Below are 52,532 nucleotides of genomic sequence, written 5' to 3' on the forward strand. Positions count from 1 at the left end.
CCGGCAAGGCTCACAAATCATCGCACAAACTCCGAGAGCTTATTTACATTACAAAGAAGGCTCAGTTTCAAATAGAGAAAGTCTCAGGACACCCGTGTAAGCACACATTCTAAAGAAAACAGGACTGGATGCTTGGCATCTTGTAAACAGATTCACAAAATTATCCTAGGAAGTCAACTTCTTAGCAGTTAACAATCAAGGAATATATATTAAATAATCATAAAATAATGCTGATGGTAAACATTCAAGATAGTAGAGAGAAGGTTTTGGCAGTTTTGTGTTTAAGTAACAAGCGTAGGCTTAGACCACCATCTATCTACTCTTAGGCTCTGACTGGTCAGAGGCAGCTGTCTGTAACATTGAATTTCCTTTAAAACATGGCTACTACCTGATCATTGCGAAAGGTGGTGTTGCTTTAATAATAATAATAATAATAATAAAAATAGAGTTCTTGTGTTTATGAAAAATAGGGGTGATATTCAGGCATCAGATGGCTTTCCCATGAAAACCAGCTACAATAGGGACACCTTTCTAGTAGCCGCTTTAGACTCAGGAAACTCTGCTTCCTCTGCTCCAGACTTTGTCCATGTTTTAAGTCTAACAATTCCTCACTGGTGATGTCTCATTCCACCAGGGGTCACCAGGAAGCATGTCGGAACAATCTTTGGATGTCTGATGCAGCATAAGGTTTTGTAGAGCTGGGCAGAGAGGTCCCCTTCTCTCCATGGGTTCCGGTGGTCTGAGGACCAGCAGCACAGACAGATGTGACAGAGAACCAAAGCCACAGGAGCTAGGAATATATATAGTGGGAGGCTGAGCTCCCTGCAAACTGAAGAGCTCAGGGTGACAGTGTCGGTGCCCTCTCCCCGTGTTCAGTGGCTGCTTTCTGCTGGGAGCTGAAATCTGAGAGTCCAACCAAAGAACAAATATATGACCGTGTCCCCAGCAGCAACAAAGTTTGGCTTGCAGAGGCCACCAAACAGACAGGGTGACATGGCTGAAGCCACAGCTCTCTCTGCACACTGGCTATGATGGTCTAAAAAGGATCCAAGAACGGCACAGAAACGTACAGTGGGGGTGCTAGTCTGATGGCATCGGTCACAGACACCACTAAGCTCCATCAGTCCAGAGTAGGCATTTCAACTCTGTTGATGAACTGAAGCCAGGTCAGACTGGAATGCTGGCCACCACAGGACCTGAAGCAAAAGCTGCCACACCATGCTCCAAACCACATAAGGGAACGCACTGAGAGGATGTCAGGAGGGGTGGTCTCTCTGCTTGGGAGATAGGATCTGATACAGCCACACCATGGGAAAGTTCCAGAAAGCAGGCCCTTGGCTGAGCCTCATGTGGCTTCCCCGTTATATGTCACATCCTGGTGATCTGAAACATCCTGATGTTTCAGGACAATCCCCAGGGGTAAGAGGACACTGGTACACTGGAAAGAGGTCTCATGGAGGTCAAGGACTTCTGACGAATCTCACCCCATCCCCCAAATTCCATATTTCTATTTTAATACAAAAACGTATTTCCTCCTAAACCTCCCCACAGCTCTGTTCCACCTTCAGAAAACTATGGTGTTTTGTTTTTTTTCTAAAACAAAAGAAGCAGTGAAGGTATGGGTCCATTTCGTTAGAAACACAAGCTCTTCCACCTCTTCCGAGCACCGTCTAATGAAGACCTCTGGCCGGGGACGGGGTTACGTCTGGGCCTCCTTCCTAGGATTGGCCAGCTGTCCGCTCTCCTCCTCTTTGGCTTCTGAGGTATCACAGAGTCCCAGGGAAGGACTGTCTTCCTCATACGGCAGGCAAAGGTTGCCTTTCTCCTCACTTTCACAGTAAACACAGCCCTTCAGAAAGAACGAGTCACATCAGCAAGAAGTAAGCAGCTGAAATCTTTGCTGTCACGCGCACTCAGCAGGGTAGGGTGGAAGGTTAGCCATGCACCTGGAGGTTGCTGACCAGAGAAGCTAGCTCCTGGTCACCAGTCCCTTCCCACGGACGTCCAACAAACGTGTTCCATGGCATATACAGACTCAAGTGAGGAGGGCGTGCGAGTGTGAGAGATGAGTATGGGGAAGAGTGTGGGTGGCCAAATGGCCACAATGTCTTTGCCAAGGCCACTCCTCCCTTAACAGGTAGAGCCTCGCTCCACTCTCCTTAAAGAGCACTTAGACTCCTTAGAAGTGTAGGACTTCGAAGATCGGGCACTCAGGGGCCGTGCTGGAGGTGGTGAGAACTGGCTTCTATCTACTGTTAAAGTTGAGTGGTGTGATCTGCTGATGAGCAGGAGGAGGAGAGGCATGCTGGATGGCCCTAAGGTTAGCGGCCTGGAAAGGTGGGCCTCCATCCAGCAGGCTGGGAAGGGCATGGATACGGCTAGTGCTTGGTGCCTAGCTGTAGCTGTAGTGAGGGGAGACGATCAACAAGGGAGCTCACAACCAGCTGAGTACTGGGAACTGGGAGGCCAGAGGGATGCCTGGTGCCCAGAAGCTGGAGCTCTTAGCATCTGGAGACAGTGCCACGGCTGAGAGCCAAGGCCCAGACATGTGAGTGGCTGCCCTGGTGCCACTGAACTTCAGTGGCCCCCCACTGCCTGCAAGTCAGCAGATGGCTGCAGAGGCCTGGGGAGCACATATGGTTCCGGAATTTTAAGGCCCAGCAGCCATGGCAGGAAAAGCAAGGTGGACAGAGAAATGTCTGTGCTGCTAAACAGAAATCAGAACGGTGGAAAGGAAAGTCATAAATTTCAGCACGTTGTTCAAGTCAGCCACTTAAACCTTTGGAAGGAATCACCCCTAAGGGTCCCTAGACTCCTTGCCCCTTTTTATGGCAGCATCTTCTATGTAGCCAGATTAGACTCAGACCCTGCAGTCCTCCTGTCTCGGTCTCTTTGCTGGGGTGACAGGTGTGGGCTACCATGTTCAGCCCGACTTGTAACTTTGGCGTGCTATGCGAGAAGGAAGGTTCTGCAAACTTACTGTTACGTCGATGGCAGTAGGCAGACCCCCGGTGTGGACCCACGGATGAACCTCTCGAAGCTCTCGCCTCTGGCCCTCCGTGAAGCGGGGCTGGGACCTCTGCAGCAGCTTCAGCTTCTCCTGGTCCTCTTTCAAGACCGCCTGGAGATCCCTTCAAGACGAGTTAGGTACAGGTGAGTGCCACAGGCTGGGGGGACCATACACTCATTTTCTGTCACTTCTTTTTTAATAGCAACACTGTATAGTAGATTATCCTCCAGATAAAGTAATTGTATCTCTAAATAGTAAATATTCTTTAGTCTTTCTCTTAAAGAAAATCAAGGACACGATTTCAGTCCTTCTGGAGAGCCTGGCATCTTCAGGTGCTGTCTGGAACCCTGGGCTGGCTCTCACTGGTCAGCCTTGGAGACTTAACCATCTAGACTCTGGGACCACACTGTCTCTTTCCTGGGCTAACACCAGCCTGGAGCACAGCTGTCTCCTACTTGAGGTCTGGGGCTCCTCAGTCATTCCTCCTGCTTCGCTGACCAGAGGTCTGCTGCCTTTAGGAAGCTCGGGGGCTCTCTTCCTTTCTCTTAGCTCCCTGTCTGGCAAAGGCAGTGACCTCACCAGCTTCATAGGAGAGTCTGGTCTGCACTCAGAACCGGGACAGGCCCAGGGTTACCACAGACATGGGCTGATCATCCACCTTGACCCTTGATTTTTTTTTTTTAAACCTCAGACAGACACACATCCCATTTACCCCTAAGGTGGCTGAGGTAACAGCTCAAGGGGCAGCACTGAACCCACATATGGCACAAGTGGAGTATGCCACTGGCAAGAGGTTGGTCTCCAGGGTTCTAACTGCTCCAGGGCAGTAGACAGGCTGCTGCAGGCCCAGTGGGGCCACAAAGGAGAAACCTCGTTCCTCTCCACTGCCTCTGCTAAGTCTAGATTAATGCTCCATGGGACATCCACTTGCATGGATGACCTTGGTGTTGGAAACTCCTACCCAGCCCTCTAGGCTTCCCAGGAAGTGCAACAGTTACCGGGAGGGCAGCTGGTATGTCATCATGATATTGTCGTCTGTGTTGGCCATCAGCAGCCAGATGGGGTCCTGCAAGACGTACTTAATGAACTGTTCACTCTCCTCCGTGTCTGTGATCATTTTTGCTTTGTGATTATTCTCTGAAGAGTCAATGCTTCCAAAGTATTTGCTGGTGTGACTTGTGTCACTGCTTCCTTCAAATACACGAAATGCCAATCGTTATAACCTTGACATTAGAAAGCAACTCTTGCACAATGTGCTTATGTGCAGCCACAGCGGCTGCGGAGAGTGGGCTTCCTTAGGTAGAAGCAGCCTGTGCTGGCCCCCTGCCCCTTTGTTCTCCAGTTTTAATGATCTTGGCGATTCGAACGTAGGATACCTGCTAGCACAGTGGCGGTGACTCTCACCTGGTGTGAACCTGAGCTCAGGCAGGGCCTAGTCTTGGAGCCCTGACTTTGTCCCAGGCTCTCACTGTCTGTGGAGAAGAGTCCTGAGAGGGAGTTGCTGGCTCGACTTGTGCTCAGCTGTTGCCCCTGGGCAGAGAGGCCCGGGAGCAGGTTAAGAAGAGCTCACCTTAGGGCAGAACGGGCATCAGGATTTTGAGGGTGGCCTTGTCCCTGGAGGCTCAAGGACACATGTGGACGATCCCTTCCAGTAGCAGTTTGATAGTTATTTCTGCATATGTGTGCCCACTGCCCAGGGAACCCACAGACCGACCCAGCAATGTAACCTCTTCAGTGACACAGGAATTGGGAGCTAACAGCTAGGACCCCGAATTCTGACGACTGGGCAAGAGGAGCTGCGTCCCTGCAGGATGGCCACGACAGAACCCGCCACGAGAATCTCCTAGACTGGCTAGCATACACCTGTGCCCTCAGCACAAACATACCTGCCCCACTCCGGGAAGTGTCACAGCCCAGGGAGCTGGAGCCCAGTGAATCTGAGGTGGCAGATGCCCCGCTTCTCGACAGTGCTGAGCCGGTGGCTGAGCAGAGGTCCTCGCCCAGGAGGAGGTTGAGCAGGTCACTGGAGGTGGAGATGGCATCACTGTTCTGGGTGTCTGAGGGCTCGCTGCACTTTAGGGACAGGAGACACACTGCTGACCATAGGCTTTATAGTGACAGCACAGCACACAACATGCAACAAGGTGGGACAGAACCAAGGGAGTGCAACGGGTGCTTTTGGGCAAAGATCAGTTACAGGGCACATGCCTTTCCTTTATCTGTCAGGCAAGCAGATTTTGTAGTTATGGGGAGAGGGCAGCTGATACTTTAAGAATACCACCCAATGACATGTGACTTTGGGACAGTCGCAACAGACAGCTTGGACTCCAGTGGAAAAAGAACCATGATGGTCCTCAGCTTCCCAGGCAGCATGGCCACGACATGCTACCCATGACTACCCATGGCCACCCGTGACTGAGGCTCTGAGCCCCAGTGGGGCTGCTTGGCGTAGGAAGCACCTGAGATCCTAGTGTCTTAGAAGACAGAGAGGCTCTGGGAGAACCACTGCCCACTTATACATCCCCATGTTCTAAACAGCAGTGCCGACACCTTGTGATGGCAGTGGTCATTCCCGGAAGTTCACACCACACTGTGCCTGGGCTGACCTGGGCTGCGGCTACTGCACAGATAGATTTTTGGAAACCATTACTGGAAAAAAGCCCTTGGCACCATCCTTAAGGCTCTCGGGGACAAACACTCAGGCACACTGGCTCCTGAGCCAAAAGCAGAGATCCTCTCTCACCCTTGTGAGCTCCCGGCCGGGACTCCAGTGGGCAGGATCCTGGACACTGCAGGCTGGAGCCTACCCCTTTCCCCGTGCTGGGTTTCATTCATCTTTGTAGACTGGCCAGACAAGGACATGCTTTTAATCCCTGCACTCAAAGCTGAGGCAGATAGATCTCTGTGACTTTGGGGCCAAGCTAGTCTACATAGCAAGTTCCAGGACAGCCAGGGATAGAGTCAGACTGTCTCAAATGAAAAACAAGCCACAAAGACTTTTAAGACTCATTAGGAGCATGAGGCCCATCTGGGCAGTGGTGGCGCTTGCCTTTAATACTTTGGGAGGCAAACACTGGCAGATCTCTGTGAGTTCAAGGCCAGCCTGGTCTACAGAGTGAGTTCCAAGATAGCCAGGGCTACACAGAGAAACCCTGTCTTGAAAAACTAAAAGAAAAAGGAAACACCAGGCCCATAAATGCCACCCAAAGGCACACACTATTCCTGGTCCTTCCGTTTGCATGATCTGTCACCCTCATTTGCTCCTCACAGAGCTCCAAAGACTGTTCCATGGTATGACCTCATAACCATGAAGTGCACACTCCAGAAAAGACATCCTGTAGGATGAACTCAGGCTGGAGGCTGCCAGGAAGCCCTCAATGCAGCAGTCCCTCTGACATACAGGTGTGTTCTGACCGCCATGTGTAGGGCCTACTGCCTGACAGGAAAGGGGCAGAGCAGAGAATCCTTACTGTTGGAGGTGCCTTTGGCTGCCGGTCCCGAGATGCGCCAGATGTGCAGTCCAGACCAGAAGCTGCTGTCCCCGTGGTCCCCAAGGTCCCTGCAGCTCCAGTACTGCTTTCAGGTGCTTCCTCTAGCTGAAGCAGGTTAAGCTGCAGGGGACTGCTGCCTCGGGACTGGAAGAGCGGTGGGGAGGCTCTGCCCAAGGCCACTGTGCCAGCCGGGGGGGTGACTGGGCAAGCACATGGCTGCCTGAGCATCGAGGTCCGACTAGGGAACTCAGCCTGGGAGGCAGGAGTTATTTCAGAGGCAAGTGTGGGATGGGCCGGAAAGTGAGGTTGGCTGGGGAAGAAGGCCTGAGGCAGGTTTGGGGTTGCTGGTGGAAACGGGTAGCTGGGTAGCATGAAGGCCATGACGGGAGCCAAGGGGGCAGCGAACGGCAGGGGCTGCACTGCGAATTCAGGCTGGGTGCCCATAGGCACAACAGGCATGGTGAAGCCGGTGTGGGCGGCTGCAGGTGGTGCCACCACCGTCCCTGGTGTGGATACTATTCCGGGTGCCGGGAACACAGGTAGGGGGTAAGCTGGCACTGGAGCGGGAAATGGTGCAGAGGGACAGCTAGACTGGGATGTGTCGGAGGGCGACCAGGCTGTGGCATTCAGGCCCACGAGGGGAGGTCGGTGGGACACGGGTCCCCCAGACCCTGTGCTCTCAGAAGAGTCTCGAGTCTTGACACGCTTGGACTTCAGTTTCCTGTTCTTTCCAGTTTTTTTCCAAGATGACTCTATTCCAGAAGTATTTCTTAGTCCTGGGGCAGCCGAAATGTGGAGAAAGAACTAGAGTTAAGATTGCAAAGTGGCTACCAGCCCTACTGTGTCGACTCCCAGGGGCTGTAGAATGGTGGCTCAATTCCACAGCCCTGGATTCAACACTCAGGTTTCCTCAATCCACGGCCAGTGAGAGGAACTGAAGCAAAGGAGTAGGCTTTTCATAAAACCAAATTTTATCAGCCTGAAAGTGCATCTTTAATTACAAGGCCATGTCCCACATGTCTTCTTGAAGTTCCGCATCCTCTCTCTTGTAAGTTCTATGTCCATGGAGAGATCAGTTGAAATGGGCCAGGAAACTTCCTCCCTGTCTCGCTCTCACAATGCTAAAAGGTGCTCTGAGGGCCGTTGAGGGGGGAAAGACGCTAACAGTCTAATCTAGCTGTGAACTCTGTGAACTCCAATAATGACCAGTGTGACATGAGAGCCCAGAGCAAGAGTGGCATCAATGTTGGAGGGGAGGCCAACCAGCGGCCCTTTCTGGTGAGATTTAAGGCCCCTTGCCCAGGAGGACAGGCGTGTCTGATCCTGTAAATCTGGGGAGATCGTAGGTCCCAGGAGTAATCTACCACTATTATTTTGCTAAGCACACACAGTGGCAAACTGACCTCTAAATTCCTATCTCTGTACCCGCAGATGACTGCAGCTTGTTACAAGTTGTCCAGGACATGGTCGTTAGCACAGAAACTCACAGCTAAGGGTCAGTGGAGCGCTCAGCCACAATGGGGCGTCCACATCAAACCTTACCCCAAGGCTCAGAACATCAAAGAGAGGTTAGCAGACTTTAAGAGCCAGAAGTTGGGCAGGACCAAACCAAAATAGATCTTCTGGAGCTGACGGGACCGCTATGCTCATGAACTTAAAGCAGCTGGGATCGCCTGTACAAGATCAAGCCAGTCAACAATTTATCATGGAGGCAGAAGGGGGCTCATGGAACCCAAACCCTAACTGAGGAGCTCTGGACAGCTGAGTGTTTTGGAGGGAGGCAGAGCATGTTTTCTTTAAAGGCGTGGCCCACAGGAGGCCAACTACTCTCACACAGATGGTCCCAAAGCTAGAAGTACATGAGTAACAGAAATTAGACTGAGAGGAGGGTGGGCGGTGTGGGGTGTGGATCTGGGAGCAGGTAGCGGGGATGAGTGGGTGGTGCGTGTATGAATATAAACAGTATGTTTTATGGAATTCTCAAAAATCTATTAATTGAAAAGAAATAAAACAGAAAAAAAGCCCAAAATCTTGCCTTTTTATGCTATTACCTGATATTTAGAAAAAATATATATTGGTGTGCACACCCTAAATGGCAGAATAGCTGGTCCACTTAACCTACCACTACTGTTTCCTAAAGGGATGATCTATGTTCCAGTGCCACAGGGGAGCTTGGTGTGGCTGCCTGGATCTAGAGCACCCATGAGTCCATGTTGAGGGCTCAGTTGCTGCCCCTGGGGGATGGAGGTGGAGCCTTTAGAAGGCTGAGCCAAGCTGCTGAGGACACGCCCTAAGATACTGGACTCACTTCTTGGCCTTGGAGGCCAGCAGCTCTTCAGTCAGTCTCCTGCCACGGTATGCTGCTTTACCCCACAGAGCCGGGCAACTGTGGCCAGAAACCCCCGGAATTGGGAGCCCAAATAAACACGGTCCCCCTATAAGTTGGTCCTCTTAGGTATTTGTCACAGTGCTGGGAAGCTGGCCAACAGTCACACTAGCCCAGGAACACATTGTGCATTCCCACTGCCTCCCTGTGGCGCAGCCGGGAGCCTGTTTTCTTTCCATTTCATCAGAATAACAGGCATAAGGCCCAGTATGCAGGAGGCATCTGTGGGCTTGTGCCAGGGCGGGCCTCACACCTTTCCTACATGGTGAGACAAACAGCCCAGCCCAAGCCATTGCTCTGCTCTAGATTCTGTCTCTATTTGCTGCTTTTCCTCCTGGAAATGTTTCCCCGCAGAGAGAAGAACAGTGCTAAGTATGGGCTGTTGTCAGGACTTTCTGGAAGGTTGTGTGGTCCATGTCATGTGCACACTGCAGGGTCCCGGACTGTGGGAAATGGAACCATGTACACTTGGGTCTGCTCGGGATGGGACAGGCAAACTTTCATTCCCACTGAGGCTCCTGTATGTGGCAAGACTTTGTGGGGAGGGGGCTGGAAAGAGGTGAGAAGGAAGCCTCAGAAAAGCAATCCTGCCTGCTTGTTGCTCAGCAGAACAGCATGCTTGTTGAAGACAGTTCAATCCCTACCTTCAAAAGTAAGAAAGACAGAAGAAAAGATATGGTCTTTAAAAGAGGTCATAGTCTCCTCAGTTCCTTTCAGTGTGTTTGTGGAGCTGGTCTGGTGGTGGGTCTCCTGGGCTGACTAGCTGTGATCCCGGACCAGTGCTCCAGAGCAAGAGGAGAGCTGGTATCTTGGGGGCCAGTGTGGCCCCTGGCCTCTGAGATACAAAAAGGAGGTTTGGCTTAGGAGCCAGGTGAGTGGTGTGGGGTGAGCCAGATCCCATCATGAGTGCGTGGACAGATGGCCAGACTCAAGGAGCAGGGTGCTGTAACAGAAAGCCCTCAGACCACCCAGGGTCTGAAGAACAGTTTCATGCTAATGGCTGTGGCTGTGGTTTGGATGCACAGGGCAGCCCCAGGCCAGGACGGTGGGTCCCCAGGAAGAGGGAAACCATCCCTCCATTCCCGAGAGCTGCCTGCTAAGGGTTTCATGGTGCAATGCTTATTCTTTGCAGGTTGAACTTACCTCAGGGTCTTAACTGGGTGGGGGTGGGGGTAGCCCCAGCAACCTGCCGAAGCTAGCCTAGCGCTCTGCAACTATTTATGGTACGGTTCCCTTGGGGACATGAGGCTGTGTTCTCGAAAGAGTTCCCATGCTGCATGGCTACTCCACATGTACACCTCAGACCTGGCACAGTTCAGTGTGTTAGCGCCGTATGCAGGCCTCTCAAGCACTCCCGATGGCCCACACCTGCAATCCTAGCATTAGGGAGGCTGAGGCAAGAGGATTGTTGTGAGTGCCAGGCCAGCATCACCGGATCTTAGGAAAAAGAACAAAGAGCTTAACAATGCTCAGCTCACCTCGATCACTCGCCGGGGCTCGGGACCGCTCCTGGAGATAGTTCTGGCAGTGAGCCTGCAGGGCACCGAGCCTGCTCACTTCCCTGAACCTCTGCAGGAAGCCCTGTTCCTCTCTCTGGGTATGTGCAGCCAGAACTTCCTTGGTGAGGCCTAGCTTCTGCAGAGGCCCCTTTTCTTGGCTGAGGCCACCAGCTGCATCATCCTGGGACTCAGGCCCACTGGCCACATCTTCTACTGTCTCTGCAACAAGAAGCAGGCTCTGGTTAGCATGTACTTGTCAGTGCAACCCACTGAACGGACAACTCACACCCAGTTGACCCGTGATGCCCACAACTGGCAGCAACATTCCCTGGGCCTACTTTAGTTTTCCAAGAGTCCCAGGAGGCAAACAGAGACCTGAAGATCCACTGGGTCAGGTATCAGGACTATGAATAACAGGGAACTGGGAGCTGTGGGCTTCTACTCTGGGCCTGAAGACATTCCAAAGCTGCCTTCAGCTTTGATACACAAGGGACAGAGCCAAAGTGCTACTAGAGTTCTTCCAGAGTTCAGAACCACACATGGTAGCCATTGTGATTATGTAGTCTACAAAGCAGAGAGGTCAGAGCACGGTGGCCAAGCCCTTGGGGTACATTGCTTCCCATCGTTCCCTTCTTTGTGGTAACAAGCTTATAATTTACTGTGTGTACGTGTGTGTACATATGCATGTAAGCATGTGTGCACTCAAGTATATGTGCATGCATGTATACACATGCAGGTGAGGAGGCCAGAGGTCCAACTTGGATGTCCTCCTCCCTTGTTTTCCACCTTATTTTTTGAGGTATGATCTCTCATGGAACCCAGAACTCAGCAGCTTAGTTATATTGCCTGGCAGTGAGCCCCAGAAGTCCCCATCTTTGCCTTCCTAGTGCTAAAATGACATAGGAGGCCACTGCTCCTGGGTTTTTGTGGGTACTAGGGACGAACACTGGCCTCATGCTGGCTCAGCAGGAACATTACCTACTGATTCATCTCTCTGGCTTCAAAGCCTCATTTTAAGAGAACTCAGCCCCAATCAGTCATCTTACAAGGTGTTCTGGTTCTTTCCCCTATGTAGAAACTGGGCCTGCACTATACGGAACAGACACTAAGGCAGACAACTCCCACCAGGTGGCGCCAGAGAACAGCAGAGACTTGGACTTGGGCCCTAGCTGGCCACATCCCACCTCTGAATTTTAAGTACCCAAATAACCTTTACTGGGACTTTTTTGGTAAGTTCGAATAAACGTAATAGTTCAAAAATGGAAGTTCGCATTTTCACTTCTCAGTAAAATGTATGTGTACAAGCATATGGTGTGTGCATACACGCTTGTGTGTGTGTGTGTGTGTGTGTGTGTGAGTCTGTGCATGAAGCCAGAAGAGGATGCCAGGTGTCCTGTTCTGTTACTTTGCACCTTATTCCTTTGAGAGACAAGACTGCTCATTGACCCTGGGGCTAGGGTTATGGGCAGCAAGCTCCAGAGACCCTCTTGTCTTCACCCTCAAAAGTTCTGGTCTTATAGGCATGCTCTTGACCATGGCCTACTTTCTGTGCGAGTGCTGGGGATGTGAACTTTTGTTCTTATGCTTACACGGAAGGTGCTCACCAAGCCATCTCCCAGCCTCCAGAGTTCCTTCATGAAACTCAGACTGCTGTTGATATTTCCCAGGGGTCTCTGGCGTACGTACCTAGTTCAGGCTGTGGCTTTTTGTCGCCCACGTGCACGATGGTGCTGCTGTAGCTGCACTGGCTGGTGAGGGACACCACACTCTCGGCCTTGCCCGGCAACGCTAAGGAGCTCAAGTGAGCACTGACCTCCGTGTGGCTGGTCACCTTGGAGGGCCGAGATGTCTCTTAATGAGAGAAAAACAGAAGCAAACACATATGCAGGATGAATACCACTGTCCAGTTAAGGAGCTGCAGATGCAAGGGACCTATGGGGCCGTGGCTGGCTGCACCCCTGCCCCATGGATGCTTGGTCCTGTCCTCAGGAAAAAGGGGAAGAGAGAGGAAATGACCAGAGCAACTTGAACGCTACTCTCAGAGCCCATGACATCTGCAGTGTGTGTGTGTGTGTGTGTGTGTGTGTGTGTGTGTGTGTGTGTGTGTGTGTGTGTGATCTAAACCGGTGGTTCTCAACCTGTGGGTCACAACCCCTTTGGGGGTTCGTCGAATGAACTTTTCACAGGGGTCACTGGGAAACACAGATGATTCACAACAGTAGCAAAATAACAGTTGTGAAGTAGCAACAAAAATAACTTTATGGTTGGGGCCACCATAGCCTGAGGTACTGTATTAAAGGGTCACAGCATTGGAAGGTTAAGAACCACTGTTCTAGATGGCTGTGGGTCTAGCCAGGGTCCTCTGGTGTGTAGCAAGAATTTCTCCAATAGGCAGGAGGCAGGGGTAATCTGGGCTGTCCACTCTGTTCCTTGCATGACCAATTTACTCTCTTGTGCTTCATTTAATAAACAGGACACTCTTATCTCTTCTTTAAAATTTTACCATTATTGTGTGTATGGACTCTTGTGCCACAGTGCACGGGGAGGCCAGAGGACACTTCCGTGGATCCTGGTTGGATCTGAGGACTGAATCCAGGCTGTTCAGCTAGCACAGCAACAACCCTTACACACTGAGCCATCTTGCCAGTCCCGTTTCTTTTTCTTTTTGGAGTTTTTTTTGAGAGAAAGTCTCATTTTGTAGCCAAGGCTGGCCTCCAACTCTGCATGGTCCTCTGCCAGCCACGTGCTGAGATTGCTGGGATGAACCACTAAATTCAATGGGATTCCTTTGCGACCCTGGTCAGAATTCCAAGGGTTGAATCGGCCTGAGCTTTAGAATGGCCACAGGGCACACTAGGGCTCACAGGCAAAGGCTCCTCTGTATAGACTAGGAGGTGTTTGCTGCGGAACCACTGAGGCTGGTACAGCCAGAGGAGGGAGGGGAGCCCATGGCTGTCCCCTGGCTACCAGCAGGCTTCTCAGGTCCCCGTTCTCAAAGCTTAGTGCTCTGAGACTAGACATCACCTTGGCCTGCAAGAAGGGTATTTATTGACTTTCTGTTACTTTGGCCATTTAAAAACACTGCTGGTGTATCTACAAAACTATGAGAAATTAATTCAGGGGGAAGAAGGGACACCCGAGGGTTTATGATGCTTCTGACCCCACCCAGGAGACTTGACGGGGCCACAGGTTAGAAAGCTCCTAATGGAAAATATACCTCCAGAGTGCAGCCCAGGGCTGACCGTGGCCTTCCGGGATGGGATGTTGGCTGGGAACTCGCACTTTCTTTTCAGCGTGGCTGCCTCGTTGCAGCTCTCCAGGTACCTGCATAAAGGTCGGAAGGCATCATGTGGGTGAGAAGGTGGGGGAGATGAGGATACCAATGACAGGAGAGATCAGACGTGTCCTGTGTACCTGATGACACTGTCCAGGCAGCTGATCTGCTGGTAGGAGCAAGGAGGCTGGCTCTTATAGGCTAGTTCCTCTGGAAAGCTAGCCTTGGGTAGGCTGGCCCCCGAGCTGTCCCTTTCCATGGTGGTGACAGACCTCACCTGAGCTGGAGGGCTACTTTGCATTTCTGAAAAACACACACACATACGAATTTTTTCATTTAATACCTTTTATCTGTCAAAGGAAACGTTTACATATTTTTTTTTTCTTTTCTTTTTTTCGGAGCTGGGGACCGAACCCAGGGCCTTGCGCTTGCTAGACAAGTGCTCTACCACTGAGCTAAATCCCCAACCCCACGTTTACATATTTATAAAGCATTTTTCTCTGCTCAAAGACAGGAGTAAGGATTCGTAATGTACAGATAAGAGACCCTAGTGACAGTCTGCATTTGGAACCCCTGTGGGTCAGACAGCTGGAGTGGGAGCTTAGAGTAACCTATCGCCCATTTGAGGCCTGCTTCTCTCTGGGCTTAACTGCTCATGTCAGGGCCATTCTCAGGACTCAGAGCTCAGGGTGAAAAAGGATGGATCTTAAAATACTGAACTTGTGGCCAGTTAGATCCCACATGTCTTATCCTCCTGGGCAGGGCAGGCTAGACTGAACACAGGCTAGGACCTTGCATGTGTGGCTCAAGTACTCTCCTGTGTACTACCCCTGTAGCCCCTCCATCACTAGATATTTATTTATTTATTAGAAACAAAGTCTCACTATGTAGCCCTGGCTGACCTGGAACTTGTTAGGTAGACCAGGCTGGCCTTGAACTCACAGAGATCTGCTGACTTCTGCCTCCCCAAGTGCTGGGACCATCATACCTGGCTTTCCTTTTCTTTTTTCTTTTATTGATTGACTGATTGACTGATTGATTGGGATATGGTCTCACTAAGTTACCCAGGAGGCAGGCTGACTTTAAACTATGGAACCCAAGCTTGCCTTGACTTTCTGCCTTAGTATCTAAGGGACAATTTTGATGACAATGATCGCACAGCAATGGGTGCCCAAGGACTAGGCTGTGGATGCCACTTGTGGCTTGTGCTCACCATGGGAACCACATGCTTGCCCTCCTGAGAGATCTTAAGCAACAAGCGATACTTTATTCACTGGTGCATGCCCAACAGCCAGCACCTTACTGTCTACTGTAGATGGGTCTGTTTTTGAGAACTCTGCCAAGGCAAGTGTGTGTGTGTGTGTGTGTGCCTGTAGATGCTAGTTTGTACATGCATGAAGTGTGAGCACATGGTTACACTGCTACTCTGCAGAGTGAGATGATATCACACACTCCTCAACCCCATGGCCACAGCTCCCATTACACTCAGTAGGCAGCTCCTAGGGAAAGGAGCCACATACTGCAGCCCTAGTGGTCCACAGGGTAACAAGGGCCTGCTGGACAGTAGGACCTGCACTTGGCTAGACAAAGAGGCAGCCTTATTTCTTTGCAGAGCAAGGATGAAGTTAAGCACACTCAGGAGGGGACCTTCCCAGACCTCAAACAGAGCAATAAGCCGGAAAAGCCCGGTCCCTGCCTCTGCCGTCCTGAGACACACACAAAAGAGCATGGGGTGTCTTTTGTTTTCTTTTTGTTGCTGTTGTTTTGTTTTGAGATATGGTTTCTCTGTGCAGCTCTGGCTGTCCTGGAACTCATTCTGTAGACAAGGCTGGCCTCAAACTCAGAGATCCATCCACCTGCCTCTGCCTCCCAAGTTGCTGAGATCAAAGATACAGCCACCACCACCAGGAGTTTTCTTTCTTTCTTAATTTCTTTCTTTCTTTCTTTCTCTCTTTCTTTCTTTCTTTCTTTCTTTCTTTCTTTCTTTCTTTCTTTCTTTCTTTCTTTCTTCTTCCTTCCTTCCTTCCTTCCTTCCTTCCTTCCTTCCTTCCTCTCATTTTCTGTGCATTGGTATTTTGCTTCTGTGTATGTCTTGTGTGAGGGTTTCAGATCCCTTGGAACTGGTTTGACAGACAGTTATGAGCTGCCATGTGGGTACTGAACCCAAAATTGAAGAGTAGCCAGTGCTCCCGACTACTGAGCCATCTCTCCAGCCATGGCTTGCTTTCTTTTTAAAAAGAAGAATAAATGTAGATTTCTTAAGGAAAAGTGAGAGCTTCTGAGAGCAAGGGCTCCAAGAGGAGCCAGAGGAATCTTTTTACCTGCAACAGAGGCTTCCTTTTGTCCTCCAGACTCAGGAGAAAAGTGACTTTTGCTTTGACTCTTGCCACTGGTTTTAAAAATTCCCTTGAAGAAAAACAATAAGGAACACGTTATTCATTCTAGGAGACCTTCTGACCGTCCCCCACAGAGAGGGCAGAGAAGCTAACGCAGGGGGTGGAGCGGCACAGGGAGTAACTTAGGGCAGCGTCCAGGGCCCGCACGCACAGGGCGAGAGTGCTCACCATGGAGCGTACTCACTACATTCCAACCCAGATTCGGAAATCCTGAAGGAGCCAGGTGGAGCTGGCGACAACTCCCATGATCCCCATGGGAAACACAGAATAAAGGAATTGCTGAGGCGTCCACACCACCCTCCAATTAAGGTTTTGTTTCCGCGGCTTTGCCCACCTAAGTCATTTTCCTTTATGTATTTAACTACAGGCAGCTGCGGCAACTGGAAATACGAAGCAGATCTCAGGGGAACTGGGCCGGACGAGAAGGCGACTGAGCCACTGGCTCCGGCCACTGCCTGGCTATCACTGCTCGTGCTTTCTAACTCAGGAGTGGCACTGCTGAACTTGCTTTCTCAGGGACAGGAACAGAGAGGGACGTACGGATCTCCTCCAGTGAGACTCCTCTTGACCATTGCTGTCGCTGGATGATGTCTGGCTCATGAGGTGTTCGTGGGATCCGTTACTGCCCAGGCTCCCATAGCCACTGGAGCCGCTGTGGGGGACAGGCTGAGGGAAAAGCAAACAGATCACGGTAGACAGGGGTAGAAGAGGTCACCACAAGTCAAGCTCAAACAGTGGTCTCAGCCAGCCCACAGTTACACAGAGAAGACAAGTGCAGGGGAGCTTGAACCCCAAGATGTCTGGCCTTCATTCTTGGTGTCCTAATAATCTCTGGTGTGTAGTCACCAAGAAGATTCCATTAAAAGGCACATGTTTATGTGATGCAGGCAGGCCCATGCCTTGAATCCCAGCACTTGGGAGGCAGAGAGGTGGGTGGATCTCTGTGAGTTTGAGGCCAATCAGGTATAGAAAGGGAGTTCAAGGCCAGCCAAGAGCACACGGAGAGACCCATCTCAACATCCCCCTACCCCCCAAAAGAAAACAAAGGGCGAAGATAAAAAGGAACATGTTTGTGAGGGTTTGAATATGCTTGGCCTATGGGAGTGGCACTATTAGGAGGTGTGGCCCTGTTGGATCAAGTGTGTCACTACGTAGGTGGGCTTTGAGGGCTCCTAATGCTCAGGCTCCATCCAGTATGGAAGAGAACCTCCTCCTGGCTGCCTTCCAATCAAGATGGAGAACTTGTAACTCCTCCAGCACCACATGTCTGCCTGGAGGCTGCCATGTTCCCACCATGATGATAATGGACTGAGCCTCTGAAACTGTAAGCCAACCCCAATTAAATGTTTGCCTCATAAGAGTTATCTTGGGCATGGTGTCTGCTCACAGCAATGAGACCCTGACTAAGACGATGTTCAGCCAGCTAATTATTGCACAGCTGAGGTCTTCTTCAGTCTATCGAGTTTTAGAAACATTGAACCAATTCAACTACAGTCACACTTTGTATCCTACAACCAAGATGGGGACATCCACTCAGTAGTGGGACTGACTGTGCTTAAACTGATTTTACTGGAGGGTGATGTCAGCAAGTCGCCAGGGTTGCTGACGGTGTTTTGGGAAAGAGTAGGACTTACACCAGTGGGAATCACATCAGGACTGAAGGACAGACTGTGGGTATGGACACCCTTCAACTGCTTACTCAACATGATGGTTGAGTCACGGAGGATTCTAACACTAGGAAAACTTGAGGGTGCTTGGTAGTTCTCAGGCCAACCAAGACTATCCAAACATGGCCCACCTGTGTAGACCTGTGGGGCCAGGCAGAGCAGAGCAGAGCAATGCCAACTCAATACTCACCTGCATCAGTAGCCGGTGGATTTGCTCTGTGAGCTCCTGAACGCTGGGGTGCGGAGTCTTCTCCTCTGGGCAAGGGGAGGCTGCGAACACATCCTCATTCAAAGGGCCTCTGCATGATTTGAATTTGTTTCCTCAGAAGGGCCTGGCTGGCCTGAACGTGGTACCCACACTGCCTACTGGGGTTGGGATCTCCATCTCCACCCCACAGACCCCCAGCTGCATATAACTTCGTTTACAAGCATTCCTCCCACATGGGCAGGTCATCTTCTTGCCGGCCACATGGCCAGCGGCTCCCCCATTGGGAGATAGCCTCCATCTTTGCTCTCTGCTGGTGGGAAGTGAGAATAGGCCAGGATCCCCCAAAACCCACAGTAGAACCCTGGGAGCACTCACACCCTGACTTTGTGCCTCCCGATGATGAAGGATATCTTCCTGCTCCACGGGTTGATGAAGCTGGACCAGCTAGTGTCCAGTGTGATGTACTCCCCATTGCGGGTGCGGAATCGAATGGGAGAATAATCGAAAGGCTGCCCACCGGCCTGTAGGACTAGAGGGTAAGAAACAGTCTCAGGGCTGGTGTGTGAGACAGAGAGCAGACACACATAGGCTGGCCAAGGTCACCTCCCCAAAGCCTCTGCTTTCAACTCCTGTGTCTGCTTCAAAACCCAGCAGGGATGGTTTCCAGGAGTGGCAGTTTCATCTCCTACATCAAGATGCAAATCTCTCAGTGCTACCCACATCTACAAGGGCTTGTCTTGCTTGGAGGGGTCCTGTGCAGTCTACTCCCAAGGACGGTCGAAACCTTCCTGCCCCACTGCTTAACTGCTCTCCTCATACTCATGGACACCAAAACTATAAATGGGTCACCAAAAACCCTTTGAGTTTTTTTCCCCTGGTCTGCCCATAGCTGATGGCACCAGGTCTCATCAAGAAAGCAGGGCATCTCCCAGGGTGCAGTATTCCCAGTGGGTCCAACCCCTCTGAGCACCAGAGCACACAGGCCTCGGGGCTTAGAGAAGATGACCTACTCTTCTTGTGGATGGCGAGCATCAAGGGCCGGTCGCTGGGGTGGAGCTGCACGAGCACAGGGGTCTCGATCAGATCCTGAGGTAGATAGCCCAGGAGCGGGACGGCCCTGCAAGGTAAGGGACACAGGGCAGTCAGCGTGGAATACAAGTGTCAGGCAGAGCTGGCAGATTCTGAGGGAGGGCCATCCCAAGGGCACCTCCTCATCCAGAGACAGACGCAGGCACCAAAGTCCCCCAGATGGAAACATGGCAGAGGCAGGGGTAGGGAGTCTCAGCTTGGCAGCATTCCAGCATCCCTTCAGTGTGACAGTAATGAGGCTGGAAGCTACAGCATGGTGTCCAACCTCCTAAAAGAATACATCATGACATATTGGTCTCGTTTTGATATTGACCAGTTTAATATGAGTCTCTGTTTAACCAGTTCTGGCTGAAAGCTGTCTTTTCTAAGTCAGAATGTCTTCCTTCTGTCACGTTGATGCCACTTTGACCCCTATAGCAGGTCGTTTCCTGTGGCTCTCCAACAAGTCCCCATGACTGGCTAGAACCCTTGCTCCAGTGCCTGTCTGAGCTTCTGTAAAGTGAAGTCCCTTGGTGCTTGGGGCTGGTCTTCAAGTCACCGTAGGGGTGGAACCGAGGCAGCTGTCTATGCCCGTTTGCACCTAGCTTGGCTAGCTGCCTCCTCTTCCCCAGGCATTCCAGCATTCCATCCCAGCAGATGTTTCCTCAAACTCTCCTCTGCTCAAGTGTAAGGCCTACACACATCCTCAGACTGGAACTTTTTCCAGGTCTGACTTTATCCTCAGTGTCTGAGGCACACGCACTCTTAGGCCTCCTGTTTCCCTTCGGACAGAGTGTACAGGATGTTCCTGGCGCCCTCCCAATACGAGCCTGGCTGGAGGAATTGGGGGACGGGCGGAAGAATGGGGAAAGAGGAAGAAGTTGTTTCGGGGTGGGGGGAAGGCAGGGAGAGAAAGGAAAAGAAGAACAAAGTGGAGGAGGAAGGGCTCTATGCTTGGTCCTGACCACAGGGTTCCATGAAGGGGCCCTGTAGCTTCCACTCGTCGGGGAGAACTGGCAGACTGGCTCCCTCAGGCACTAGCCTGCCCTCTTCCCCACAGCTGGAGCAAAACATCTGGCAGTCTGCACACAGTCCTTAGGTCTAGGTAACAATGGCAGCGTCTTAGGTGGCTTGTACACTCAGCCCCAAGATCTGCATCTGATACTCTCTCTCTGGACCTGGACCACAGGTGACCTGCAGGACACCTAAGGGAGGGAGTGGCAGGTCTCTGGCTGCCCGCAGAGCAGAACCTTTTGGAGGCAATGCAGCATGACTCAGAAGAGGAGACCTCGTGTCCCTTGCCAGGTTGACAGAGGAGAACCAGATCCTCCAGAATCTAGGGGGTGGCTTGATTTGTTTCTCTGTCCACTTCCTGTGGTATTTTCTGAAGACACATTTCTCCAAACCACTCCTAATAGCCATTTGATCTCCTACTCCTCATCTCTCAAGGAGCCAGGAGAAGGCACAGTGGACCACAACCTGTTGAGACCAAGTACTTCTGAGTGTAGTCAGGACTTCTTACGCCAGCTACAGTACCCTCTATGGCAGACCCAGCGAGACAGGCCTGAGGAACTCTCTGAGGAAAGGTATGTGAGGGGGACCCCAGAAGACAGACTCCTGCTGAGGTCCTGCCAGTAACATCTGCTCCTGACATTAGCCCTCAACACCCACCCCATTCCCGATGGTACTAACGCCCACTAGACAGTGTTGAGTAGGGTGAGAAAGGCAGGCTCGACTAGCTAATCCCCATCTACAGCACCCGCTTCTTAGAAACTGTGGTGCTTGTTTTTCTTGCTTTTCTTCCTTTTGAAGTAGGATCTTGAGCTCCCAAATGTTCCTGTCTCAGCCCTGTCGTCACGCCAGGATCACAAGTGTGTGCTACTGCAATTGGATCTTATGAACACGTTAGCGTCATTTCAAATTACTTCACTGCCTGTGTAGTCACATGTTCTGTAAGAGTGAGACATAGCCTGAAAAATGCATCCCTAGGCAATTCTACTGTGCAAGAAGAGCCGAACTCCTACAGCACAGACCAGTCACCGGGCCTGACTGCTGATGCAAGGTAGGAACACAGGGCACAGTGGGGTTGCTGCCCAGCACCTGTCTTGTGAAATAAAGGGGAGCACTTGCTAAAATGACACGCTGTGAATCCATAACAGAAACAACAGTGCTGTACTGGGCACAGCTGTGGCTACTACCCTACTGTAGCCCGGCATTATGACAGCCTGTCTGTCACTAGATACCAGGATCACAACAGGGTATGTGGTCCGACTGAGGCATCACTGTGTGCAGAATGGCACAGCCACACATTTTTGTTGATTGCCAGGTATGGACAATGACACACAAGCTTGTCTTCAGCAATGATGGCAAAAGCAGAAAGTTCATTTTTATCACTTCGGTTGTTACCAGGACAATGAGGAAACCCTGAGTGCCTGTCCTAGGATCTGGTGACATGGAGGACACAGTACTGATTCCCAGACCAATGACAGTGGGGTGGCATGAACAGTGAGACACTACTCACCTTTCATCCACATCCTGGAACAAGCAGTTTGGTGTGTGGGTTGTTGTGAAAATTCTCTTCTCGGGAGGAATTCTAGGAGCTGAAAGAACAGAATTTCCACTTCTAAGAAACCTGGTTGGTTTGTTCTGCCAGTAACTAGGGAAATCCTCAGGGATGGAGAGTGACGGGCAGCCAATGAGAAAGTGAGAAGGTAGACTGAGTAACAGAGCCACCGTGCTGAAGGCAGGGCAGGCCCCAACCAGACGGCCACTACAGCCTCTTCAACCTCTCTGGGAGCCAATGGGGGCTGACGTGAGACTCGTGGCCCCGGATGGAAGACAACCTTCATGGTTTATAAGATGAAAACTACAATAACCTAAAGAAATCGCCTTTATAAAGATGAGTTATATGACGCCTGGTTTGCCAATGTCATCGCACGAGAGAACTTGACAGTTTCAGGAGGTGGGGGTGGGGGAGATAAGACATTCCATACAGGAAGTCATATATCAAATTCTAAAATCTTTGGTTCTTGAAGGACAGTCATCATTTGGGGTAACGAGTTGTTCCTCCTTGATACACTCTTAATGAACATTTGAAAGAGAATGTTCTGGATGCAGAGAGACATCACTGCGTTAGAGAGAAAAATCATGTTAGAACACGCTGCTATCACTTTCAGGAAGTGAATGAAAAACAAAACAAAACAAAAACCTCATGGCTAATTAAAAGATTACACTTCCGGGGAAACCAGTCTGTGTGTTCCTGTGCTAGGGTGAGGCTGCTGTCAGGGGATCATTAGTCCTGTGACTCCTGAGTTGACACTGAGAAAACAAACAGCTTCTAGCCAGGCACTGGAGTAGACGTAAAAACTCCTTATGAGAAAACGGTATTTTAAGAGGAATCCCAAGAAGGGCAGTCAGGATCGTACAGCTTTCCTTGGGTTCTGTGGGAAAAACCTGATTGTCAGGAGGCGGAGTGGTCTGAGAAGCCTTCACTGGTGGGATGGCGTTAGGATAGGTGAGTGGCCTCAGGCTGAGCTGCAGAGAAAGCCAGGCAGAGGGAAGGGCGTGATGAAGATTCCTGCTCAACAGGAAGGCAGTCCAGACGGAAGTCAGGATGGGCTAAGGTAGGGACAGGGATAGCCGGGCACTGGAGGCTGAGGGAGTAAGTGGGGTTTCTGGGGGGTAGGGCAGTACTGAGATGTCATGAGACAGAGGCATGGGTGAGCGATGGAGGTAAGGGGAGTATGAGGTCTCAGAGCTGGTGCCACTTTGTGGGGAGGGGAGGGGAAGGGCAAACAGGCACAGCTGCCTTTGCCACTGTGGGGAAAGCCACATAGCGAAGAGAACTGTGCTGAATTCAGAGAAGGAGACTGGCAGGGCTGGGGAGAGGCCAAGGCGAATGAGCAGCTAGGTACATTTTAGACATCATGTGTCAACCACAGGCAAGAAGGATGAGCTAGAGTGGTGCTCCCCGGGCAGGCACGGCTATACCTTCATAGCCTGAGTGTACCCTCTCTGCTAGCAGCAGGCAGCAGAGCTGGCTCGCGGCGCCCTTCTGCTCTTGCACCTTGACCAGGTAGGGTGTCATGCGGAAGGGCTGGTAGCGAATCTCATTCTCGTGGTGTTTCCCAACACTGTAGAGAGAGGAGTGTGGAGAGAGCGTGGGTCAAGGTTCTGAGGCATGATGAAGAGAAGCCTTGGCCTGGAGCGAGCCCTAGCTGTCTGTGAGGGCTAAGTGACTCCCCCACTTCTTGTACCAGATGCCAAGGATGCTCAGCCAGACTGGCACAGCAAAACCTCTAGTGGGAACCTAGGCCATGCGGGAGGCAGCACACATCTGTGCCCACTGGAGATGCTGGCCAGTGTTCACCCTTAGGTGCTCTCCATTAAACCCGCGTTGAAGGGTCAATGGTCAGAGTCCACACAGTGGGCAGAATGAGGCCTTCCTGCCTTTCTCTTGAGCACTTTGCAGTTAGACTGAGGGAAAACAATTGGGAATGGGAAGTTGCTTCCTCAGAGAGATTCTGGACCCTGCTCTCAATGGAGTCACTGCTGATACTTCCTGGATGTCCTGGTCACCAAGAGCCTGCAAGGTATACTATGACTCTAACCCAAGAAATGCAGGCTACAAGCACTGCCTGGGCCATGGCCCTAGGGAATGTCTTCTTAAGCAACAGAGGGCAGTTGCGGGGGGGGGGGGGTCTCTGCCTTTTTTGAGGAAGAGCAGGTTGACTTAGTCCCTCCCTTTATACAATAGCATGCAACTCATCCCAGGGGGTTTCACACAGGCTCTGCAGAAGCTATGTCTGGTCTCAGAGTCAGGGATGGGGGGAGGTGGGACAAGCAATATACCCCCCAATTCTCCCAGAAGTACAGGTGGCTGTTTTCTGAGTTTGAAAGTGAGTAAGGCAGTGGACTTACCTGACACGGCAGAAAAAAGATTTCTCCTCCATGCACTCCTGAGTGAAAGAATCTGCAAGAAAAACCCAGAGTCAGTCATTCCCGTGTCAATAAGCACAAAGTCAAACCTCACAGGTGTACACTGTGAGGTGGCCCAAGTACAAAGTAAGTTCTTCATAGAGCTTTTATATTGGATACAATTCCAAAGGGTGCCGTAGACCAAATCACTCTGCCCTACCAGTTTACAGCCTTGTCTTTAGGAAGGTCTTTTTTTCCTTTTTGAGACAGAGTTTTGCTATGTAGCCCTGGCTGGCCTAGAACTTGCAACTATCCTTTAGCCTCTGCCTCTAGAGTGCTGGGATTACTGGTGAGAACTAGCAAACACATTTCATAGCAAACACGTTTAAACAAAAGTTTAAAACTTCTGAACGGTGCACAGGGGCGCTACCAACACGCCGACAGTCATCTCCGGAAGACATGGGATCTATGGACTTGCTGATAGACCCCCGGGCATTCTCACTGCCACTGCGGAAATTCCTGCTTCTAACAGAAGTGTCTCGAGGCATTTGAAAAGAGCAACACCTTCTAAAATACCAACGTACTTTAAGATTTACAGTGTCTTGGGAAACGTGAGCTGGCTGGACCTCACGTCAGGGAAGGGGAGCAGGCATCGCTCTAACAGCTTGAAGGTCAGAAACTCCTTCGACTTTGTCTTGGATAGAGTATTCCTCCCATCCGAAAGAAATGAAGGAACACAAGGAAATTACTAGTTACAGAAAACCACACAGAATTACCAGCCCGCTGAAGGCCTCTCTGAGGCCACCAGGTTCTCCTTCCTGTTCAGAACGTACTTTGGCCTCTTTCTGGAGAGGCAGCCCAGGCTGCTCAGCTGTCAATCCACACGCCCAGCCCTTTCCACGCCTCCATCCTAAGCCACGCTCCTTTCACTCACACTGCAAACGTCTTTAACAGCCTCAGGGTTAGGGAGAAAGTATCCCCTTCAGAGGATACCCTCAACAACATGGTGTATCTGCCCCAGGCTGCCCACTGAAGGGCTATGGTTGTTGAGTTAGTGAAGGACACAAAGGCAGTGTCCATCTCAGATTCTACAGAATAGGAATGGGGTTCGGGGGGATTGTCATTGGGAGAGGTCCTGGAGCTGGCCAGAGTCACTGATTCCAGGTAGTGGCGGCAAGGGATGGGAAGCCATTGTGTAAGCCACAGACGGGATGGCAGAGAGTTCCCAGTGGCAAGCCCAGAGGAATCCTGGGGCTGTCCTTGTTCCTCTGCTCTGCACATCCAAAGCCCATGATGGGCTGTGACCATCAGCCATGGGTGGGCAGACACTAAGGAACTCTTACTGGCTACCCTTGTCAGTAGCTCCTCCTCATCCCTCTACCGGTGGCAGGGCTGTGACCCTGGATGCCCTGAGGCCCTTCAGAGTCAGAGTCTTCAGAGGAAGCTGGCAAAATACAACAAAGAACTGCAGAGTTCAACCACAGGAGGCCTGTAGCTAGAAGGGCAGGAGAGAGGGGCTGCCAGTGTGGAGGTATGGAATGGTCACGGTAATCCAGTCCCAAGAGAACAAAAGCATACTGGCCAATCCTTCTGTGTGACTTGGTCACCAGCCAATCCTTCCGTGTGACTTGGTCACCTCCTTAAAGAACAGTCATCACACATTCCACAAGTAACCAAAGTTTAGCCTGAGTTTGAGAGGAGAGAAGCTCACAGGTGGCCCTTCTGGCTTGCCATAGCTCACGCTCTCCTCCTAACAAAACTATAATCAAGTCTATCCCATAGTTCACAGTGCCAACCGGAAAATCCAAAGTCCAGCTGTGAGCTCAAACCAACCATCTGCTCCAAGGCCACAGGACGAGGGATATGCTGCTCCAGAGGAAGACTGGCCAGAAGGAAGGGACAACGGGCCTCACAAAAGGCTGAAACTAGGGCCCAGTGGCCTTGTCCTAAAGCCGGGGGATCATCCTGTTACCCCAGCACCGGCTACACACTTGGTGCACGTGGGTAAGACAGGAAACCTAAAGAAAGCAGCGAGTAGCTCCGCCCCACGGCTTGCTGGGCTGAGCTCAGCTTTGGCTGTTAGGATTGCCTGTGGTTTTCCTGGGATGTATGGCTTGCCTTTGGTGGCTCGGCAGTTCTAGCTTCCCAGGATGGCAGCCCCTGACAGCACTGGCTGGCACAGTCCTGGTGCTATTCTCTGGGGCAGCTCTGTTCCCGTGGCACAAGAAGCTATGCCTCACCTTCCTGCCTGCAGAATCAGCCCCACAGGGACACCAGCAAGGCTGATCTTACACCTGGTGGAGAATGTAGGGGTTGTGCCTGTAGCACTGAGGCCACAGCTGGTGAGAGCTACGCACGGATGCGGGGATCAGAGGCACCCTTGAAGATCTCTGATGTGCCTTCAGGTCTTCCCCCTGTGATGAGGAGGTCTTCATTGCTATTTATCTCCTACCATGGAATCCTTTAGCAATCTGGCTGGCTGCATCCCTGCATTCCGCTCTGTATGTGGCCAGACCGTAATTCTCCCTCAACATAGCTATTCCCTCCCACACTTCATCAGCATGCTGGTCACAACCATTTATGCAGATGAGAAAAGCCTCCAGCTTCCCCCAGCCCCAGTCCTCCTGTCTTCCTCTGCCCCCACACCAGAACTGAACCTCAACACTCGAGCCTTTCCTGGTTTTTATTTTGAAACAGTTCAGCTGCTCCCCACTTCCTAGTTCCAGATCTGGTCTCTGACTTTTCAGGGTTCAGTGCAGTGGCACGCCGTTCTCAGCAGCAGAACTGTTTCAGTCCATTTTCTGTTGCTGTAAGAAGCTGCCACAGGCTGACTTTGGAGGAAGATGGGGTAATTTAGCTCATGGTTGTGGAGGCTGGGATGTCCAAGAGCACAGTGCAAGGATCTGCCATGCTGCTGGAGAGGGCCATGTGCTGCTTCCAATCATGGCAGGAAACAGTGAGGACATATGCAGAAGGGGCAGCCTTGCCTTATAGTGACCCATACATTCCCTCAGTGCTAGCCGAGTCCTGACAAGGAAGTCTGTTCCAGGAAAAAGGCATTAGTCTCTCCTCATGACTGCATTACCTCAAGGTCCCACCTCAGGACTGGGGCATCAGCAAATTCCAGCATGAGTTTGAGAGGACAAACCATACTCAGACTACAGCCAACTGACTGGGGGTTGGGGGAGACTGGGGGGACTCAAGGCACAAGGAGAATGCCAACTGGCTGTACAAAGAGAAGACATAGAGTGGTCCAACCGCCAGATAGGGAGAGCTGGGCAAGGGTGAGAAGCCCGGACACAGTGGATCACAGAGCCAGCGTACATGCTCACTAGTGAGTGGAGAAAGCGCTGTGCAAGCCCGGAGAGCTTTATAACCTATACTTAGGATCCTGCCTCCAGCTAAGATGAAGTTCCCTGGAAAGTGACCCTGACAAATGCCACACCTCAACATCATGGCAGCTAACGCATGAGGAGATTAGCTGCTGTCTGCAGGCAGCTGTCGTACCATGGATCATCCCCCTGCCTCACAGGAGGCACCCAACTCCCTGCACTGCAGTTATGTCAAGATTCCTGCTCTGGATAACTCTGTTTCTAAAATGCCTAATATTAAAGACACTCTGAAATTTACAAAGAGACTATTTATTCTAGAGACAACTGTTTGCCTCTTGCCCTAGACAGATCAGTGGCTGGCAACCCGTCATGGAGGCTCTGTGGGTCGTTCTGACACAACTGAGGGGGAAAGCCAGCTCCCAACCTCTGCCCTTGTCACCAGCCTCCTCCACACTCCGACCCAGATGGGACAAGACGCTGCAGCCAGGGCCTCACCTAAGCCACTGCTCACACTCCAGGGCGGAAGCTTGTAAGGGGTGGTGTAGCTGTGGAACACACTGACGTCATGGGGAGCCAGGAACTCCACAAACTTGGCGTCACTGAAGGCATCCTTCTTACAGTGAAAGAGGGGGGCAACTTGGTTGGAGATGTACAGGATCTTCCCAGAAACCAGGGACACAGCCACAGCAAACATGTCCTGGAAGTGGAGAGCATGATCAGGTGATTACAGTCACTATGGACTACAGTATAGTCACCAAGGCTAGTAGGAGCACCCCACCATGAGGGCCAGGGTGCGTCTGGACCTCCCCAGTCCTGGCCAACCTGACTTTCCTGTTCCAATGCAGAAGTCCAATGCAACGCTATCAGGCCAGCCTAATGCGCCTGTGCTCCCCTAGCCTGGCCAAGTGACCTTTGCCAGCTGGTCTCTTTCAGGTTCTTGGGGTGGCCTGTCCCTCTGAGCATAGGCCAGCCTCCTTAGAGGGAGTTGGTAGGCAGAAAGAGGTAGGGAAGCTCAAGGAGCTAGGCTGACACAAGTTTAGCACTGCTCTAGTACATGCAGAATCCTCACAGGTTACTGTCTGTTCTAATTGGGAATCCGGGAGTAGGGTCTCTCCTCTCTCAGACTTTACCTGACATTTAGAAATATGGGCTTTGGACCCAGACTTCGTTACCATGAAGCCTGGACAAACAGGCGGTTACTAAATCTGTCTCTTCATCCTGAGGCTACAAAAAGCAGGAGCACCGAGTTCTATCACAGCTAAATTTCTAGATTTCTCTGGTACTGGGAGCTAGCTATGAGTCAGTCAGCTAGAGATGAAGACTTTACTTGAGAATCGCCAACTTGGTGATTTTATCCAGAGATCCACCTCCTGACAGTGGACCAGTGCCTTACCCCAGGGAGAACTCGTGCCCTGTCAAAACACTTACCGCATTCTTCACAATATACTCGGAGGTAATGCCCTCAACCTGCTCCATGGTGTAGGAAGGCACATCCACGCTGCAGGGCTGGCTCTCACTGGACATTAGCAGCTGGTAGTACTCCTCATTAGCTATAAAAGAAATGACACCCATGTTCAGCAGATGAGACCCGCAGGACAGCACACTGTCACTGGCCCCTGCAGGGGGGGGTCCATTTTTCTCAAATGAACGACTGGGATGAGCTAGATTGAGGGGGAGGATGCACAGACATGACTGGCCAGCACTCAAGAGCAGACTGGAGACCTTCTCTGACACACTGGGCCTTTGTTAGGAATTTAAAAACTCATAACATAATCACAATGGTCATACTTAGGATCCCTGCCACCTGTGCCCTGGGTGGTCCCTTTAGAAACTTCCACACAGGCAGGATCAACTGCTTGAAAGAGGAGCAGGTACCAGAAGCCACATTGGAAAGAGGGTGCTGTGAACAGCGTCTACAAATAATATGGCCACTGATCTGACTTCACTTCGTATCTGGTGGGATTCTGGGGGGCCCAGCCAGAATGGCTACTCTCACTGCACACGGAGTCAGTACGTCCGCTCCTGCCTCTAAAGCTCCACATGCCCTTAGGTAGACGGAACCTAGGGTGGCTGTGTCCTGCAGTTTGACCTTGGGATCCAGCCAAGCATGTGTCCCTGCAGTGTCGTAATGAGGTCTTTGGACTCATGGCTGGGTCTTATCTGATGTTGCTCTCTCCACCTTCACAGACTGGTAAGTTTCTGAGCATGCTCTCTGCTGGAAGGCTTAGGAACATTCTTGATTTGGCAGAACTCCCAAGTTCCGAAGTCACGGAGCACGCAAACCAGCAGTCCCTGGAGAGTGAGCTGCCTCTAGGTCAGACTGATTCATGTGGCTGCTCTTTCCAGAGAGCAGCAACTTCCTTAGGCACAGGCCCCAGAGCCAGGGCCCTAAAGCAACAGGTTCCCAAACAAGAAAACCCTAAGCAGCCCTGGCTAGCAGACAGCACTGTTTAGACCACACCAATCTTCCAAAATGGACAGCAGTTTAGAAAGGAGCCCGCCGAGGTTTCAGGCTGAAGACAGCGCTCAAACATGCACAGAGGCCAGGACTCAGCAGAATAACGCTTCTACATGAGGCTCCAAGGACCCAAGTTCAATACCAGCAACATGCCTACGACTGACACAAGCTGTCCAGATACTCAGCAGCAGGAGACTGTCTGAAGTGCAAGCTCATACCTAGGCTACAGGCCACAAGCCTGGCTTATGTGCTTGGGAGTTTCATGGCAGCCAACAATGCTGACGGCAAAGCCCACACTGCCTACATCGCAGCCTTTTGGCTTTGTCTATTTTGACATGTATTTGTAACATGTAGTACTCAGTCCTCGGCACATATATGTGACTGTGATCAAAGGCACAGTCATACAGTGGAGTGGTGTTCACATGAGGGCCACGCATGGGTGATGTGGTGGAGGGGGTTGTGCTTTCCATGTCACCTGCCCATGGCAACTGTCTTTCCTGCCCCAGAGGGAGGTATGTCTGCCTCTATCTGTTCATTGCAAGTCCAAGCACATAGCTAGGGGCATCCTCCACCATCAGTGGCTGTAAAGAAAAGGGACTAAACACTTAGCACTCTGAGCCAGGGCTATATGAAGGTGCTTTCTCCACAGCAGAGCAACTGCAGGGCTCACATCTCTCTGCCCAGCGACTGACTAAACACGCCTTTCTGCCATTGCCTGTGGCCACACGATCCTGGAATGATCTATCCGGGCGACTCAGGCTGAACCTTGGGGAGGATGACCTGTTTTCTGCTTGGGCAGTGCTCCCTTCTTCTCTGGGAGTCAAGGGCAACCACAACTTCGGGAGGCTGATCTGTGCAGATCCTGGGCCGGAGCAGTGAAGGAGGACTGAGTCTGCTGGGGGCAGCTAGAGACCCACTGCCTCCCTCAACAGGAAGCTCTTTTCCGTGTTCTCATTTCATAGCTCCCGTCTTCTATCTCATGGGCCAGTTAAAATGCTCTGCCACAATGTGTCTTCTAAAAGTCCAAGCACACAATCAGCAGCAGGACTCTTGACGGACAGAGTTGCCCCTGATTGTTCATGCATGGTAGGGAGGGCTGTGACAGAACTTGAGTGACGGGTGGTGTTGCTGTGCCTTCCTTCTCCCCATCCCCTGGTTTTCTGCCTATTTTTGGTTTTGTCTCTAAAAGTCCCAGTTCAATGGTTCCCAGTCCACAGTTCAATGAACTGTGGTTCTCAACCAACTTGAGCCTCATCAGATCTTCTGCCATTTCAGTGATGAGTCTGAGAAAGCTGTTATTTGGACTATAGTTTGGGACATTTAAGATGTGTATCTGGGGCTGGCAAGACGGCTCAGAGGGTAAGGGCTCTCTCTTGTGCAAGCCTGGAGACCCGAGTTCAATCTCTGGAACCTTCATAAAGGTGGAAGAAGATAATCCTGACCCCACAGGTTGTCCTCTGACTGTCACACACACACATGCATCACTCACACACACACATGCACACACGCACGCATGCACACACGCACACACACGCATCACTCATACACACACACACACGCATCACTCACACACACGAATACTTACACACACACACATCACACACGCATGCACACACGCACACGCATGCACAGGAGTGCACAAAACAAGCAAAAACAAACAAACCAAAACTTTGTTTCTTGGGTTTGAGCAGATGTGCAAAGTACACATACCCTTCACCTGCTTCACGCTCCGCAGGGCGTACTTCAGGGTTGCCAGCGTGCTGGCCTTCCCCTTGGCCTTCTTGTCTGCAGGGAGGTGGACCTTCAGCTCCCTCAGGGTCCTTATCAGCTCTTTATGTGCGTCAGCTTTGGCAGACTGCTCACTACTGTGGAATTAAAAGGGGAGGGGGCGGGAATCAAATGTGAGCCTTCTGAAAAGAGTGGTGGGGACAGAGACACCCAGCACCCCTGGCCTCCCTCACTGTGGTTACTAATGAGGTCTCAAGACATGGAAGCCGATGCCTCCTTCCAGGAGACCACAGACTGATAAGAAACCCTGTTCTCACCCCAGAGAGAAGCCATCCAACTACATCCTTACCCTGGGGTCAGCTGGGCTATATTTAGGAGGGCTGTTGGTCAAGCCGTGGTACAGTGGTCAGGCTTTACCACAGGGCTGCTCTTTCCCTAGCCCAGGCAGAGGGACAAGGACTGTATGAAGGACAGAGAAACAGCCCCTGGAGTCATGAGCATGGGTCAGGAGAACAGGCAAGAGCAAAGGACACTCTCTTAGAAGGAATTCCAGGAGAGAATAGTGAGCAGAGGAAGACAGGCCTGAAAGCAAGGAGTCGCTGATGTAAATGGCTTGTGTCAAGGAGAAGGTATCCAAAGAATGGTGGGTCAGGTCCCTGAGACTTCAATGGCCAAGTGCCCTCATGCCTGGGAGAGCGGACTTTGCCCCCAAAAGTGATAAGCAAATGTCCGTGGAGGCACAGATAATTTGTTGCAAAAGGGTGAGAAGGGTCCTGCTGAATTCACAGGGCTGAGGCAAGATGGGCTGGAATGGAGCTGAGGGGAAACCAGGTTCCCCAAAAACAACTAGGGCTCAGAGAAGTATAGCACTGGTCTCGGTGTGAAAGGCAGACACCACCAGTCATACTAACCAGCTACTCAGACCAACAGATTTATCAGAGCTGGGGCGGGGGTGGGGGGGGGGGGGAGGTCATTGACTTCCAAACCTGGCCTGAGAGGAAGTCTTGCAACTTGTTGAAAGAGCCTGAGGTAGGAGCCTCACCTGCAGCCGCTTGTGGAGGGGTTATGCTCCGCCTCTGTCATCATGAGTCTGAAGGTATCGTCAGGGCTGCAAGAGCACATAGATGAGATCTCCACATGCCTTGTCCCTCAACCAATTGGTAAAACTGCCTAGGGACATCCCACCAGAGATTTTTAAGAAAATACTACAGTACGCTGGATGGTGGCTTTGGGATAAAGGATTGCCTGAGACCCACAGTATCACCTCCACGGCTCCCCTCAAAATAAAACCAGAGCTGGAGAATCAGCTCAGTGGTAAAGAGCATTTTCAGGACCCACGTTCGATTCCCAGCACATGGCTGCTTACACCCATCTGCAACTCTAGCCCCAGGGGATCCAATGCTCTCTTCTGTCCTCTATGTCACCAAGCATGCAAGGGGTACACATATGCACTAAAATTAAAAATTTAAAAAGGGAAAAATGTTAAAACTGAAGCATAAGCTCTTCAGCTATTAGGAGACTTGAACACTGAGAGACGGAAATGCATCAGGGCTGTATGTGTGAGCAGACTCCTCCAAGATCTTACTGGAATGTCTGTTAATTAGCATCAGACCCAGAAATGCAAAGATGATGTAGTATTGCTATTTGGAAGGGCAGAGTCCAGTAAATATCATCTATAGGATTAAGAAGTCCTGCCACCCTGCAAGTCCTAGTATTTGCTGCATGTAGATGGGCAACAAACTGGAGGAAGCCACCGCTGGCCTGTGTGTGAGGACCTGGTCCGAGGCTGGACCTACCCAGGGTCCGAGGCTGGACCTACCTGGGGTGAGTGTTGGACGATTCCACTAACATCCGCAGCTCCTTCCCACTGTCGTCACAGTCACTGCCCTGAGAGTCCCGCCCCGTGGAGCAGTTTTCATTTCCGCTGGAGCCGCTGCTCATGTCCACATCTTCCTGGAGCACAGCCTGGGTGGGTTGAGGCTCCCCTGGCTGCTGGGTGGGGCTGGTGGGACTTGGGGAAAAGTCCACATATCCATTCATGTCGGGCTCTGGAATGAGGCTGGTGGAGGGGAAGAAGGTGGGCAAACGTTAAAAGCATCGGTGAGACTGGGGTTATAGATCCCTAATAAGGCCTCGCCTAGTAGGTGTGAGGCCCTCGGTTTGATTCCAAGTATTAGTGGCACAGCTGTCACTTACTGCTATGCTTATGTGTCCCTGATTGCTGAGTTCCTACTGGCTCTGGATCAGGAAGGCCGCTCGCCTAGGAGCCCCAGCTGGGCTATAGAGGTGCTGACAGTCCTGTCAGTAGACAGACAAGGGCACTGACAGCCACCCAGGTAGGGGGAAAATATAGTCAGCAGTGTGGTCCAGAAGCAACTCCATCACAACAGGGCACATGCCACAGACGGTGGAGGAAGCAGGGCCTCCTGGAGAGGTAATGCTGTTGGGTGAGGGGTGAAGAGCTCTCGGTGTGTAGCTGGTCCCACAGTATGCCATGGAATGCTCCAGGGCTCGGGGCTCCAGCACTGCAGGTGTCCTGGCGTTGGCATAAGGTGGTGTGAGGGGAAGGAGAGCCAGGCCTACACTCAGCAGTCAGAGGTCACTGAACTGCCTAAGTAGCACAGCCATGACTTGGTTCCCGTTTGGCAGGATCTCATGGCCATGTGAAATAGAAACGTCAACTTGTGTGCTCAGGGACAGGAGGACAGAAGGGGCTAAAATCCCACCACTATGAAGGCTTCCACAGAAATCTGAACCCCATGAAGGGTCCCAGACAGTGATTGGGAAGGGTGTGTTTATCACCACCAGACAAGAGGCCACAGCTCAAGGATAAGAGACTGTTAGATGTCTCTGGGAGAAAGAGGGAGAGCCAGGGATAATATTTCTAGCAGGAAGGAAGCAGATGTCACTTAAGCAGGGTCAGGTCGCATTAAGTTTATGCAAACAGCTAAAAGCAGTTAAGGACTCCATGCTGGGCCTAGGCAGTTACCACCACAAGTTGGTAGGGAAGAAGACAGAGCTAAGGAAACCCAGATCACCACAGGCTGAGGAAGAAATGCCTGTCTCCTGACCTCTCTCTCTCTGCCAAGCACACGAGGAAGTCAGAGGACAGGGGACTTGCTGGCTCTTGCTAGGAGGCCAAGTGGCAACAGTACATTCTCTGAGAGGGTCTTAGAGGACACAATACTCCAACAGGCTTCCTTGTAGTCAGGAAAACACCAGTTGTTAATGGAAGGCCGAAGTTGTTAATGAAAGCCCAGGTCGGGGTTGGGGATTTAGCTCAGTGGTAGAGCATTTGCCTAGCAAGCACAAGGCCCTGGGTTTGGTCCCCAGCTCCGAAGAAAAGAAAAGGAAAAAAAAATGACAGCCCAGGTCACACTACAATCACTATGTGCACTCGCTGCATGTAGGATTCCATGCTGTAGATGAGTTGATGGGGTAGGACGCTCACCCAGGGCTGCATAAGGTCGGGGAACAGCCGGCTCCACATTAGCCTGACCCAGGATGCTCTGGTGGGATCCTGTATCCACGCTAAGCTTAGAGGTTTCTCTGCTGACTTGGCCTGAGTGCAGCATGAGCTCGCCCTTCCCAGAGTAGACAAGGACAGGGATGCTTTCTAGACATCCCCACCCCATTGCTCCCATAATTCATGTGAAATGAGCAAGGATTTCAAACTGCTGGAGAAACAGCAAGGTTTTCCACAGCCCAGGAAAACTCCAAGGGTCCCAACTGTTTGCCACAACAGGGTGCAGCAGTGACAGGAGCGATGGGGTCTCACACCCTGCCCAACTGCCCCAGGCCCCAAGGAAGAGGACTAGCACTACAGATCTCCCCCACTCGTGCCACAGAGGGACAAGTGGAGAGAGGGTATAGAAAGATGCTAGCAGACAAACTGTGGGGCAGAACAGCCTGAGGTCCACACCAAGAAAGTGGCCACATATGCAGGAAACAATGCAGATCACACATCCTTTCAAAACCCCGGTGATGGCATCATAAGGCTCAACACAGTCCTTTACGCAGGACCTCCCCAGGTCTTTTCCACCGTGGAGTTGACTCCAGGGAGATGGGAGCCATGTTGTTTCTGGGAACATGTTCCTCGTCATGAGTGATGAGGCCTTGTTTGTCCACAATTAACAGACAAAAGCCAAAGTGAGGCTTTCGAGAAGGTTCCAGCAAAGTATCGCCATTAGCATGAGGGAAGACCAACCCAGGACAGAGGGGGCAGACGATCCCTACTTCTCCTCATGCACAAAAGTCTACAGGAGACAGTTTTGATGAAACAAGTAAGGAAAACTGAGATAACGCCAAAGGCCAAGACAAAAACACAACAAAACCAAAAAAAAAAAAAAAAAAAAAAAAAAGACACAGTTCAGTCAAGAAGGGAGAAATATCTTTGGTCATGGGGGATTTGTTGTTGCTACTGTTTTTTGGTAAAATAAAGTCTTTCTATGTAGATCAGAATAGACTTGAACTTGTAATCCTCCTGCCTCAGCTTGCCATGTGCTGGGATGACCAAGGAGAAGGGAAAGTGGCCATTTTCATCCAGGGAAAAAAAACTCAGAACACCGAGATAGGCAGATTTGGATCTGTCAATCTGTATATACCCTGGTACCACGTACTACAAACCTAGAAGCCCCAGTTAAAATTATGTTTTATTTAAGAGTAAAGAAAGCGGTATCTATCTCTGACTAGGAAAATCAAACATGTGACCTATGAAGTAGGAAGGGGGGGGGATTGCCAGGCAGGGGCCCCTGGAGGAACTGTTTACACCCAGTTCTGTAAGGAAGACAGACACAGAGAAGGAAGGCACCCCAGAGGGACTTGCAGACAGATGGAGTTTGTCAGCATCCCAAGTCATAGGAATCCTAAATGCACGAATTGCCCCAGCTGAAGTCAGAATAAAATGTGCAAGTTCTGGTTTTTTTTTTTTTAAAAGCAGTTTTGAAGTTGTGCCTAATTCAAGGAAAGAGGAAAGAGAGGGGACTTTAAAATGCCAAGGCACTGGCTTCACAGAGAGGCCTTCCCACAGAGATACAGGAACTGATGGAGAGATGCTCAGGCCATCAGCACAAGGAAAATGCTAAGGAAGAAGTCCTGTCCACTGGTCACGGAACATTAGCAGGATGGCGATGGTAAGATGTAGGATAGCTGGCTTCGGGAGCTTAGGAATGCCACCACAGAGACTCTCTGAAAGAGCATGCAACCTTTCCTCTTTCTAGGAACTGAGACACAGAAATGTCAAACCCCACACACAAGTCAAGAGCGCGACAGAACTCAAGCAGTGTCATAGGCAGGGGGCGGGGCTGGGCGGGGCGTCTCTGTATGGTAATTAGAGTATTACACAGATACCTGTATAATGTGAGCATTCTGCCTAGACGCCAGCCTCAACTTCCAAACTGAGCTACTGCCTCCACCGGGCCCTACCACTGTCAACACAGTAGGACAAGTGACTCTGGTGAATGGATGTCACTTATGCTAGGTCTGTGATCAGAGGACAGACTGTCTAAAGAAGGGACTGAAGGCTCTTCGAGGTCTAGCTGTCCCCAGACATCGCCTCTATTTACCCGCCCCTTGGTCTAGCCTGTGTATACAGTCTTGCTCCAAAGACTGTGCTGCTCTTCCCTCTGGGCTTCAGCACTCTCCTCAGACACCCAGAGAACCTCATCATCCTCTCCCTGTAGGGCTTGTGTCAGGATGGTGTTTCCATTCCCCTATAGAGAGCACACTGTATGACAGCAAGAGTTTTGAGTGTCTCCTGCGGGACTCCCAGGTCAGAGAACATACTATGGAAGAAACATGGCTGGGACTCTGCACTGAAGAACACTGCACACCCGCCAACAGATACAGGGTAGAGGGGGTGGGGGTAGGGGTGGGAGGGAATAACATAGCCTAGGGCTCTGTCCCACAGATGATTGTGTGCTTGCTGGAAGAAGCAGACTAGCACAGCCTAGCACTACCTACCAAACAGTTCTGTGCAGCCATGGGAAGGGCTGGGATAGTAGAGCCTAGGACTCTGCAGCACAGTTCTGTGCACCCACGGGAAGGGCTATAGGGGGGTCTAAAACACTAAAACCACAGGGGCATACCTGCAGACCCTATGTCAGGGATCCCTAGGGTGGCCTTCTAGTAGACTAGAGTGCAGGGGTATCCTGCTCTCCCAGGGCTCACCTTTGAGATCAACAAGGAACCAGGATGCATAGGATATGAAAAATTCCTGGGAGATAGGCGTAAAGGAGTGGGTGAGCCAGGACTTGTGATGGGGGGCTGGAGGGGTGCAGGGGGCCCTCAGTGCACAGCACATTTGACACAGACTTGCCACTTGTGTCCCCTTGGGCTGACTCCAGGTTCAGCATGGCCACCCAGTCCTCCTGAAGCCCGGGATTTGTTCACTCTTGACCCCTAATACTCTGGACTCCATCTATCCCCTCTACACAGGCAGATGAGCAGCCATCTTTTTTGTCTTGGTTATGAAGCTGCCGGGGCAGCAGTGTGAGTCACCCGTTCTGCCATAGTCCACTAGTCCTAGGCTGTGAGGAGTCTCTTAGCCTCTGTGCCATGATTCCTCATCTTATGATGGGGGTAAAACAGTTCCTCCCTCTTATTGGCACTTGGGAAAATTAAATGGTCTGATCTATCTGGAATCCAGAAATGACAAATACCAGCTTTCAATCTCGGGGCTAAATCACGACAGGGAAACGGGCAGGTCACACAGTAACTGGGGTAGGGTCGGGGAGTTCACTGCCGAGCCACTAGTAGTGTCTCTCTGGCTTACAAAGGGCTAAAAATGTACACCCCATTCTACCCAACCCCACCCTGGTGCAACCTGGATATTCTGTGTTGGGACTCCTAGTTTGCGCCTGGCAATTCCAATCCCCGAGCGTCTATGTGAACAGGGTCACTGTTGCCACCAGGTTACCTTGGAGAGGAAGGTAAACTTCTTTCACAGGGATAGCCAGGCAGACATGGCAGAAACAGAAGGCAACAAACTAAGCTAACTCGCCCGAAAACCTCGTTATTCCAGAAAATGCATTGCTCAGCATAAGTGGCGCTAATGGACTGACACCAATTTGCCAAGTTAGCAGAAACAGTTGCTGGTCCAAGCAGACTTTGCCTCCTGCACTTATGATCCAGCACTCAGTCCTGGCTCTGATGGGTGGGCAGAAGCCCCTGGGAAAGAGGGTACGGTAGTCTCAGGGAGGGGTCTGGGAGGGAGAGGGAGAACTTGGCTGAGACCCTCTTGGCCTGAGCCCACACCCTCCATATCTATCCGCGAGCCTCTCCCATGGACAGCGGCCAACCTGAGGGTAGGAGTTAAGCTGGGGTTGTTGACCCAGTCACTCGGTCATGCTCACTCTCCTCAGCCAGACAGAGGCACGTTAGGAAAAAAAAATTGCCCTGGGTGATGAGATCATGGGCCTGGGGTGGGGGAGGGCACCCCAGGCTGGCTGCTGGGAGTTCACAGGCTTGCTCTCTCAGCCTCTGTAGCTAGCACTCTCCATAATAAATGGTTTAAAAAAAAAAAAACCAGCAAACCACAAGGACAAGACAGGACCAGGAATGACAGCACAGCCTGACAACCAGCCTCCATTGCCAGTTAGGAACATAAGGGTCTCTCACCCTCACGGCCTCCTACTTAAGAGGGAAATGAATACATTTTCTGAGCGAAAAGAGTAAGAACCTACTTCCTTAAGAGAAAAGTAAAGGGGTTGGGGATTTAGCTCAATGGTAGAGCGCCTGCCTAGCAAGCGCAAGGCCCTGGGTTCGGTCCCCAGCTCTGAAAAAAAGAAAAAGAAAAAAGAGAGAGAGAGAGAGAGAGAGAGAGAGAGAGAGAGAGAGAGAAGTAAAGACGCACGCACCATAAGATCTCAGTTTAGTATTTGTCCCTGAACCCTATGGCCAGCCGGCAAGAACAGCCCGCGCCTGGCTAATCACAACCCAGCAAACTCCTGACTGTCTTCCGACTTTATATAACAGGGGCCCGACGGCCTGTACCTCAAGTCTGCAAGCCCCATGGTATTTTACAACCTCAAATATTATAACATGTTTTCTACTTCCTGGTAGGAGCCAACTCCCTGGGGCCTGCCTGCTGTAATCCGAAGAAAATGTTTGTCCTGTTAAATAAACAGCCACTCTCTCCATGGTGACGGTTGGGTAACGGAGGAAAATGTGGCCAGGGCTGTCCAAATAAGGAGGGGAAGGAGGCAGGCGGGCGGGGTGCTGACTCGCTAGGACTTCCCCCACAGGCTTTTCAGTCCTTACCTATGTTGAGGTACCAAGCTGCAATGAATAATGTACCTAGGTGACAGGCCCTGGTGGTGGTTGAGGTGGGAAAGAGCAGTTTGAATGCTGGAGGGATCTGGGAAGCCCAGACCTTTGCCCTCGAGGACCTGAGCTGATCTAGGACCAGGTGTTGCAGGAAACAGGCCCTGTTTTTTCACAAAGCCCACTGTGCCAAGATAATTATGTGAGGGCTGGAGAGATGGCTCAGGGTAAAGACACTTGCTGCCGAGACTGGGCAACCTAAGTTCGAGTCCTGGAACTAAGTCCTTCAACTTGTCCTCTGACCTCTCCGCACACACGGTAGAAAGTCAATCGTGTGACCTCCCTCCCTGCTTCGATCCTTACTTTGGACTCTAGAGTGCCCTACAGTGACCGGCTTGGTAGGATTATATTCCATGAGCAAAAGACTTCACGTGAAGGCCGAATCCCCTGTGGGAAGTACAATGGTTTGGGAGCAGGCCAGCAGAGGCTCTCTGCACCTGCTCGTTCTCCCAGGAGTCTGGTGGTAAGCAGCTTCCTACAAGCGTTAGGTGAAGAGGGCTCCACAGGGCTGTGGGCTATGCGTTTCTAGTCACCTAGTGCAATCATAGTCAAGGGTCACTCCCATATCCAGCGTGGCTCTTTCCCGTGTCTCCAATCATTCACTGACGTCTCAGAGCTGGAGTTGATGGTCCGCTGAGATTGGATGAAATCAGACCATTATAATAGGCCCCCACACTTCCCAGGGTTTTCTAGAAGGTTCTGAGTCTGGGAGAGGCTATCTAAATAAAAGGAACCTTTCCTAGTCTGTTTAAGCGCAGCAGAGAAGTCTCACATGGGGACATTATGTGACACCAGCAGGGCTTTGGAAACTTCTCCCCATAGAAGTTAAGATAAAGGTCCACAGACATACAACTCCAAGCGTGAACGGGGCCAGATCTCAGAAAGCGTCTCAGATGAGGAAACTGAGGCCCAGGGTAAGACGAGGTACCCCGTAGCTACCAGCTGGCTGATACAAGGCTCCCCCGTTCGCTGCTCGGCACCTCAGCCTCCACAGAAAGCCCAAACTGCACCAGTTATGTACCAAGAAATCACACCAAGATGACAGTGACGGATAACCGCAGCCACCCACAGTGCCATTCCATGCGGGCACAGTGTACAGCCACCACTAAAATAAAGGAGTCCTCGGCTTTTTTAGATTCCAACGACGTATAAAAAGTGATTCTCTCTGCATTTAAAAGCCCGATTTTTTTTTTTTCAATGAAAGCCTTCAGGTAGACAGACTCTGGTTCTCTTATCAGACAAATCCGACCTAGACTCCAGAGAGTAAGGCAAAGTGGACGTGTCAGGCTTGCATCTCTGGTAAGCATGTGGACCAAGGAGGGGAAACGGATCCTCAGACTGCCAGCCAGGCCTGGTTTTTACAGTGGTACAGCCTATCAGCCTGTGCCTCTGCCTCTTCGAGCTAGGGGTTACCCTGGATGATTTCCAGGGAGCCTTCTGGCTCCCTTGTTCTGTATGAATCAGCTTTCCAAACTGGTTCCTTGTGTATACGTTACAGAAACCCTGGCAACCAGGGATCCTGGAGAAGAAGCAGGCCACCGCCCACCTCTTGGTCCATGTCTGTGCTTGGCAGCCAAGGTATGTCCCAAAGAATGACGTGACTGCTCCAGCTCAAGAGTGGACCTCTCCCCCTCCCCTGACACACACCCAGTCCATCTGGAGACAGGAAATGCTGGCATGGAGGATGCCATGGAAATCAGAGTGGGTGGACAAGGAAGGTGGTCTCTCTGACATCAGGGGCGGGGAGGGGCAGGTGTGGCTTGGCATTGGATATTTCTCTGTTTAACCCCTTTCCCACCGCTGGGAGTCAACGCCTACCAGTGTTCCTTCCTCAGGGCCAGACTTGACTATCTGGACTCATAGCAGTAAGCTAGCTCCTCAGGGGACCCTCTGGATCCATCCTAGGAACGGTTTGCACTCACCCTAGTTTCCTTGGACATCACTATTGGAGTCGGCTCGCGCAGTCTGGTGTGGTGATCACTCAATGTCTCTGCGTCCTCGGACAAGATGCCTAACTAATCTCCCCGACCTCAGTGCCTAACCTGAGAAATGGGGGCAGCAGTGTGCGCCTAAAAGAGGGTCACCGCGCAGACCCATCTACATTCTGCGGAGTTGCAGCCGTTTGCACAGTCGGCAACTCCTGGCTCAGGACCCCAGCTCCAGCTGTTCGAGCCGCCGGTTACGTAAGCCGACCACGGCCGTCCAGGTCCGCGCCACCGCCCAGCGCCGCGCCGCCGCCCAGCGCCGCGCCACTCACCGCTTCGCAGCGTCCACCCGCGCGTCGGTCCTTTGCTCGACCCGTCACTTGGTGCGCTCGGCCTGCGCCGCAGCCGCCCGGAGCCGCTAGTCACTGTAGCGCCTCTGCCACCGCGTCGCCCTCCGCTGTCACATAGTGGAAAACGTGACCGCGCGCGTTGAGCCCGCCCCTCCGCGCGCCATTGGTCGCGGCGCCGCCTCATTTGCATACTGGTGGGGCGGAACCTGAGAGTTCCGCGCATCGATTGGTGAAGACGCCCGTCGCTCTCTTTACATAAGACGCACATGGAACTCCATGTTCGCCGCCCCGGTTCCTCAATGAAGACGTTGCGCGCTCTTGCGCCCCCCTGCGCCCTGGCGAGTAGGCTCGTCCACTTCCGGCCTGCGGGACTTCCATTCACCTGGCACGGCGGTGGCCCGCTCGTGCAGCCGGGAGTGGCGCGTACCACTGCGGCGCGGGGGGAAAGGTTCTTGGCTGCTGCGCCACTCACGGCCGGCAGAGTCCCAGGCCACCGGCCTAACACCTGCGGCGACGTGAGCAGCCTCAGCAATCTGAGGGATCGAGAAAGCTCTCATCCGACACCTTTCGCTCACCCAGCCCAGTTCATTCATTTCCTCTCCCATTCATTCATGGCGAGGCGCCGGAGGACAAATAGGGCGGCCCCTCTGGATCTGCTGCTGCGCACCTATGCAGGACAGCCTGGCTGACCCCAGGCCAGGACCCCAGGCTGATGGTCGTCCCACGTGGGCCAGAGCACATCGCTCCCACTTAGCCTTTCTTGTTTTTGAAATCGCGTGTTGCCAGATTGTGTTGATTCAGGAAATAAGGTCATGAGTGCGGTGCAGAGATACAAAGGAAAGAAGTGATTTCTTCCTGCCCTCAATCGCATAGGGAGAAAAGACTGGCATTCTGTAGGGAAGCTTAACCAAATGCGGTGGTGTAGTTTATTAACCTTACAGGGTATGTGGAAGCGGAGCACTTGAGAATGGGGTAGATGGGACATGCATCTGGAACAGCAGGGCTTTTCTGAGGTGGAAGCTATAGACACTCGCTAGTCAGGGGAGGGAATTCCCCGGGGACAGGACAACCTTGCTCTTGTGGAACCTTGGCTGAACCTACTTGGCTCTTTCAAGAGTACTGTCTGGAAGACTATTAAGCGTTCAGTCCAAAGGGTCAAAGGAGGGCGTAGAACTTTCCCTGGAACTGGTTTGAGGCCCAAGACTTACCTGTCTGACATAGACATTTTAAAGGCTCTGGAAGTGTAGGGTGTGATGGGGAGGCAAGGTTGTCATGTCTTTGAAGGGTGCAAAGGTTACTCGTCATGGCCTAGGAACTCGAAGCCTAGTAGCACCCGCTATTCTGAATCTTCCCCAGGTGCGTCCTAGGAACCAGGAATGGAAAGAAGGCAAACACTATCAACCAAGTCTGTGAACAAACTGAGCTGCTGGTGTATACAGCCAGCTAACCCACATTCAAAAATCCCTGTGAGTGAGGCTCTTCTTTCTGTCTGCCTGGCAGGACAGGCATGCAATTCCTCAGATGCGTGGGAGGGCGGGCAGAGACTAAGTTCTTTTCGGCAGCCCATCCTGAAGGAGCCCTGGTAAGCCAGAAGTTGACTCACACTGCAGGGGGCAGGGCAGCACCTCTGGTTCCTCTGACATTGACACCTCACCACACTCCCCAACAGGCACAAACACTGAGCAGAGCTGGGCCAAGCTGCACTCTGCACACACCCAAAGGGCCTTTTGTTTCCTCACTTTCATTGACGTCAATGGTGGCTGCATTGTTCTGGAAACAAGAGTACACAGCTCATCCACCTGGCAAAGTCTTCTTCATGTTCAGCTCTTTCTTGTCTTGCACCACATTTGGCCTGCAATGTAATGTCACGGTTTCTCCTTAAATTTAGCCTTTGCTATTTCCACCAGTAAATATTCTCGAAAGCCATAGAAATCAATTCTTTCGGAAACTCAATACTGTGGAGACTCTAGAACTCTTTGGGATCTATTTTGTCTTCGGTTTCTCACTCGGTTGGATTCTCCTTTCCAATATATTCATATATGCCATGAACATTTGCTAACACCTGAGTTTGGGGAGAAATGCAAAATGAACCTCCTCCCCCTCCCATCCTCCTCCTCCTCTCTTCCTTCTCTCCTCCTTCTCTCCTCCTCCTCCTTTTCTTCTTCTCCCTTCCTCCTCTTCCTCCTCCTCCTTCTTCTCCTCCCCTCCTCCTTCTCTCCTCCTTCTCTCCTCCTCCTTTTCTTCTTCTCCCCTCCTCCTCTTCCTCCTTTCTTCCTTCCTCCTTCCTGTCCTTCCCCTCTCCTCCTCCTCCTCCTCTCCCTCCTCCTCCTCCTCCTCCCTCTCCTCCTATTTATAAGACAGTATTTTACCCTGTATCCCACATTACCTTGAGTTATAGATTGTTGTGAGCTGCCCACTGGGTGCTGGGAACCACAACCTGAAGGGCAATAAGTTTTCTTAACTGCTAAGCTATCTCTTCAGCCCTGAAGATACAGTTTTAAAAGAAGCCTCCTCTCAGCCTAAAACTATTTGCTGTCATGTCACGCAAGAAGAGATTGAAGCATCGGCTTTCCTGGTAATAAGGTCATATAAGAAAAGCCAATGGCCTGACTGAGATGAGAGCTGTGACTTTTGGTGGGGGTGGGTAGTCTGTGAATGACAGTTCTCAGAGTTGGTGCTGTAGATCAAACCTGTGCCTTGGGAACTTGGGAATTGGGTCGCAGGTCAAGGTTTCCCAAGACTCTTTCCAGGGTTTGAGCTTCTTTTGTGGCCACTGGTGTCCCTCACAGTTTTGAAGGAGTCTACAGGAAGACAGGCATCACAAGACAGCTGTGTCCAGGGGGTGAGGTGCTCCCCATGTCTTGAGTACCCTTTATGCCTGAGATATTACCCAATGTCTGAGGCAATGCCCTGTATCACTTCCTTTTATTTTCTTATAGAACGTAGTTTTATTTTATGTTACCCTGCTGTTACATAGGGCATAACATTTTCACAAGGCTTTTTTGGGACTACAATCAATAATTAGCAAACACACAATATAGTGATCCAACTCTCTAAAGAACAATCACTGGACAAACCAGATACCCCCTCACATGTGCACAAATCTGCATGGAAAAGTACTAAAGTTTAGACTTGGACTTGTGTACTTTATTTCTCCTTCCTAGTGTATTAAGAAAGGACATGCATGGGGCTGGAGAGATGGCTCAGCGGTTAAGAGCACCCGACTGCTCTTCCAGAGGTCCTGAGTTCAATTCCCAGCCAACCACATGGTGGCTCACAACCATCTGTAAAGAGATCTGATGCCCTCTTCTGGTGTGTCTGAAGACAGCTACAGTGTACTTATATATAATAAATAAATAAATCTTAAAAAAAAAAAGAAAGAAAGGACATGCATTTTAATTTGCCCAAAGCAACGCTTGTATTCTGGCAGCAACATGCTACTTCTATCACGAGGTAAAGTGAATACCAGAGCTACGAAGGCAGGAGGTGTAAGTGAATCTTTATTGGGAAGGAAGTTGTCAACTTAAACAGCAGCAAATGAAGAATGCATAAGGAAATGCCCTGTTGTCACAGACAGATGTAACCTCCAGAATATGTGACACAGGAGACATTTCAATCTGTGACCCCCAAGCCCAAATGCATTAAGCGCTTTCCATTCAATCTAACACTTCTGGATTCCTACTAAGAAGGAATTTGTAGTAAGAGCATGGAAAAGTTGCTTCTGAAAGGAAACCCCCAAAAAGTTCAGAAAAGGAATGTAGAAATCAAGACGTTATTATTACAATCACTTTAAATTGTAATGCACTACCATGTCCATATCTTCACAGTAATACAAAACACGGTCACTTGCAGAACTGGTTCAGATTACTTAAATACCAAATGTACTCTACACAAGGGTCTGGAAGTTACTCGTGTTTATATGAAATGAAGCTATTGATACTTCTCTACAGCAGTAACTGCACACCAGGAAGGCGGAGACAACACAAACCAAGGGATGGAGTTTTCCCAAAGCTACAGTGTGAAAAAGACTATAAACAGTTGACCCCATACACATGAATGGGCTTCCTTGCTAGAGGAAATCCAAGTGGAATAAGAAATGGAGATGTAAAAAGGTTTTCTTGAGGGGAAGGAGGTTGGTGTCCTGGATGCCTTTAGTTCTCAGCCCCGTCAGCTGCATCACATTCTTCTCCTGCACTGTCTGATGTCCACAATGTTAAGTTGTCTCTAAGCAACTGCGTGATGAGGGCGCTGTCTTTGTAGGAGTCTTCATTCAGTGTTTCAAACTCAGCGATGGCCACATCAAAAGCCATTTTAGCCAGTGTGTAGGCAGGCTCTGGATTATTAAGGCTCTCATAGTAAAATACAGAAGAATGAAGAGCCAGCCCCTGCCGGATTGGATGGGTAAGTTGCATCTCTTTCTTGCTTATATCAAATGCCTCTTGGTAGGCTCCCTGGGAATCTTCTATCATTTGTTTTCGATCATCACCACAAGCTACTTCAGCAAGATACCGGAAATAATCTCCCTTCATTTTCAGATAGAAGACCTTACTCTCTGGACTAGTTGCATGGGCTATCCTTTTATTTTCTTAAAATTTTGGTGTGTGTGTGTGTGTCTGTGTGTGTGGTGTTTTGACCGCACATATATCTGTACACTGTGTATGTGTCTGGTACCCTCAGAGGTTCTATAACCTCCAAAATATAACACTAATCGCCAAGGGCTAAGTGCTCAAGCACCAGAGCCAGTGGGAAATATATCACACTCAAACTAAAAATGTCCCATGTCTGAGACAATTGGTCCTTGGACCTGGGGTAGTCTCCATGCCCAAGGTGATCCCCTCACAGTCAAGGTGAAACCCTGCTGTAATTTGGATCTGGAATGTTCTCAAACACCCGTGCATTAAAGAATAGGTCACCAACATGATACTGTTGGAAAGTGGTGAAACCTTGAAGGGGTGGGTCTTATAGGAGGCTTTAGGTCAATGGAGAAATGCCCTTAAAGGGACAGTGAAACACCTACCTCTTGATCTTCCTTTGATACCAGTCCTGACATCAACCCTTTCCCACATGCTGGTTCGATGATCACTTGCCCTTGCTATAGGCCAAAAAGTAACAGTGAGGATTAACTGTGAACTGAAACCTTCAGAAGGGCGGGCCCAAATAAACTTTCTCTCTTTGTAAATGTACTGCCTCGTGTATTCATTACAGTGATAAAACTAGCATACACTATGTCCTTAGCAACACCTCGGCTAAGGTAAACAGCACACCTGAGGGGACCTGCATGTCTGAGGTGATTCTCTATATCTGAGGTTGTTCTCCATAATTGAGGTGATCTTCCATGTTGGAGGTGACTGTCATGTCTATGTCTATGGTAATCTTCCATGTCTAAAGTGATGCTCGATGTCTGAAGGGAATCCTCCATGTCTGAGGTGATCTCTGTCTGCTATCCTCATGTTTGAAGTGATCCCCATACATGAGGATCTTCTTCCCTCACAAGGACAAAGACTTTGTTATTAGTCAAGGTCTGATCTCACTGTTCTTCTAAGTCATAGGTTTCTCCTAGAAGTCCCTCTTGCTCTATCCTCATGTGTCCCCAAGAAAGTCGCCTCGGTTTTCTTCCAGCATTGTTAGTGGCACCGAATGACAGCTTCTCTGCTCTCTTCCCCTCCCCCTAACATAGATGTCCTGGAGTAGCATCAGGAACTGGAGCCTTTCATGCCCTGAGGAAAATCAAAGTTAGCCACCAGTAGGGTATTTGATCCTGGGTGACACAGAAGAAAGCAGGAGACTGAGGCCAGAGATTCACATTCATGGATATCTGTGGCCATTAGGGACCCACCTGGACTGCACAAAGCTGTGACTGCCCTCTGCTCACAGGAGTGGTGCTTGGCACTACCGTGCCTTCTTTTACTTAATCCTCACAGCAGCATGAGGCGAGTGCTCACCCCCACTGCTCCTCTGCAGAAGACATTCCCAGCTCTCAATGTGATAGGAATCGTGCCTGCCTCTGATAACCTTTGTCTGCAGCCTCACCGCTCCACCCTACAGAGCCTGGGAAAGCAAAAGGCACAGGTTATGAATGACCAAAGTCTAAGCTCCAACGGTCTGCTTCTGGAATATTCGCCCCAGCAGGAAACTTCATAGTGACGTGACTGACAAAGTGTTTGTTCCCTGACTTCTCCTGCTTTCCTTCCAAACCTCTAAAGGCTAGCGGGAAAGTTTTCCTCGCGGGTTACTACCCCCGACTCGTCCCTTTAGCCATGTCAGGCTGGTATGAATCTTCTAGCAGGACAAGCTCCAGGGGCACTGTGAGTCTTGCTTGGGTCTCTGCCTACAACTCTACCCTTTAGTCAGGTCTTTTCCAAGCCTGTCGAGTACCGTGTGGTTTGGGGGTTGTCATCTCCTGCTGAAATGGAAAGCACTACTAACTGTTCCCAGACCAAGGCTTGTAGAAAATAACAAACAGGCCTGACTGAGCTGCCCTCAAAAGATCCCCCAAATGAAACACTGGAGATCTGACAAGTTTTTGTAAATATCTCCTTAACCAAGTTCTTGCTCTGGAATTGAACTGCTTACCATGCATGCTGATCTGTTTTTGATACTGCAACATAATATCTGAGAGAAGCCACTTTGTAAAGAAAAGAAGCTTATGTAACCCACAGATTTGGAGGCCGAAAGTCCAAGATCAGGTGGCCCTTGGATTATGGCTTTGGTGAGAACCTTGTATTGGATGTCACTGTGGCAGAAGCACACCTGAGAAAGAGAGATGACCTCACCAAAAATGAAGACACGGACACGATAAAAGGCCATGACCCTAACTCCAGAACTGACCAAATATGTCCCATGCACCCTACCTTGATCCTCAGTGGCCTCAATGACTTAAGGACCTCCCACTGTCCCTACCTCTTGAAAATGTGCACAGCACTTCCCAATATTACCACTCTGAGGACCAAGCTCCCTATGCATGGGACATTGAGGGATGAGTCGCATTGTAAAACACAGAGTGTATCAAAAGCACACCTGTCCTTGTGGGATCATAATCAATATCACCAGGGATCATTGAACTATGTCTTGCCAGTCAAATCCGGCGCAAGGCCAGCTTTGGCATAGCCTGTGAGTTAAAGGGGAAGGGGAGAGGGAAGAAAGCCCCAGGATGCTACTGCGACCCCACAGAGAGAGCCCATTGCGGAAACGGTTTACTATCTGACCCTTTGCAGGAAAGGTTTTCTGACCCCTGCTAATCACCTAATATTTGGTAGCACTACAGTTACCAGACTTTTTAACTCTAGACGGCTGTAATGGGATTGGGCAAAGAGGGAATGAGGCACCAGCATCGCTGGGTGAGAGCAGTGACAACGAAGTGGACGTGAAGAAGGTGGCTTGTGTTTGATGCTGGACCTGGACATACGGGAAAGGAGGGGTAACAGGTTTAGGAGAGTTAACCTCCCACTTAAAACAATTTTTGAAAACTTTAGGGCTCCTAAGGCAGCTTAGGAAATTTTAATCTCCTATAGTACTGGGTAGATCATTGAAAAATCAGACCTAGAACTAGGGGACTGGGATCACAGACCCAAATCTCAGCCCTGACAGGCATCCAGTGTTCAAATGTAGCCCTGTGATATAGACCTTGTGGGTAGTTAGGCTAAGGACTTCACCCCTGAAGGGTTCAAGTCTCCTGAAGCCTCAATCCGGCAGGAGCCATTACTTCCCCAGAGGACCCTGCTCTTGCCTGGTCCCTCCTGTGGGGCAGGTGCCTGCAGGGTGGTATTTGGCTTAGCCTCTAACCTTCCCTCACCTCTCAGATTACAGGCCTCCAGGGGCAGTTCAGAGCCTGCCAGAGCCTAAAACTGCCCTGGCAGGAGCTTGTCCACTAGCCACAGAGCTGCAGAGCTTGGCTGTCCTGTGGCGGGAGGCCCTGCAGGCACGTGTAGGACAATGGATCTTCACTGAACCGTGGGGGCTGGAGGGCAGGGCTCAACTGGCATTGGGCTCTGGCAGAGGCACCAGGAACTAGTTCCACTCACTTCTGATAATGACTCCAAGAAGGTAGTAAATGTTTAACCACTGGTTTGCTAAAGAGGGGAGGCAGAAAAAGAAAGCTTTACAGCATCGTACCTATTTCTATGGTGAAAGGAAGGAAGGAAAGAAGGGAGAGAGGGAGGGAGGGAGGGAGGGAGGGAGGGAGGGAGGGGGAGAGGGAAGAAGAACCACTATGGCCATATCTAAGCTGCCACTCTGACCCACTAGCAAACTGGTGACAACCAAGGCCATACAGACGGTGAGACACTCAGTCCCCAGCTCTGGCTCAGATCTGCATGGCCACTAGAGCATGTCCCTAACAAATAAGGGTTGTCTCTGCTCAGTTGCAGTGAGGAACCAGCTTTCTGAGATTCATTAGCCAGAAAGCAATCTTCCCAAGTTCTGTTAAGAAGAATGAAAGTGGGACCATTGTCACGAAATACATCAAGTGCTCCTCACCAGCGTCTCTCAAGGTCATGGAGACCTGTGCTCAATTCAGGCACAGCAGAATGATAGCTTTGGATGTATTGCAATGGCAAGGAGTGGATACCACTTCTGTTCTCGGTGGACACAATATATCCTCTCAATGCAGTAGGAACTGATGAAGCCCTTGTCTCAGGGCAGTGGTTCTCTGGCGGGGGCTGGGGGTGGTTGGTTTTGACGGAAGTCACTGGGTGTTTTCTCTATCTACTTCCTGCAGTCCTAATGCATTAAAAGCACCCGGAGTCACAAGCATGGTCCAACCTGGCCATTCTGGCCTCAGAGAGTTGACCTTGGGGTCAAAGATCAGGAGTCTTGGAACGTCTTGTTCTCTTCTCCGTTCTGGGTGCCAAGGGAGCAAGACTTGTGGAATGCCTCCACCTGAAATGCCTACCTTAAAGCTAAATGTTGGGCTGAGAAACCCAGGTTTGCAAGCAATTCTTCTAAACTGAGTTTACCTCACCGTGAGGTGTGAATGTCACCTATCTCTGTGTCCAGTGGGTATAAACTTAAAAAGCAAACCAGAAAGAGAAACCCCAGTTTTACATCCTTCCTCTGTGAAAAAGAAGGAAACACGGTTTCTTCTTTACATTTTCTGGAATTTTTAAAAAATATACATCCTACAATAATTTATTATGCATAGGGCCCGTGAGGTGGCTCAGTGGGTAAATGCATGTGCTATGAAGTCTAACTACCTGAGTTCTGTCCCCGGGATTCACATGAGTGAAGAAGAGTTGGTTCCCAAAGGATATCCTCTGGCCTCTAGATTTGATGGCACACATGGGCACATGAGTGCAGATATAGGCACACACACACACACACACACACACACACACACACAAATAATTGTAAAAACACATATAACTTTGTATATATAAAAATGTGTATATGATATGTTTGTATATTATAAGTATGGTTATAATTTGAAAAATAACTTTTTAAAAGTTATCAGCTCCTAAGTGTGAAATAAAACATTCTTTTAAGCTGACATTTAGTGCAGGCTTAGACTGGCTTATAGGATGACTCTAGTCATGTGACAAGCAGTGGAGTTGAAGTCGTCATGTAGTAGAGCTTTTATTCAACTTTCATCCATTTCCCAGACTTCGTTTTTAATAATTAGGTAAATATGAATGTCATGCTATCTTATACAACTGGGTGCAGGAGATTCCTAAGTTTATATTCTTGGTCCAAACCTATGCAGGCATTATAAACAGTCTACAGATCAAATGGTGGATGATAAAAACGAATTACACACACACACACACACACACACACACACACACACACACACACACACACACACACACCTCGGTGCACATCCATGGAACTAGGACAGCAGCAACACAAACAGCTAAAATGAGAGCTGTGGGACACATGACATTCAATACTCAGAATTATAATTTCAAAAAAAATCCTCAAACCTGTCTGCATATAAGCCTTTAATCCCAGTATTTAGGAGGCAGAGGCAGGTGGATCTCTGAGTTTCAGGCCAGCCTGGTCTACAGAGGGAGTTCCAGGACAGCCAAGGCTCTGTAGAGAATCCCTGTCTCGAAACAAGCAAACAAAACCACTACCACCAAAACACCAAAACCCAAACCCAAACTCAAAACCCCTCTAGAATTGGTGAACGTAGAATGGTGGGCATGGGTCTAGGAAATAAAAATCTCAGATAAGAGAGATAACTCTGTAAACAAAAAACCAGGAAAACTACACAGAGGTCTGGGAAAACAGTAAGGAAGACATTGCTCTTCCTCCCCTCTGCCCCTGGGAAAATGCACTTTCTTTCTTTTTTTTAATATTATTTACTTAATGTATGTGAGTATACTGCAGCTGCCTTTAGACACACCAGAAGAGGGCTTCAGCCCCCATTACACATGGTTGTGAGCCACCATGTGGTTGCTGGGAATTGAACTCAGGACCTCTGGAAGACCAGTCGGTGCTCTTAACCACTGAGCCATCTCTCCAGCACATTTTCTAGAATGGTGTGTCTGTGGCAAAGAAGTTC

General features: G+C 50.6%; 1 protein-coding gene across 1 annotated transcript; it reads right to left on the reverse strand.

The window, feature by feature from the left end:
- Nucleotides 1-1,585: 1,585 nt before the first annotated feature.
- Nucleotides 1,586-33,491, reverse strand: Per2 (period circadian regulator 2). The gene is made up of 22 exons (XM_032901637.1): nucleotides 33,254-33,491; nucleotides 32,477-32,542; nucleotides 31,417-31,571; nucleotides 28,677-28,798; nucleotides 27,744-27,945; nucleotides 23,920-23,971; nucleotides 22,990-23,132; nucleotides 21,521-21,599; nucleotides 18,942-19,048; nucleotides 18,307-18,460; nucleotides 17,914-18,022; nucleotides 16,597-16,722; nucleotides 15,982-16,066; nucleotides 13,801-13,963; nucleotides 13,604-13,710; nucleotides 12,073-12,237; nucleotides 10,366-10,605; nucleotides 6,481-7,277; nucleotides 4,897-5,083; nucleotides 4,009-4,201; nucleotides 2,981-3,131; nucleotides 1,586-1,849 (listed from the first exon to the last, which is right to left on the reverse strand). Exons 1-22 carry the CDS (start codon nucleotides 33,472-33,474, stop codon nucleotides 1,700-1,702), a joined length of 3,774 nt encoding a protein of 1,257 aa, XP_032757528.1. The 5' UTR covers nucleotides 33,475-33,491; the 3' UTR covers nucleotides 1,586-1,699.
- Between the last annotated feature and the right edge of the window lie 19,041 nt (nucleotides 33,492-52,532).

Source organism: Rattus rattus, chromosome 4 (assembly GCF_011064425.1).
Source record: "Rattus rattus isolate New Zealand chromosome 4, Rrattus_CSIRO_v1, whole genome shotgun sequence".
Lineage (NCBI taxonomy): Eukaryota > Metazoa > Chordata > Mammalia > Rodentia > Muridae > Rattus > Rattus rattus.

What these genes read in the sequence shown, in the direction of transcription:
- Per2 (XM_032901637.1), bottom strand. Translation starts at nt 33,474, where the DNA reads ATGAATGGATATGTGGACTTTTCCCCAAGTCCCACCAGCCCCACCCAG. An exon ending in GAGCGTGAAGCAGGTGAAGG is followed by an intron (nt 28,799 to 31,416) that starts GTATGTGTACTT and finishes TTTCTTTTATAG; the next exon opens with CTAATGAGGAGTACTACCAG. An exon ending in AGCCCCGGCGAGTGATCGAG is followed by an intron (nt 7,278 to 10,365) that starts GTGAGCTGAGCA and finishes CGGCTGCCCCAG; the next exon opens with GACTAAGAAATACTTCTGGA.